The 72089-nt window shown below is 42.3% G+C and overlaps 1 protein-coding gene across 1 annotated transcript; it reads left to right on the plus strand.

The window, feature by feature from the left end:
• The first annotated feature begins 28496 nt into the window (after window positions 1-28496).
• Window positions 28497-50481, plus strand: LOC120034556 (heparan sulfate glucosamine 3-O-sulfotransferase 2-like). Its single transcript, XM_038981154.1, has 2 exons — window positions 28497-29032; window positions 49863-50481. The coding sequence occupies exons 1-2, from the start codon at window positions 28497-28499 to the stop codon at window positions 50479-50481; spliced, it is 1155 nt and encodes a 384-aa protein (XP_038837082.1).
• Window positions 50482-72089: the final 21608 nt, after the last annotated feature.

Genomic DNA, 72089 nt, shown 5'->3' on the forward strand with positions numbered 1-72089 from the left:
GAGGGTTGTACTATATAGACAACACATGGAGGGTTGTACTGTATGGACAACACATGGAGGGTTGTACTGTATAGACAACACATGGAGGGTTGTACTGTATGGACAACACATGGAGGGTTGTACTGTATGGACAACACATGGAGGGTTGTACTGTATGGACAACACATGGAGGGTGTTACTGTACAGACAACACATGGAGGGTTGTACAGTATAGACAACACATGGAGGGTTGTACTGTATAGACAACACATGGAGGGTTGTACTGTATGGACAACACATGGAGGGTTTTACTGTATAGACAACACATGGAGGGTTGTACTGTATACACAACACATGGAGGGTTGTACTTATGGACAACACATGGAGGGTTTTACTGTATAGACAACACATGGAGGGTTGTACTGTATGGACAACACATGGAGGGCTGTACTGTATGGACAACACATGGAGGAGTTTACTGTATAGACAACACATGGAGGGTTGTACTGTATACACAACACATGGATGGTTGTACTTATGGACAACACATGGAGGGTTTTACTGTATGGACAACACATGGAGGGTTTTACTGTATAGACAACACATGGAGGGTTGTACTGTATAGACTACACATGGAGGGTTGTACTGTATACACAACACATGGAGGGATGTACTGTATAGACAACACATGGAGGGTTGTACTGTATAGAAAACACATGGAGGGTTTTACTGTATAGACTACACATGGAGGGTTGTACTGTATAGACAACACATGGAGGGTTGTACTGTATAGACAACACATGGAGGGTTTTACTGTATAGACTACACATGGAGGGTTGTACTGTATAGACAACACATGGAGGGTTGTACTGTATAGACTACACATGGAGGGTTGTACTGTATACACAACACATGGAGGGTTGTACTGTATACACAACACATGGAGGGTTTTACTGTATAGACAACACATGGAGGGTTGTACTGTATACACAACACATGGAGGGTTGTACTTATGGACAACACATGGAGGGTTTTACTGTATGGACAACACATGGAGGGTTGTACTGTATAGACAACACATGGAGTGTTGTACTTAAGGACAACACATGGAGGGTTGTACTGTATAGACAACACATGGAGGGTTGTACTGTATAGACAACACATGGAGGGTTGTACCTAAGGACAACACATGGAGGGTTGTACTGTATAGACAACACATGGAGGGTTGTACTGTATAGACAACACATGGAGGGTTGTACTGTATGGACAACACATGGAGGGTTGTACTGTATGGACAACACATGGAGGGTTGTACTGTATGGACAACACATGGAGGGTTTTACTGTATAGACTACACATGGAGGGTTTTACTGTATAGACAACACATGGAGGGTTGTACTGTATAGACAACACATGGAGGGTTGTACTGTATAGACAGCACGTGGAGGGTTGTACTGTATAGACAGCACGTGGAGCGTTGTACTGTATAGACAACACGTGGAGGGTTGTACTGTATAGAAAACACGTGGAGGGTTGTACTGTATAGAAAACACGTGGAGGGTTGTACTGTATAGACAACACATGGAGGGTTGTACTGTATAGAAAACACGTGGAGGGTTGTACTGTATATACAACACATGGAGGGTTGTACTGTATGGACAACACATGGAGGGTTGTACTGTATGGACAACACATGGAGGGTTGTACTGTATGGACAACACATGGAGGGTTGTACTGTATAGACTACACATGGAGGGTTTTACTGTATAGACAACACATGGAGGGTTGTACTGTATAGACAACACATGGAGGGTTGTACTGTATAGACAGCACGTGGAGGGTTGTACTGTATAGACAGCACGTGGAGGGTTGTACTGTATAGACAACACATGGAGGGTTGTACTGTATAGAAAACACATGGAGGTTTGTACTGTATACACAACACATGGAGGGTTGTACTGTATAGACAACACATGGAGGGTTGTACTGTATAGACAACATATGGAGGGTTTTACTGTATGGACAACACATGGAGGGTTGTACTGTATAGACAACACATGGAGGGTTGTACTGTATAGACAACACATGGAGGGTTGTACTGTATAGACAACAAATGGAGGGTTTTACTGTATAGACAACACATGGAGGGTTGTACTGTATAGACAACACATGAAGGGTTTTACTGTATGGACAAAACATGGAGGGTTGTACTGTATAGACTACACGTGGAGGGTTGTACTGTATGGACAACACATGGAGGGTTGTACTGTATAGACAGCACGTGGAGGGTTGTACTGTATAGACAGCACGTGGAGGGTTGTACTGTATAGAAAACACATGGAGGGTTGTACTGTATAGACAACACATGGAGGGTTGTACTGTATAGATAACACATGGAGGGTTGTACTGTATAGACAACACATGGAGGGTTGTACTGTATGGACAGCACATGGAGGGTTGTACTGTATAGAAAACACATGGAGGGTTGTACTGTATGGACAATACATGGAGGGTTGTACTGTATAGAAAACACATGGAGGGTTGTACTGTATGGACAATACATGGAGGGTTGTACTGTATAGAAAACACATGGAGGGTGGTACTTATGGACAAAACATGGAGGGTTTTACTGTATAGACAACACATAGAGGGTTGTACTGTATAAACAACACATGGAGAGTTGTACTTATGGACAACACGTGGAGGGTTTTACTGCATAGACAACACATGGAGGGTTTTACTGTATAGACAACACATGGATGGTTGTACTGTATAGACAACACATGGAGGGTTGTACTGTATAGACAACGCATGGAGGGTTGTACTTATGGACAACACATGGAGGTTTTTACTGTATAGACAACACATGGAGGGTTGTACTGTATAGACAACACATGGAGGGTTGTACTGTATAGACAACACATGGAGGGTTGTACTGTATGGAAAACACATGGAGGGTTGTACTGTATAGACAACACATGGAGGGTTGTACTGTATGGACAACACATGGAGGGTTGTACTATATAGACAACACATGGAGGGTTGTACTGTATGGACAACACATGGAGGGTTGTACTGTATAGACAACACATGGAGGGTTGTACTGTATGGACAACACATGGAGGGTTGTACTGTATGGACAACACATGGAGGGTTGTACTGTATGGACAACACATGGAGGGTGTTACTGTACAGACAACACATGGAGGGTTGTACAGTATAGACAACACATGGAGGGTTGTACTGTATAGACAACACATGGAGGGTTGTACTGTATGGACAACACATGGAGGGTTTTACTGTATAGACAACACATGGAGGGTTGTACTGTATACACAACACATGGAGGGTTGTACTTATGGACAACACATGGAGGGTTTTACTGTATAGACAACACATGGAGGGTTGTACTGTATGGACAACACATGGAGGAGTTTACTGTATAGACAACACATGGAGGGTTGTACTGTATACACAACACATGGATGGTTGTACTTATGGACAACACATGGAGGGTTTTACTGTATGGACAACACATGGAGGGTTTTACTGTATAGACAACACATGGAGGGTTGTACTGTATAGACTACACATGGAGGGTTGTACTGTATACACAACACATGGAGGGATGTACTGTATAGACAACACATGGAGGGTTGTACTGTATAGAAAACACATGGAGGGTTTTACTGTATAGACTACACATGGAGGGTTGTACTGTATAGACAACACATGGAGGGTTGTACTGTATAGACAACACATGGAGGGTTTTACTGTATAGACTACACATGGAGGGTTGTACTGTATAGACAACACATGGAGGGTTGTACTGTATAGACTACACATGGAGGGTTGTACTGTATACACAACACATGGAGGGTTGTACTGTATATACAACACATGGAGGGTTTTACTGTATAGACAACACATGGAGGGTTGTACTGTATACACAACACATGGAGGGTTGTACTTATGGACAACACATGGAGGGTTTTACTGTATGGACAACACATGGAGGGTTGTACTGTATAGACAACACATGGAGTGTTGTACTTAAGGACAACACATGGAGGGTTGTACTGTATAGACAACACATGGAGGGTTGTACTGTATAGACAACACATGGAGGGTTGTACCTAAGGACAACACATGGAGGGTTGTACTGTATAGACAACACATGGAGGGTTGTACTGTATAGACAACACATGGAGGGTTGTACTGTATGGACAACACATGGAGGGTTGTACTGTATGGACAACACATGGAGGGTTGTACTGTATGGACAACACATGGAGGGTTTTACTGTATAGACTACACATGGAGGGTTTTACTGTATAGACAACACATGGAGGGTTGTACTGTATAGACAACACATGGAGGGTTGTACTGTATAGACAGCACGTGGAGGGTTGTACTGTATAGACAGCACGTGGAGCGTTGTACTGTATAGACAACACGTGGAGGGTTGTACTGTATAGAAAACACGTGGAGGGTTGTACTGTATATACAACACATGGAGGGTTGTACTGTATAGACAACACATGGAGGGTTGTACTGTATGGACAACACATGGAGGGTTGTACTGTATGGACAACACATGGAGGGTTGTACTGTATGGACAACACATGGAGGGTTTTACTGTATAGACTACACATGGAGGGTTTTACTGTATAGACAACACATGGAGGGTTGTACTGTATAGACAACACGTGGAGGGTTGTACTGTATAGACAGCACGTGGAGGGTTGTACTGTATAGACAGCACGTGGAGGGTTGTACTGTATAGACAACACATGGAGGGTTGTACTGTATAGAAAACACATGGAGGTTTGTACTGTATACACAACACATGGAGGGTTGTACTGTATAGACAACACATGGAGGGTTGTACTGTATAGACAACATATGGAGGGTTTTACTGTATGGACAACACATGGAGGGTTGTACTGTATAGACAACACATGGAGGGTTGTACTGTATAGACAACACATGGAGGGTTGTACTGTATAGACAACACATGGAGGGTTTTACTGTATAGACAACACATGGAGGGTTGTACTGTATAGACAACACATGAAGGGTTTTACTGTATGGACAAAACATGGAGGGTTGTACTGTATAGACTACACGTGGAGGGTTGTACTGTATGGACAACACATGGAGGGTTGTACTGTATAGACAGCACGTGGAGGGTTGTACTGTATAGACAGCACGTGGAGGGTTGTACTGTATAGAAAACACATGGAGGGTTGTACTGTATAGACAACACATGGAGGGTTGTACTGTATAGACAACATATGGAGGGTTTTACTGTATGGACAACACATGGAGGGTTGCACTGTATAGACAACACAATGAGGGTTGTACTGTATAGATAACACATGGAGGGTTGTACTGTATAGACAACACATGGAGGGTTTTACTGTATAGACAACACATGGAGGGTTGTACTGTATGGACAGCACATGGAGGGTTGTACTTATGGACAACACATGGAGGGTTTTACTGTATAGACAACACATGGAGGGTTGTACTGTATACACAACACATGGAGGGTTGTACTGTATGGACAGCACATGGAGGGTTGTACTGTATAGGAAACACATGGAGGGTTGTACTGTATGGACAATACATGGAGGGTTGTACTGTATAGAAAACACATGGAGGGTTGTACTGTATGGACAATACATGGAGGGTTGTACTGTATAGAAAACACATGGAGGGTGGTACTTATGGACAAAACATGGAGGGTTTTACTGTATAGACAACACATAGAGGGTTGTACTGTATAAACAACACATGGAGAGTTGTACTTATGGACAACACGTGGAGGGTTTTACTGCATAGACAACACATGGAGGGTTTTACTGTATAGACAACACATGGATGGTTGTACTGTATAGACAACACATGGAGGGTTGTACTGTATAGACAACGCATGGAGGGTTGTACTTATGGACAACACATGGAGGTTTTTACTGTATAGACAACACATGGAGGGTTGTACTGTATAGACAACACATGGAGGGTTGTACTGTATAGACAACACATGGAGGGTTGTACTGTATGGACAACACATGGAGGGTTGTACTGTATGGACAACACATGGAGGGTTGTACTGTATGGACAACACATGGAGGGTGTTACTGTACAGACAACACATGGAGGGTTGTACAGTATAGACAACACATGGAGGGTTGTACTGTATAGACAACACATGGAGGGTTGTACTGTATGGACAACACATGGAGGGTTTTACTGTATAGACAACACATGGAGGGTTGTACTGTATAGAAAACACATGGAGGGTTTTACTGTATAGACTACACATGGAGGGTTGTACTGTATAGACAACACATGGAGGGTTGTACTGTATAGACAACACATGGAGGGTTTTACTGTATAGACTACACATGGAGGGTTGTACTGTATAGACAACACATGGAGGGTTGTACTGTATAGACTACACATGGAGGGTTGTACTGTATACACAACACATGGAGGGTTGTACTGTATATACAACACATGGAGGGTTTTACTGTATAGACAACACATGGAGGGTTGTACTGTATACACAACACATGGAGGGTTGTACTTATGGACAACACATGGAGGGTTTTACTGTATGGACAACACATGGAGGGTTGTACTGTATAGACAACACATGGAGTGTTGTACTTAAGGACAACACATGGAGGGTTGTACTGTATAGACAACACATGGAGGGTTGTACTGTATAGACAACACATGGAGGGTTGTACCTAAGGACAACACATGGAGGGTTGTACTGTATAGACAACACATGGAGGGTTGTACTGTATAGACAACACATGGAGGGTTGTACTGTATGGACAACACATGGAGGGTTGTACTGTATGGACAACACATGGAGGGTTGTACTGTATGGACAACACATGGAGGGTTTTACTGTATAGACTACACATGGAGGGTTTTACTGTATAGACAACACATGGAGGGTTGTACTGTATAGACAACACATGGAGGGTTGTACTGTATAGACAGCACGTGGAGGGTTGTACTGTATAGACAGCACGTGGAGCGTTGTACTGTATAGACAACACGTGGAGGGTTGTACTGTATAGAAAACACGTGGAGGGTTGTACTGTATATACAACACATGGAGGGTTGTACTGTATAGACAACACATGGAGGGTTGTACTGTATGGACAACACATGGAGGGTTGTACTGTATGGACAACACATGGAGGGTTGTACTGTATGGACAACACATGGAGGGTTTTACTGTATAGACTACACATGGAGGGTTTTACTGTATAGACAACACATGGAGGGTTGTACTGTATAGACAACACATGGAGGGTTGTACTGTATAGACAGCACGTGGAGGGTTGTACTGTATAGACAGCACGTGGAGGGTTGTACTGTATAGACAACACATGGAGGGTTGTACTGTATAGAAAACACATGGAGGTTTGTACTGTATACACAACACATGGAGGGTTGTACTGTATAGACAACACATGGAGGGTTGTACTGTATAGACAACATATGGAGGGTTTTACTGTATGGACAACACATGGAGGGTTGTACTGTATAGACAACACATGGAGGGTTGTACTGTATAGACAACACATGGAGGGTTGTACTGTATAGACAACACATGGAGGGTTTTACTGTATAGACAACACATGGAGGGTTGTACTGTATAGACAACACATGAAGGGTTTTACTGTATGGACAAAACATGGAGGGTTGTACTGTATAGACTACACGTGGAGGGTTGTACTGTATGGACAACACATGGAGGGTTGTACTGTATAGACAGCACGTGGAGGGTTGTACTGTATAGACAGCACGTGGAGGGTTGTACTGTATAGAAAACACATGGAGGGTTGTACTGTATAGACAACACATGGAGGGTTGTACTGTATAGACAACATATGGAGGGTTTTACTGTATGGACAACACATGGAGGGTTGCACTGTATAGACAACACAATGAGGGTTGTACTGTATAGATAACACATGGAGGGTTGTACTGTATAGACAACACATGGAGGGTTTTACTGTATAGACAACACATGGAGGGTTGTACTGTATGGACAGCACATGGAGGGTTGTACTTATGGACAACACATGGAGGGTTTTACTGTATAGACAACACATGGAGGGTTGTACTGTATACACAACACATGGAGGGTTGTACTGTATGGACAGCACATGGAGGGTTGTACTGTATAGAAAACACATGGAGGGTTGTACTGTATGGACAATACATGGAGGGTTGTACTGTATAGAAAACACATGGAGGGTTGTACTGTATGGACAATACATGGAGGGTTGTACTGTATAGAAAACACATGGAGGGTGGTACTTATGGACAAAACATGGAGGGTTTTACTGTATAGACAACACATAGAGGGTTGTACTGTATAAACAACACATGGAGAGTTGTACTTATGGACAACACGTGGAGGGTTTTACTGCATAGACAACACATGGAGGGTTTTACTGTATAGACAACACATGGATGGTTGTACTGTATAGACAACACATGGAGGGTTGTACTGTATAGACAACGCATGGAGGGTTGTACTTATGGACAACACATGGAGGTTTTTACTGTATAGACAACACATGGAGGGTTGTACTGTATAGACAACACATGGAGGGTTGTACTGTATAGACAACACATGGAGGGTTGTACTGTATGGAAAACACATGGAGGGTTGTACTGTATAGACAACACATGGAGGGTTGTACTGTATGGACAACACATGGAGGGTGTTACTGTACAGACAACACATGGAGGGTTGTACTGTATAGACAACACATGGAGGGTTGTACTGTATGGACAACACATGGAGGGTTTTACTGTATAGACAACACGTGGAGGGTTGTACTGTATACACAACACATGGAGGGTTGTACTTATGGACAACACGGAGGGTTTTACTGTAAAGACAACACATGGAGGGTTGTACTGTATGGACAACACATGGAGGGTTGTACTGTATAGACAACACATGGAGGGTTGTACTGTATACACAACACATGGAGGGTTGTACTGTATAGACTACACATGGAGGGTTGTACTGTATACACAACACATGGAGGGTTGTACTGTATAGACTACACATGGAGGGTTGTACTGTATACACAACACATGGAGGGTTTTACTGTATAGACAACACATGGAGGGTTGTACTGTATAGACTACACATGGAGGGTTGTACTGTATACACAACACATGGAGGGATGTACTGTATGGACAACACATGGAGGGTTGTACTGTATAGAAAACACATGGAGGGTTTTACTGTATAGACTACACATGGAGGGTTGTACTGTATAGACAACACATGGAGGGTTGTACTGTATAGACAACACATGGAGGGTTTTACTGTATAGACTACACATGGAGGGTTGTACTGTATAGACAACACATGGAGGGTTGTACTGTATAGACTACACATGGAGGGTTGTACTGTATACACAACACATGGAGGGTTTTACTGTATAGACAACACATGGAGGGTTGTACTGTATACACAACACATGGAGGGTTGTACTTATGGACAACACATGGAGGGTTTTACTGTATGGACAACACATGGAGGGTTGTACTGTATAGACAACACATGGAGTGTTGTACTTAAGGACAACACATGGAGGGTTGTACTGTATAGACAACACATGGAGGGTTGTACTGTATAGACAACACATGGAGGGTTGTACCTAAGGACAACACATGGAGGGTTGTACTGTATAGACAACACATGGAGGGTTGTACTGTATAGACAACACATGGAGGGTTGTACTTAAGGACAACACATGGAGGGTTGTACTGTATAGACAACACATGGAGGGTTGTACTGTATAGACAACACATGGAGGGTTGTACTGTGTAGACAACACATGGAGGGTTGTACTTAAGGACAACACAGGGATAAATACATGTAAATCACTGATTACAGGAACTGTTAAAACAATAATAATAAATAGAAATGTGAGTTTTTCCTAGCTACTGTACTCCTGCATCTGCATTGCTTTCTCTTTGGGGTTTTAGGCCGGGTATCTGCATTGCTTTCTCTTTGGTGTTTTAGGCCGGGTATCTGCATTGCTTTCTCTTTGGGGTTTTAGGCCGGGTATCTGCATTGCTTTCTCTTTGGGGTTTTAGGCCGGGTATCTGCATTGCTTTCTCTTTGGGGTTTTAGGCCGGGTATCTGCATTGCTTTCTCTTTGGGGTTTTAGGCCGGGTATCTGCATTGCTTTCTCTTTGGGGTTCTAGGCTGGGTATCTGTGAAGCACTTTGTGCCAACTGCTGATGTAGAAATATCTTCATAAAATAAATGTGATTGATTAAAACATCTAAAGCTCAATAATGTCCATCATGTCAATCATGGTTTAGGATTTATTGTTGGCAATTACAAAATAATACTACAGGATGTCAAGGTGGCCCAAGGAGAACTTTTTGAACAGATTACAGAGACACAGTGCTCAAGAATGCTCAAAGTAACATGAAAATAACTAATAACCGAGGGATTTACTGTGAACACGAGCTACACTTACAAATTACTGGCTTCTGTAATAAAGTATGTCATTATTTTCTTCCAATAAACCAGCTATTGTAAATGCATCTTTTGAGAAGAGGTCAATTACAATGATATGCAATGTAAGCAATTAAAGTCTTTATGAGATTAGTTTCGCAAATAGAAACTTTAATAGGGCAGTTATAGTCGCCAATGTCATAACAAGTCCTTCTAGGGTAGAAAATCCTTCATTTTGCTTTAGTCACTATGATCCAGAGACATCCTAGTATTTTCAATAATCTGTGGCCAAATAGTTTCCTTACTCTCTTCCTGAGGCAACCTTCACAGTTGACCAACAAATCAACTCTATGTCTAATTTGACTCGAACACAGTAGCACTCCGATCCAATATAAATGCCCATTTGTCATTGATTATGGATGGCTGTGGATGCTGCAAGCAATGTTTGTGTCTAGCTTTTCCTGTCCACACGCTCTCATGCAAGGGCTCGTTTTATATCCGTTGCTGTCACAAAGCACTGCTCTGATGTTGCCTGTGATCCTTCAGGTCTTCAGACAGCTCTAACACCCCCTCTGCATTATTTCGGTACTTTGGATAGCTGACCTGAATACAGTGATCACAGCAAGGACAGGAATGTGTTGTCTTTCATGTACAGGCTTCTGTGCTCTAGGTCTAGACTTTGACGACAATGAGTGTGTCACGTCCTGACCTTAGTTCCTTTTTTATGTCTCTATTTTGGTTTGGTCAGGGCGTGAGTTGGGGTGGGCATTCTATGTTTTTCATTCTATGTTTTGTTCTGTGTGTTGTATTTCTATGTGTTTGGCCTGGTATGGTTCCCAATCAGAGGCAACTGTTTATCGTTGTCTCTGATTGAGAACCATACTTAGGTAGCCTGTTCCCACCTGTGTTTGTAGGTAGTTGTTTCCTGTTTTGTGTTGTGTTGTGTCACCTGATAGGACTGTTTCGATTTTCGTTGTTTCACTTTTGTTATTTTGTATTCAGTGTTCAGTTGTAATACATTTAACATGGACACGTACCACGCTGCAGTTTGGTCCGATCTTTCATATTCCTCATCAGACGAGGACGACGATCGTTACAGAGTGAATGTAAAGGTATATCATTTATCAATGCAGGAATTGCTCTTAATAGAGGTACAGAACACGTGGACATCTAACAGTTATGGAATGGACTAGTCGCATCATAATAGTGTCTGATACACCCCAGCCCCAAGGCGATTCGATAATGATTGATGAGTGCATCAAAACACTTACTATAGCAATGGGCTGCCATGTCTATTGAAGCTACCAGTTCTCACAATATGTACCCTGAATCTCTTTTTTGTACCTGTATAATCTACAGCTTTACAGTAGGGTAAATCAATCACGTCTACAGCATACCTGCATACAACTTGCTTTGTGCACTGTACGTTACACATTGCGGCAGGCATCTAATTCATTTGTTATATTTACTGAATACTGTAGGATTACAGAGGAATAGAATATGTAGAATTGGCAACGCCCATAGAGCGCTATTACACATCCACCATCAAACAGCACCAGCATGCTCACTCACATTCTGCAGATGAGCACTGCAGAGGGAGGGCGGGAGGTGGGAAGCTACTCTGGTCAGTCTTGGGAGTGATTACCTAACCGTCTCCACATGGTGATGTTATTCCACTGACAGTGGCAAGATGAATATGTGTCTGTGTGTGGCGATCAGAGCCCTGTGCTTCCGTGATAATAGTGTTTAATAACTCACCCTCAGCAATACATAGACATTGTCCAGCCAGGATCCTTGCCAGGAATGCTTGATTTACCAAACCTCTTGAAAGGGGAAAAAATCTAATTGAGGAGACGGATTGCTGAAAATGCTCTCCAGCAGACCCATGAATCAAAGTTTAATCAGAGCACACAGAGTGCCAGGGTAGACATAGACCACACAGTAGGACCACTGTCTGTGGTACTGCTCCTTCTGCACTCAGCTCTCTCTCTTTATATGTGTGTCTCTAAACACTCTCTCTATTCTCCTCTATCTATTCTCCATCTCTCGGCACAATCAACATTTACCTTTTGAGTTCTAATGAAATTGTTTTTTACACAGTGGAGAAAGCTCGATAGTCTGGAGACAGGCCATCTTCAGGACATCAGACTATTGAACAGCCATCACTAGCCAGCTACCTGCCCGGTACTCTGCCCTGCACCTTGAGACTAATGCCCCATGTACAGTATAATTTTTTTTTGCTATCTAGAACCTAAAAGGCTTCTTCGGCTGTTCCCATAGAATAACCATTTTTTGTTTCCAGGTAGAACCTTTTTGGGTTCCATATAGAACCCTTTCCACAGAGGGTTTTACATGCAACCCACAAGTGTTCTACCTGGAACCAAAAAGGGTTCTCCATGGAACCAAAAAGTGTTTTCCTATGGAAACAAAGAACCCTTTTGGAACCCTTTTGCCTATGTTTTTTTTTTGCTTAACAAGTCACATAATAAGTTGCACGGACTCACTCTGTGTGCAATAATAGTGTTTAACATGCTTTTTTAATGATTGAGCAACCTGGGGCGGGAGGTAGCCAAGGTTAAGTGCGTTGGGCCAGTAACTGAAAGGTTGCTGCTTCGAGTCCCTGAGCTGACTAAGTGAAAAATCTGTTGATGTGCCCTTGAGCAAGGCACTTCAACCTAATTGCTCCTGTAAGCCATTCTGGATAAGAACATCTGCCATAATTACATAAAATAAATGAGGATGGATCAACAACATTGTAGTTACTCCACTAAACTAAAGTGAAAAGAAGGAAGCTTTTACAGAATAAAAATATTCCGAAACATGCATCCTGTTTGCAATAAGGCACTAAAGTAAATGTAAATAAATGTGGCAAAGAAATTAACTTTATGTCCTGAATACAAAGGGTTATGTTTGGGGCAAATCCAACACATCACTGAGTACCACTCAGTACTCATATTTTCAAGCATGATGGTGACTGCATCATGTTATGGGTATGCTGGTCTTCGGCAAAGACTAAGGAGATTTTTAGGATAAAAATAAATGGAATAGAGCTAAGCACAGGCAAAGTCCTTGAGGAAAACATGGTTAAGTCTGCTTTCCAACAGACATTGGGAGACAAATTCACCTTTCAGCAGGACAATAACCTAAAACACAAGGCCAAATATACTCTGGAGTTTACCAAGATGACATTGAACGTTCCTGTGTGGCAAGTTACAGTTTTGCCTTAAATAGGCTTGAAAATGTATGGCAATATTTGAAAATGGCTGATATACAACCAACTTGATAGAGTTTGAAGAATGTTTTAAGGAATAATGTACAAATATTGTACAATCCAGATGTGCAAAGCTCTTACAGAAAGACTCAAGTGCTCAACAGGTGTCACGATCGTCTTGCGGTGAGAGAGAGGACCAAAACGCAGCGTGTGAAAAATACATTCTCTTTTATTAGAGAAGAGTGAAAACACGAAACGAACACTTATAACAAAACTAAACAACCGTGAAGCTACAAACGTAAGTGCAAATACAAACGCTACAAACGCTACAAACGTTCTACATAGACAATTACCCACCAACGCATAATGCCTATGGCTGCCTTAAATATGGCTCCCAATCAGAGACAAATTAAAGACAGCTGTCTCTGATTGAGAACCACTCAGGCAACCATAGACATACCTAGACACATTCACTAAACACAACCCCATACACTAAACCCAACACCCCCTTTACCATATAACCACCCAAGACGAGACAAAACACAAACATTCCCCATGTCACACCCTGACCTAACTAAAATAATAAAGAAAACAAAGAATACTAAGGCCAGGGCGTGACAACAGGGATGCTGGCCCATGTTAACTCCAGTTGTGTCAAGTTGTCTGGTAGTGGATCTCTACTCCGAATAGCTCGTTCCATCTCATCCCACAGACTATAATTGCTGCCAAAGGTGGTTCTAACATGTTTTGACTCCGGGGTATGAATACTTACAGTAAGAGTCAAAAGTTTGGACACACCTACTCATTCAAGGGTTTTTCTTTATTTTTACTATTTTCTACATTATAGAATAATTAAAAACTATGAAATAACACATATGGAATCATGTAGTAACCAAAAAAGTGTTAAACAAATCAAAATACATTTTAGATTTTAGATTACTCAAAGTAGCCATCCTTTGCTTTGATGACAGTTTTCCACACTCTTGGCATTCTCTCAACCAGCTTCACCTGGAATGCTGTCCCAACATCCCACACCATCTCAATTGGGTTGAGGTCCGGTGATTGTGGAGGTCAGGTAAACTGATGCAGCACTTCATCACTCTCTCTTGGTCAAATAGCCCTTACACAGCCTGGAGGTGTGTTGGGTCATTGAAAAACAAATGATAGTCCCACTAAGCGCAAACCAGATGGGATGGCGTATCGCTGCAGAATGATGTGGTAGCCATGCTGGTTAAGTGTGCCATGAATTCTAAATAATTCACTGACAGTGTCACCAGCAAAGCAGCCCCACACCATCACACACCCTCCTCCATGCTTCACGGTGGGAACCACACATGCCGAGATCTCAGTGAAGCATTTATTTGGGATGCAATCTGAGGTGCAGTTAACTCTAATGAATTTATCCTTTGCCGCAAAGGTAACTATGAGTCTTCCATTCTTGTGGCGGTCTTCATGAGAGCTAGTTTCATCATAACGGATGATGGTTTTTGCGACTGCACTTGAAGAAACTTTCAAAGTTCTTGACATTTTCCGGATTGACTGACCTTCATGTCTTAAACTAATGCTGGACTGTTGTTTCTCTTTGCTTATTTGAGCTGTTCTTGCCATAATATGGACTTGGTCTCTTACCAAATAGGGCTATCTTCTGTTTACCTCCCCTACCTTGTCACAACACAACTGATTGGCTCAAACGCATTAAGAAGGAAAGAAATTCCACAAATTATCCTTTAACAAGACACACCTGTTAATTGAAATGCATTCCAGGAGACTACCTAATGAAGCTGGTTGAGAGAATGCCAAGAGTTTGCAAAGCTGTCAAGGCAAAGGGTGGCTACTTTGAAGAATCTCAAATGTAAAATATATTTTGATTTGTTTAACACTTTTTTGGTTACTACATTATTCAGTGTGTCTTATTTCATAGTTTTGATGTATTCACTATTATTCTACAATGTAGAAAATAGTAAACATAAAGAAAAACCCTGGAATGAGTAGGTGTGTCCAAACTTTTGAATGATACTGAACGTAAATTAGATATTTCTGTATTTTATTTTCAATACATTTCTGTCACGCCCTGACCTTAGTTATCTATGTTTTCTTTATTATTTTGGTTAGGTCAGGGTGTGACTAGGGTGAGTATGCTGGTTTTGTATTGTCTAGGGCTTTTTGTATGTCTAGGGGTTTTGGTAAGTCTAGGTAGATGTAGGTCTATGGTGGCCTGAATTGGTTCCCAATCAGAGGCAGCTGTTTATCGTTGTCTCTGATTGGGAATCATATTTAGCTGGCCATTTTCCCTTTTGGTTTTGTGGGTTCTTGATCTATGTTTAGTTGCCTGTCTGCACTATCCGTATTAGCTTCACGGTCCGTTCGTTTTGTTGTTTTGTTAGTCTGCTCAGTGTTCATTCTTAAATAAAATAAGAATGTACGCATACCACGCTGCACCTTGGTCTCCTCCTTACAACGGCCGTGACACATTTCAATACAAACAATTCTAAAAACATGTTTTGAATTTGTCATTATGGGGTATTTTGTGTAGATGGGTGAGGAAAAAGGTACATTTAATCAATTGTTAATTCAGGCTGTAACACAACAAAATGTGGAATAAGTCAAGGGGTATGAGTACTTTTTGAAGGCACTGTATATACTGTATTCTCCTAATAAACCTACAGCACTACTGTACATACCATTTTCCTTCCAAATGTAATTCTCTACTGTCAATAGACACCACATATTAATATGCTGTATTCTGACACATGGTCACTGTAATATATCTAATCTGGATTCTGACACATGGTCACTGTAATATATCTAATCTGGATTCTGACACATGGTCACTGTAATATGTCTAATCTGGATTCTGACACATGGTCACTGTAATATATATAATCTGGATTCTGACACATGCGCATTGTAATATGTCTAATCTGGATTCTTAATTGTACTCGTTCGGTAATTTCTTGATTACTTGTTTAGATTTTTGATATTTTTTGTATTTGTATTGTATTTGCTAGACATTCTACTGCACTGTTGGAGCTAGTAACATAAGAATTTTGCTGCACCTGCTATAACACCTGCAAATTTGTGTACGCAACCAATAAACGTTCAATTGATTATAATTTGAGAGCAGCTCCGATAGAGTATTTCCGTATTTAGTTGTAAGAGTTGTATCTGTACTGTACTGATATTTAATGCAGTATTGTCCTTTGAAACACTGGATAATGCATCTAAATTAGTCACACTGGACTCTGGACTGTAACAGTATAGCTTTTGTGGTGTCTATACCTGCGCTGGAATATACTGTAAAATCCTTCATATCATCCCAAACTAAAGGGTTCATCTTTCAGAGTGAGACAGTATTCAGCCTTCATTTATTGGGGGATATCAACATAGTCTTCAGGTTGGTCTGTATACATGCTCTCAGCCTGGTGGTCACAGCTGAGCAACCTTTTGCATCAAATCTTCATTGGGTGGTCTGTGTTCCTCCAGCCCCCCTTAATAATAGCAGGGTTGTACAATTGATAGCGTGGCAGCTTGTCAAGCCTCAGTGGTAGGACATTATAACATGCTTTCAACGGACGTATCAAGTCAAGCAAAGCTTTCAGGGCTGTAATTTCCTTAAAATGGGAGTGCTCTCAGCTTCAGTTGGCCAGGAGTGTTATTCTGTCTTTCCATTTGAAACCATTGACGCTGCATTGTGTTGCTACACTCCATTCTGGAGTATTTGGGGAGATTGTTTCATCTGAGGCTGTATTTGTCGCCCTTGATGAAGATTGGTTGAAAGTAATTGCTGCTGGCAGATACTTTTCCTGGAATAAGAACCTCGACTTTCATCTTTGTTTTCCTTAATAGTTCTTATCTGTAATATCCTCTTATCTCTGGGAGTTAAGACGAGATCAGTAGGGTATAATGCAATTCATGCAAGCAATCAATAAGAATCTGTAGTTTTCATTACATTTTAGAAGTTTAGACAATTACGAGAAAAGTTATTTAAGTTGGATAAAAATAAATAGCTTTTCACCTTTGGGAGAAGGACTAAAAGTGAATAGAAAGGGTCAGCTTCTCACTCAGATCTACACTGAGTATACAACACACGAAGACATTTTGTACCCCCTTTAGCCCTTAGAACAGCCTCAGTTCGTCGGGCCATGGACTCTACAAGGTGTTGAAAGTGCTCAACAGGGATGCTGGCCCATGTTAACTCCAGTTGTGTCAAGTTGGCTGGCAGTGGATCTCTACTCCGAATAGCTCGTTCCATCTCATCCCACAGAAGCTCAATTGGATTGAGATCTGGTGACTGGGCAGGCCACTGCAGTAAGCTGAATTCCCAGTCATGTTCATGGAACCATTCCTGGACAATCCTAGCCTTGTGGCATGGGGCTTTATCCTGCTGAAAAAAATCAATTCGCAGATAGATACACTGCTGCCATGAAGGGATGCACCTGATTGGCAATGATGTTCAGATATGCTGTGGGATTCAAATGTTGCTCCACTTTTATCAAGGGGCCCAATGTGAGTCATGAAAACAACCCCCACACCATCACACCATCACACCACCACCACCAGCCTGCAATGTTGACACACGGCATGATGGATGCATGTACTCATGTGGTTTTCTCCATACCCTAGTCCTCCCATCAGCTTGAAACAGCAGGAACCAGGATTCATCAGATCAGGCAATGTTTTTCCTATTCTCCAGTGTCCAGTGTTTTTGTTCCTTAGCCCACTGCAACCGCAGTTTCTTGTTTCTTGCTAAAAGAAGTGGAACTCTGTAAGGTCGTCGGCTGCCATACCCCATTCATGTCAAGGTACAATGAGTTGTTCATTCTTTTATGGGTCTTTGGGCACCAATGTTGTACTGGACTGTCAGTTGACTAACTGTAACCCGTCTGTTGCTCTGCACAATTCGTGTCAGACTCCTTTGTCCTCTTTCATCAATGACCTGTTTTTTACAACTTTCCTGCAGGTGGCTGGATGTCCTTTGGGTGTTGGACCATTCTTGATACACCCGGGAAACTCTTGAGCGTGAAAAACCCAGCAGATTTGCAGTTCTTGACATACTCAAACCGGTGCTCCTTGCACCTAATACCATACCCCATTCAAAGGCACTTAAATATTGTGTCTTGCCTCAAGGCTTAAACATCTGTTAACCTGTTTCCTCCCTTCATCTACACTGACTGGAAAGAGTTGTGTATATCTACAATGCTGTATACTAAATTGGAAATTGTTCCTTATGCAGGTGTCATGGACAGCAAACAAAAACACATAAATATGTGGCTGTAGCTCAGAGAAGAGAGGAACAGAGACAGACAGACAGACAGACAGACAGACAGACAGACAGACAGACAGACAGACAGACAGACAGACAGACAGACAGACAGACAGACAGACAGACAGACAGACAGACAGACAGACAGACAGACAGACAGAATGTATCTTAGTTATTATATGATTCCCATTCAGACATAGATTCCTAGTGCTTTGAGTGCTGATACCTGCATCTGATCAAATATATTGTGCTATGTGTTGCAATACGGCAATGTGTGTGTCTGCAGTATATTTGTGTATTTGTGTCATGCACTAGCAATGGATGAGACTTCAACCACAACAAAGAAGTCTCTCGAGATGACTGGATAAGTATTAGTATGGGAGGTAATCCAATGCACTGATACACAGAAGGACACTACGCCCTTCAAAACGTCTGTAACAGGACCCAGTGGACCAGTTTAGACAAATACAAAAGAGCAGTATACCTGACTGGGGATCAGGTCGGAGTTTTACTGTTCAGACTCTTGTGTTTAGTATGGCTGGACTGTATAGGGGGAGGCTCGTAGGAGAATGTGGTCTGAATGAGGATGGAATTCCTGGCTGGCTACCATCCTTATTAACTACAGAAAAGTTGTTTTTCTCATCTTAATTAAATCAAGTATGATCAGGCTACATTTGATGTTTGCACAGCTCAAAGTCTGTTTAAACGTGCAAGTTATATCCAAACAGTAACACTTTACTTGACAACCAGTGTCATAACATGTTATGTGGCTGGATGTCCTTTGGGTGGTGGACCATTCTTGATACACCCAGGAAACTCTTGAGTGTGAAAAACCCAGCAGCTTTGCAGTTCTTGACCTACTCAAACCGGTGCTCGTGGCATCTACTACCATAACCCGTTCAAAGGCACTTAAACGTTTTGTATTGCCCATTCACCCTCTGAAAGGCACACATACACAATCCATGTCTCAAGGCTTAAACACAGTCATAACCATGTCATAATATGTCATAACTCTGTTATGACCCATATGTTTACACCTGTTGTGACATATTGCGTTATTTAATGGCTGGTTATGACACCTACATTTATTAAAATTCGTTTTTTGTCTGCCAAGAAGTTTCCTTTCCTTTGAAAGTTTGTTTCTTAAATCTGTTGTTATTGTTGTTGTTGTTGTAATGAATTCTTTTTTTTACATCATATTTTAAATAACTTTTAGAAAATACACTTTGACACTGTCATGAAGCATTATGACCACCATAATCATAAGCCAGATAGGCCTGTCATGTTATATAACATAAACATACTGGTGACACGTAGGCTATGGCGTAATGGGATGTTTTGCCTTGTGTGGTGGGTTTTGTACGCAATATATGTCACAACAGGTCAAAATATATGTGTCATGACAGTGTTATGACCATATTGTAACAGGTTATTACACGTTATGTCAGCTGTTATAACATATTATGACACGGTTATGACCGTCTTATTACGCTGGGTGTCAAGTAAACTGTTAGCAAACACACAAACAGAACACACAACAACATTCTCCAGCTGACACTTTGGACATTGTGTTCCAGGAAATCCTGCCAACGACCAAATGGTAATGCAATAGAGTCTCTGACGCTACAGTCAGCATATGACAAATGACCAAAAAAAGGTTCTCTCCTATTTTTTGTGACCTTGTTCTGTTTATGCCTATTCTCCTCCTCAACTTGACTTTGGCGCAGGGAGAGATGATCAATGATTGCATTTTTTTTACTCCTGTCCTCCTGTCTTCTTTCCACCACAAGGTACCTAGCTACAGCCCCCCCCCCCCCTACAGTACCTCTCCTCCAGCAGACACTGACTGCCTATCTGACTGGCCTCCATCCAGACAGGACCAACTGGGCAGAAAATGTAACAGCAGCATCAGTATTTGCCACAATCAACTTGTTCTTATTAAATATTTATGTATCTGTCCTAAAGCTGCCTCGTGATAAAGACCTCACTAGATGGTCTCTGCGGTACCCGATATCCTCAGATTGAAATGAACATACTGTAGTGTGCAGCACGTCTTCTCTCTGGCTGTTTCAGAACTTTGTGACACAGAGTATGATGCAAACATAGCAACAAAGAATCTGGCAGTATTATCGCCACAAGTTATTCTAAAGAAGAACAAGAGAAAACGGATGTGCAAGAACCCGCAGACAGTTTCAGCTCAGTGTTTCTCCACAGTCGGCGCCCCGTGCCTTTCCATTTTAAATCCCTTCCCAAATCCCAGTAAGAACATTAATTGAGACCAGATTTCAGGAGGATAAAGGTGCCACGTCTGCATGGATGAGACTAAATGAGTTCTGAATATGAAGAGGGGACTGAGTAATATTCACACATAAATAATGAACACAGTTGAATCTCAGAGTGCTCTAAAATGTAGCCCTCACACATGAATTATGCATATGGTTTGGTGCTTGCCTGATCCATTTGAGATTTTATGTACTGGTGTTTGTGACAGTGAAAAGCTAAACATCTGTATTCTGTTTGTCTAGTAAGAATTCAATATTACATTTCCCTATTGATGGTGAAGATTGAAATTTGCTCTGCTCCGTCGAAGCAACTTAACATCAAAGTATAGTCATGAGTTGCTTGTATGTACTTGGTTAAAAATAGTATAACTAGCTTTTCACGTCGTTTGAACGTTGCATTGGAGACACTCTAGGAAAAAAAAGGTGCTACCTGGAACCAAAAAGGGTTCTTCGGTTCTCCCCGTAGAACCCTTTGAAGAACCCCTTTTGGTTCCATGTAGAACCCTTTCCACAGAGGGTTCTACATAGAACCTAAAAGAGTTCTACCTGAAACCAAAAAGGGTTATCCTATGGGACAGCCGCAGAACCCTTTGGGAACCCTTTTTTTCTATGAGTGTAGCTCTGCAAACATTTCCCTCAACTCTTTGATAGAAGGACACTGCAATGAGTCAATGTCTTTATTTGTGCCAGCAGTTGAAATAAGCACCATATGAAGACCATGAGGCCCTCCTTGCCTCCTCGTTGCAGGGGTGTTTTTATCATGGCCTCTAGCAAATCACCTGTTAGTACTGGGATCAATGGTCTGTGTCAACCCATTTCACAGACAAGTGCTTCTGTCTGGGGGAGGAGTCAGTGACACAAACAGCTGTGATTTACATCGACAATAGGGTGAGCTTTACGGAGCACTATGGGTCACTCACCTAGTATCCTATCCATTTAAAAGCTTTTACCAGAGACAATTCTACCATAGTCTAGGCACTTGTTGGATTTTGTTCAATAATGCTTCCTTCATCTCCTATTGATAAGTGATCAATACAAGACTTAATCAGTGTGAACCGAACAGTGTGTTACACATATGTGTTACACCTTTCTACGGTTGAGCTGAAACTCCTATTAGACTCATCTAAAGCCACTGTCTGAGTCCAACTGAAAAGAAGCAGATACTGTCATCACTAAAGGATGCAGAAAAGAAACAGAGACTGCCCTTTAAATTGCGTTCAGCTAATTACTAAGGAATCCGTTGACAGTAACTAATAGTCGTCACTGGCCTTACTAATGAGAGGGCAAAGTTTGGTTTATTGGGACAGGGAGAGATTCAGCACATTCAGTGTCATTATCAGAATAATTTCCGGTCTGGAAGCCTGAGGAGAACCTGTGATAGATGGCCTCATTGAGGGCCAGCTCTCATTCCTCAGCCATTTTGTTTGGATTCAATTTGGTTGGGGGCTCAAAATAGATAACGCTCTGGTTAGGTGCTCGCTGTTTGCATGCATTTCACAGGGTGTCAGTGAACCAGATGCTGTAAAGAATATGTGGAAATGCAATCTTAAAGAGGGGGCAGGAAATGAAAAGGCGTTGAAAACCTCATCACACCCATCGATCTACTCTCATTGCATTTGAGGTTTGCAGAAAAATGCCTGGATTATGTTCGACAGTATAGTTTTCAAAGACAAAGGTCTGGTTCCTGCTGTTGAAATCCTGACCTATACAGTCAACTTCCAAAATGTTGTCTGGCAAGAAATACCAAAATATATAAATATTTGCCACCTGTTCTATGCTGATACTTAAACAAAATGTTTTAATGTTAAACTCTGATATTGTGAAAAGGTTTGTTAGCATTTTCTTCCCATTTAATTCCATCAAAATTAAATATGCAATATCTCTCACTCTAAAATGCCCCCATTTTCAGCTATGTTGTTTCCCTTGCCCTGTACCATTTGACTGACAGTCACCTATGTCTCAAAATTATGTTTTCCCCCACTAATGAACAGCTCTGTCCCTAAAATGCTGGTGCATCTAAAATGGTAACCATGACACGGGGTGTGAATGTAATGTAAATTAGCAAAACAGTCAACTCAGAGAAGATGGTACAGTATTTTTGCAGCGTCTACAGTATGTTATTGGTTCTGTGTCTTCCACTGTAAACCACAGTCCATCCACCAGGAGAAGGCCTGTGCTGATAGTTAAACATATAGCATTCCATACCTGATCGCTATTGAAAAAATGTATGCAAATAAATGTGTTACCTATAAGTATCATAAACTTCCAAAAGTCCATGATAGTCTCCTACCTTTTAAGAACTCAATGATGCTGGTGCCTCAGCAGAAAACCACTTATGGTAGGTGCTCCAATTAAAACTAGAGTTTAATATCAAATGTGTGGGTGGGACAGAGAAGATGTATGGAGGGGCTCTTTATGACATCTAATAACATTTTTATAGTCAAATCCTCCTCAGCTGTCTGGCAGAGACACAACCAGCACTAGAAAAACGGCCCACAATTTGAAAGATGACACTTTCCGATGAATTATGCCATGTGCCGTTCTTAGTATCATTCTGCATTCTTCAAATATAGTGTTTGACAATACCTCCGTCATTGTGCACAAACCATCAAGAACTGAGCAAGAAATGCCACTAGGAAAGCTTATTAATTACCATTACTAATAATACAGGTAAGAATATTGAAAATGTACATTATACACTGTCAGACCACATAACATTCAGAGTTATTCATAACATTTTTATTTCCTCATAAAGTTACAGCCTTTGGACATCCAACACAGATAAATAATTCAACATATTCAAATCGACTAAATACCTAATATCAGACCGACAAAACCCTTCAGAATAAAATCCATGCTAGGAAGTCTTTTTGAGGAGTTCAAAACAGACCAGCTTGAGATTGCATTAATGAACACATACTACATCTTGCCACAGTAGCATGTCTAGCCTTCTGTAGAAGTTAGTTATATAGTCTCTGCTACCTCTCAGAGAGTTCACAGCCCCTTTCTAAGCTCCTGTGCCTCAGCTCTATGTGCACAGGATATGAATAATGTGACGTTGGAGTCTTGGCTGGTTGGCATCTTTTTCCCCTGTGCTTGCAAAAACGCTGTGCTCGGACTTTGGACCCTGCTCCTCAGTGTGAACAAATTGGAGAGGATCAGACCTGGTCCCTGTACTGAGGATCCTGCTGAACACTGCCAGCATAAACTGTCTATGAGACAATTACTCATTTCCAGGAAGCACTCCCACTGAGACACTCAGCGGATCACCAAAAGGGTGACATTTCTAAGCCCATGTTCCTCCTTTTGTGAGAGACTTAGGAAATCGATAGATGAAAATTGTTTTGATTTGAACAACACGGGCAAAATGTCAGCAACAATTAGCTGAGTCAGTGGCTGGCAGGCAGGCAGGGAAATGGCCTGCTGTTCAATGGCCTTTAGCTGGGTTCTGGCTTGTCTATTATTCTGTTTCTAAGATATTTATAAAAAAAACAAATAAATAAAACCCCCAGACAGGTGCAGTGAAATGTGTTGTTTTATAGGGTCAGCCATAGTAGTACAGCACCCCTGGAGTAAATTAGGGTTAAGTACCTTGCTCAAGGGCACAGACCGATTTTTCACCTTGTCGGCTCTGGAATCAAACCAGCATCTTTTCGGTTACTGGCCCAATGCTCTAACCGCTAGGCTACCTGCCACCCAAATAATGTGTATACAGTACACGGAAGTCTGCACAAAGTCATAGTTTAATGTTTTACTGTTGTTGGCTGAGTTTGACAAGTAGATTGTTCATAATTCCATGAAAAAGTCCAGGTAAATGTATACGTAGCACTGCCTAGCTGTGAAGAAATCAAATAGGTTCATATGAAAACACATTCTTCAGCGTCAGCTTCACATAGGGCTCTTACTCAAATGTATCTACAATTGTGCTGCATATGTCATATATTCTCCAGTACATAATGTCACGTTTTCCACTCTAGGTAGCACCCTTAGTGTGGGTGGAGTCATTTTCTCTTTCAGACTCCAAGTGACGCATGCAGTCAAGTCTGTTATCTCATTATGGCTGAATGATAGCATGAAACCACATTAAAAGAAATGAACAGATGTGTTATGGACAGTAAAGTAAAGAGCGAGGAGGACAGCTCAGCTCGATGCAAAAGGTAACAGAAAGGGCAGCCAGCAGTTTGGTGGAGTGGTTTGCTTAAATATGTAAAATCCTCCTGCTGTGCTGCATACTGTACAGTATCATGGCGGTGGAATACAGTAGTTTATCCCTGTTCAACAACAACAAACTACATCAGACTTCAATAAAACACAAGCTGGCTAATCATTTTTTCTTCAACTTGGATGGCACATTTATTTATTTACTATATATACGGGTGAGGGATATTGTGTCATTGCATTACAGTTGTCAGTGCAACTGCAGTTTCTCCCATAGGGTATAAAGAAACACATTCAAAGTTCTCCCAATGTGGAAAAGCACTAGAACATGTATGTATCTCAATGTTCATTGTAACTGTGTGACAATCTCTCATTAACAGTATTCAACAGGTAAAAAATTACGACAATAACATGTAAAATGTCATACATAATCTATACTGGATAACAGTATTAAGTTCCCTACATGCACTGCATTGAGACATCAGTCCTTTTTACATCATTGGGGTACAGGAGTTAGAGCTCAGAGCAGCATACAGTAGAGAACAGTTGCCATTTTCAGCACCATGGACAGCACAATGCACAGCACAATGCACATTATTAGAACTGTGAACCATTTTCAGCACCATGGACAGCATCATGCACATTATTATAACTTTGAACCATTTTCAGCACCATGGACATCATCCAAAGTAATACTGTGGGGAAAATGTCTTCCTTAAAATGATTGATTATCAAAGACTGATAGGACATTAACCATCAGCCACCAATCCTTACTACTCCCTCAGAATCTGATGAGTAGACCTAATTTATTTGAAATAGGAGAATTTAGAACCCCCCCCATGCAAGGACACGAGTTTGAGCGTTTTATCCATGTGTATACAGAGACCTACAGTGCCTACTTTTCCAAATTAGACATTGAGACTCATTATGAAATAAAAAAGCTAACTGTTAGGCAAGGAATACAGCCAGAGAAGACATGCTTTTAAAATTCCCTTTGCACTGTCCCGTGGATTCTTTCAATATTAACAATTCTGCTAGATGGAGGTTGAGCTATGAGGACATGAGTCCAGAACCCAGCCTCAATACAACAGCCCTCCGCCATTCTAAGAGTGATGAACCTACATGACCAGTACAAACTGAGCAGTACACAGTTGGGTAATACTGTAGAGCTCCCTTAAAGCATTTGCACTTTGAAGCCCCAGGGTTCTCTCTAGCTGGGCTGGAAAGGTTAATGAACCCCCCTACGCCTCACTGTATCAATGTCATATTACTGGGGACTGTGGCCCCAGTTGATCGGTGGTCCCAAATCACATTTCACTAATAGCAGGTTCAGCCCCATGGCAGAGCCACAGAGTGAAACAGAGAAACAGACTCCCTGGTGCCTCGCTAATTTGGAAAATCTAGTGTTTCACTACTCCAACGTTCCCTCTCTGCTCTGTGAGACTGGGAGAGCATCCACATTAGCTGAGTAAACTGATTAAAATATGCTCAAATCATGTAATGATGAATTGTGAGCCATTACGTTTGCTGTTTGGTTTTCAAGTAATGATGCTAAAATGACTGAAATAAAAAGCTGTGATGAAATTGTGGAATAACAAACATACGGTGTGTGTGTGTGTGTGTGTGTGTGTGTGTGTGTGTGTGTGTGTGTGTGTGTGTGTGTGTGTGTGTGTGTGTGTGTGTGTGTGTGTGTGTGTGTGTGTGTGTGTGTGTGTGTGTGGATAAATATTTTGATTCTTACACTTACTTACAAGCCATTAACCAACAATGCAGTTCTAAGAACACTTCTTTTTCATAAAACTGCATTGTTGGTTAAGGGCTTGTGAGTAAGCATTTCACTGTTGTATTTGGCGCATGTGACAAATAAAATGTGATTTGATTTGATGTTGTCTGGTGGGTAGACTGTATGGCTTTACTGGATAGCATCTGCTCAATGGTTGTGCTTAGGTATGACACAAAGCAACATGTTTATCTCCTTGGCTACAGTGCAGGGCCCCAGAACACCCATCTGTGAGAGAGAGCACAGAATCATGGAGATTTCACCTGTTCAAATCTAAGCCTTTTATGACTCAGACTAGGAATATTCAGTCATGTCTCTCAGTTTAGAATGTCCGTGAAGCAGAGATCTGTGCAACAGCGTGGAGATTCAAGATTAGAGATAATCTTTGTTGTGTACTTTCATGATTGAAAGGGAGCAATTAATGGCCTGCCATTGTGCAATTCAAAGTTATTTTCTCAATAAAAATGCTTGTTGTCCTATGAATTCCAATTGGCTACGAGAACACACATTCATGTGAGTTATGTGGAAATGTTCACACACAGGTATCCACATTGACTATGCTTCACCTGCCAACTATATATGCTGTATGTCTCTATAAAATAGGCTACCAGGAGTATTCCTTTAAAAAGTTAAATGCATGGAGATATGATCATATGAAGAGTGACGTCAGACTGCATCTTTATATATTCATCATCTGTCCCTGACTGCCGCAACCACATTCTTGAGAACTTTGAGAAAGCAGCCAAACATGAGCTGAACATCGCAGATCTCGTGAAGGCGAGGCTGAGGCTTTGCATGGATTAGAGTCAATGGCAGATTACATCGTGCCTTTTGGAAGAGAAGCAGATTTATGGATTTCGGCAGGTTTCCAAAGTCACTCATCATTATCCAACGGACGGCATATTTTACCCAGACCAACGGATTGAGGAAAACGAAGAATGGGATTGAGGATAACGACTCCGTGGGGGTATAAGTGTTTCGACAAAATATTATGCAATTAGTTAATATTCCTGATGCAATCATCCTACCACTCAAACTATATGAACTAATTTAGGCGGAATCATTTTCCTTTTTCCAAGAAAATAGCTGAAATCAATTTACTCCAAAGTTATCCAACAATTGTTTAATTGGAAACGATGCCAATTGTGCACATGTAATTTCTTGGAGGAACATTTACCTGGTTTTCTGTCGTATTGGGATGTTGGCAGAGGCAGAGTCCGGTTCCACAGGGAGACACCGCAGTCCATGCGCAGCACAGAAGAAAAACATGCAGTCCCTTGACCCATGGAGATATGGCATATAGGTTAATCTCAAACCGAATCGTGCCATCTTCAAATAGGTTGAGCAAACGATTTATTTTTATATTCACCATTTCATTGTCCTTCACATATTTATGCTACAGCATACTGTTTTGTTGTGGTACAATCATGCCAACCCAGAGTTATGAGGAAAAAAGGTGCCTCCATCACAAGAACGTAGGAAGCAAAAAACTTCTGCAAAAAGATTGCACCGCGGACAGGAGGACTGCTCTGGATGAGACTTTAAACGTGGCACTCACTCACCAAGGATCAAGTCATGCTCGCAACCAAAGTAGAAATTCTGCCTTGCCCATCACTCACAAACGGAGTATTGCCCCATCCGAATATAATATTACTGTTGCACAGAAATATGGAAACAAAAAGTTACCTAACGCACTAATCATCGGGGTGAAGAAGGGCGGCACCAGGGCGGTGCTGGAGTTCATTCGAATTCATCCAGATGTGCGCGCGCTTGGAACAGAGCCCCACTTTTTCGATAGAAACTATGACAGAGGATTGGACTGGTACAGGTACGAAATGTCACGTTGATTTCAATATATAATAAACTAATTTGTCTGTTTATGATATATATTCATTTTCAATATTTTATTTTTTGAACAAGTGCATGCCCCCTACAAAGGAATTTGTCACAATAAAACAGTAGGCTTAGGCTAAGTAGGCTTATAATTTCTTACAACCTAATGTATGTAGGCCTGCCTATGATATAATATAGATATGCTTGGGTGTATTGCATTTATATCCATTCTATTCTAATGCGTATCTCTGACATTATTAGTCAGCTTTAAAAGTATGTACCACGGTGTATACTTGACTGTCCCACGATTGTGTTCGTGAAAGTCCATAACGTTTTTCATGATCATTAGGCTAATCATGTACCTTGTGGGATGGAATAAGTGTGCAGTATATTCCCTCCTCTCTACCGACCACTCTTGTTGAAATTGTTGATAATGATCACTTAGAGATCCTTTTTCATAACACAATACAGTAGAGAACACTCATAGATACACTGAGTATAACAACAATTAGGGACACCTTCCTGATATTGAGTTGCAGCCTCAGTTCATCCGGGCATGGACTCTACAAGGTGTCGAAAGCGTTCCACAGAGATGTTGGCCCATGTTGACTCCAATGCTTCCCACAGTTGTATCAAGTTGGCTGGATGTCCTTTGGGTGGTGGACAATTTTTGATACTCACGGGAAACTGTTGAGCGTGAAAAACCCATCAGCGTTGCTGTTCTTGACACAAACCGGTGCACCTGGCACCTACTACCATACCCCATTCAAAGGCACTTAAATATTTTGTCTTGCCCATTCACTCTCTGAATGGCACACATACACAATCTATGTCTCAACTGTCTCAAGGCTGAAAAATCCTTCCTTATTAACATGTCTCCTCCCCTTCATCTAAAGTAATTGAAGTGGATTTAACAAGTGACGTCAATAAGGGATTGTTGCTTTCACCTGGATTCACCTGGTCAGTCTATTTCATGGAAAGCGCAGGTGTTATTCATGTTTTGTATTCTCAGTGTAGATACACTACATTACCAAAAATTATGTGGACACCTGCTCGTCGAACATCTCATTCCAAAATTCTGGGTATTAATATGGATTTTGGTTCCCCTAATTGCTGCTATAACAACCTCCACTCTTCTGGTAAGACTTACTTTCATTCAGCCACAAGAGCATTAGTGAGGTTGGGTCGCAGTCACTGTTCCAATTCATCCCTAAAGTGTTCAATGGGGTTGAGGTCAGGGCTCTGTGCAGGCCAGTCAAGTTCTTCCACACTGATCTCGACAAACCTTTTCTGTATGGACCTCGCTTTGTGCATGGGGGCACTGTCATGCTGAAACAGGAAAAGTTTTTCCTCAAACTGTTGCCACAAAGTTGGAAGCACAGAATCGTCTAGAATGTCATTGTATGCTGTAGCGTTAAATTTTCCCTTCACTGGAACAAAGTGGCCTACCCCGAACAATGAAAAACAGCCCCAGACTATTATTCCTCCTCCACCAAACTTTACAGTTGGCACTGTGCATTGGGGCAGGTAGCGTTCTCCTGCCATCTGCCAAACCCAGATTTGTCCGTCGGGCTGCCAGTTGGTGAAGCGTGATTCATCACTCCAGAGAACCCGTTTCCACTGCTCCACGGTGGCGAGCTTTACACCACTCCAGCCGACGCTTGTTATTGCGCATAGTGATCTTAGGCTTGTGTGCGGCTGCTCATCCATGGAAACCCATTTCATGAAGCTCCTGACGAACAGTTATTGTGCTGACATTGCTTCCATAGGCAGTTTGGAACATGGTAGTGAGTGTTGCAACCGAACACAGATGATTTCTACTCGCTACGCGCTTCAGCACTCCGTGGTCCCGTTCTGTGCGCTTGTGTGGCCTACCACTTTGCGGCTGAGCCGTTGTTGCTCCTAGACGTTGCCACTTCACAATAACAGCAGTTGACCGAGGCAGCTGTAGCAGGGCAGAGATTTGACACACTGACTTGTTGAAAGTCAATGAGCTCTTCAGTAAGGCCATTCTACTGCCAATGTTTGTCTATGGAGATTGCATGGCTGTGCGCTCAATTTTATACACCTGTCAGCAATGGTGTGACTGAAATAGTCAAATCCGCTAATTTGAAGGGGGAGCCACATACCATATAGTGTAGTTTGTGAGATAATTGATCTAAAGCTTTGATTTCCCAAAGCATACAAATATTTCGGAATACCAGAGTAAAAGAAACACTCAAACCGAAAGCAATTGGAATCGTAAGCATGAATCATGCCCCAAATCATGCCACAAATCCAGGATGAAGTTACTTTGGCTTGATACCCAGGTTGAAATGCCACAGTATAGCTGCAGTGTCGAATTTCAGTAAGTAAACATGCAGATCAACAGTAAAATATATTTTCAGAGGCAGACTTTTAAGAAACCCTCTCCAGCAGAAACATGGCTAATATTGATTAGTGACCTCGGATAAGGTAGGACTCCTCCTGCCTTCCCTCTGACGGGATGCCGCTCCAGTGTACATCGATAAGACGGGACACTGGCACTGTCTCTTACCCACGAGTCAGACCTTGGATAAAGAAGTCCATAGAAGAGTAATAGCCTTTTCTCATTATTGTGCCTACCCAAACAGTACCGTGCTGGCTTTGATATTTTCCTTTCACATAATCCTTTCCAGCATGGCAAGATCCAGTAAATCTCAGCTCCGCTTGGCTCAGTTGTGTGACTCCACCTGCTCTCATCTCTTGGCAACCGTAAGACCTTTGCTGAAGATGGTACCTGCATGCCTAAAAGCAGGCATTACACAGGTGTCACATTCTCCTCTCTGGCAGAACATGGTGCCTGTTGAGTGAAACCAAGCAGGGAACTCTCATAGGTCGCATCTACAGTTAGCTGAGAGAGAAAACCCACTGAAACAAAGAATGTGCCATTAGAAAGTGTTCTGTTCTGTAGGAGGTTCTGTCAGACAGGCCACTTTAGTGAAATCACCCAGCAGCTCTCCCTAAGCCCAGTTGGTTGTGGTGTGTGCTCGCTGTCCCATCGTAGTGTGAAGCCAGTTATACCTGCTGTGTTTAAGTCAATTGAGTCAGACTCACCCATGGGGAGCTGCTTAAATCAATAAAAAGGACCTGGAGGCATTCAGTTCAGGGCTGAGGACTTGACGTAGCAGTGCTTTTTCACACACTTAGCTCTGGAGGTTAAGAATAGGCCTATAATATAACTGCAATAATGCTAATATTAGACTAATAGAACAGCGGGAAGTTTGTGTGCAGTAGGCTTGTGCCAATATAGTGCCAATATTAGCAGATACTGTATTCCTATAATTAGTTTCACGTTAATTATTAATTACACACTCACACTTACGTATCCACCCCCATGCATGCATGCACACACACACACACACACACACACACACACACAGGCTCTAAATTCATCAGTACTATTTGGGGACTGATGAATTAAAATGCCACTGAGGCCAGGACCTCGCAACAGTGTCTCTAATCCCCTCTGAAAGCAATTTTAGTTTAGCCACTGACGTCTTGCAATAAGAGCCACATAAATGCCGCCAGTAATGAGACAGATAAATTGGCTGATTAACGTCAGAAGTTCCATACAAATCACCTTTAATAATGTGCTTTAGAGAGTCTTATTTTTCATTTTATTTCAGTCCAAGACATGAGACACCATCCATTTAAATGTAATGGGTGTTTGCTGTATTAGTTCACCTCAGTCATGGTGGCTGAAACTTTATGCAGACGAGAACTAATACGACCTGGTCTCAGCCTTAAATAATACGATTGTCACCATCGTCTAATGAGGCACTGTGATAGACTGTCCTCTATTTTTAATCTTTTTAATTGAGCATTACTTGCATAATCCAACTATTTTCACCCCATTGTAAGTGACAGACCTGTGCGACGACAGTGAAATGGTGCAGTGTTCATTACTTGATCTCCAGAATAGAATAAGACCCATTTGGCCTCATTTAGATTGGATGTGAGTGTCTCTCCATCCCTGTGACTTTATAAGGGGCAGCTGAATCATACATTATACTGCAACCAATTCCGCAACACTTCGGGGACGCGTTTTTCCATTTTCGCACACGATCAAAAAAATCGAACAAATCCGCATCACTACACACCATCACCATCACAACTTAAAAGGGCATCTCAGCTCTACTGATTTTACAGGAGTCAGACGCACATCAAATAGATTCCCTGAGAAGTGTTCAAATTGTGCAAGAGGCCTCGTAGAATCTGCTTCAGCCAAGAGTATTCTCCAGGTCCACCATTAATTGGCTCAGGGAGGATACTGAGCCCCGGAACTCTAGCGTCAGAAAGGTTGACGAGGACAGAAAGTTGTCTGCTGCTCATTTAACGGAGGGAAGTGCACATTCCACTGGCCCAGGCATCTCTCTCCACTAGTAATGAGGAGTCTTAATCCCGATATAGCTCAGAAACATGTAGCAGTTAACATTAATTACAAAAACAACTCCTCTCGGGAATATCCCCCAAAGACACCATGGCACAGTGAGGTTTTGGTATTAGGATTTTGTATTGAATAAGTCATTAGCTGGAGTTGCCAGCAGCAAGAGACAGAGGTAGTGGTGTTGTGAGTTTCCTACTCAAAGAGACAGGGATAGAGCCTTTACCAACTGTAGGTAACCCAGTTGTACATATATATCATTAAGAGCTGTTGAGAACGGTAGGCCACCCTGGAGGAAAGGCCACACAATGACACTATTCTGAGAGACAGAATCTAACATGGCCAACACCAAGCCTATAAATGTGTAATGTGATTAAATAAATGTGTAGTTTTGACTGTAGTAAATTGAGTTTGAATAAATGGGGATATGCACAACTCTGTTCAAACTGCTTTTCCTGGAGTCTAGTCTAGTTAGTACAATACATAGTATACATGCATCAAACTATTTCCGGGATAATCATGGCGCCGAAGGAGATGGCCGCCGTTTTACGATCCCATAACCAATTGTACTATTGTGTATGTTTTTTTGCGTTATTTGTAACTCATTTTGTACGTAATGTTTCTGCCACCGTGTCTTATGACCGAAAAGAGCATCTTGATATCAGGGCAGCGATTACTCACTCCGTACTGGAGGAATTCATCTTCTTCAACGAGTTGGACAGGAAGGATTTACTCCAGACACCCGACAAGGCCCTCATCCCTGTCATTCGCAGGAGGTAAAGACGGAGATCTCGTGGACGACGGTCGGGGTGCCTTGTAAGGATCCGTCACGGATGTGGCAGGGCTTGCAAACTATTACAGACTACAAAGGGAAGCACAGCCACGAGCTGCCCAGTGACACAGACCTACCAGATTAGCTAAATTACTTATATGCTCGCTTCGAGGCAAGTAACACTGAAATATGCATGAGAGCACCAGCTGTTCCGGAAGACTGTGTGATAACGTTCTCCGTAGCCGATGTGAGTAAGACCTTTAAACAGATCAACATTCACAAGACCGCAGGGCCAGACGGATTACCAGGACATGTACTCCGAGCATGCGCTGACCAACTGGCAAGTGTCTTCACTGACAGTCTGTAAAACCAACATGTTTCAAGCAGACCACCATAGTTCCTGTGCCCAAGAACACTAAGGTAACCTACCTAAATGACTACTGACCTGTAGCACTCACATCTGTAGCCATGAAGTGCTTTGAACGGCTGGTAATGGCTCACATCAACACCATTATCCCAGAAACCCTAGACCCACTCCAATTTGCATACTGCCCCAACAGATCCACAGATGATGCAATCTCTAATGCACTCAACACTGCCCTTTCTCACCTGGACAAAAGGAACTCCGGTGTGAGAATGCTATTCATTGACTACAGACTTCAACACCATAGTGCCCTCAAAGCTCATCACTAAGCTATGGACCCTGGGACTAAACACCTCCCTCTGCAACTGGATCCTGGACTTTCTGATTGGCCGCCTCCAGGTGGTAAGGGTAGGAAACAACACATCCACCAACACGGGGACCCCTCAGGGGATTGTACTCAGTCCCCTTCTGTTCTCAATGTTCCCTCATGACTGCATTTCCAGGCACGACTCCAACACCATCATCAATTTTCCCGTTGACACAACAGTGGTAGACCTGATCACCGACAACGATGAGACAGCCTATAGGGAGGAGGTCAGAGACCTGGTCGTGTGGTGCCAGGACAACAACCTCTCCCTCAACGTGATCAAGACAAAGGAGATGACTGTGGACTACAGGAAAAGGAGGACCCGAGCACGCCCTCATTCTCATCGACGGGGCTGTAGTGGAACAGGTTGAGAGCTTCAAGTTCCTTGGTGTCCACATCATCAACAAACTATCATGGTCTAAACACACTAAGACAGTCGTAAAGAGGGCACGACAAAGTCTATTCCCCCTCAGGAGACTGAAAAGATTTGGCATGGGTCCTCAGATCCTCAAAAGGTTCTACAGCTGCACCATCGAGAGCATCCTGACTGGTTGCCTCACTGCCTGGTACGGCAACTGCTCGGCCTCCGACCGCAAGTGTGTGTACGGTCCAGTACATCACTGGAGCCAAGCTTCCTGCCACCCAGAACCTCTATATCAGGCGGTGTCAGAGAAAGGCCCTAAAAATTGTCAAAGACTCCAGCCACCCTAGTCATAGACTGTTCTCTCTGCTACCTCACGACAAGCGGTACCGCTTGTCTAGGTCCAAAGGGCTCCTTAATGGCTTCTACCCCCAAGCCATAAGACTCCTGAACAGCTTATCAAAGGGCCTCCCAGACCCCTCTTTTACACTGCTGCTACTCTCTGTTCATAATCTATGCATAATCACTTTAACTCTTCCTACATGTACATACTACCTCAATTACCTTGACTAACCGGTGCCCCCGCACATTGACTCTGTACCGGTACCCCCGTATATTGTCTCGCTTGTTATTATTTTATTTAAAAAATTATATTTTTTACTCATCTTAACACTCATCTTAACACTTTAAAAAAATGTTATTAACTTCTTAAAGCATTGTTGGTTAAGGGCTTGTAAGTAAGCATTTCTCTATAAGGTCTACACCTGTTGCATGTAACAAATACAATTTGATTTGATTTTGAATTGATTCCTTGCAAGCAATATTCCAATATTTCCTATCTCTAGCATATGCCAGGTGTCTTTAGAACCATTTGTATTTCAAATACAGACTGAATGAATATTTGCATTGTCTCATTATGTGTTGGTAATGTTTTCCGTTACTCGCTGCAGTTCAGCAGAAAGCCTTTTGCAAAGACAGACAGGGGGAAATGTGACAGGAGGAAACAAGTTTAAACTGAACAGGATGTGAGGACAGGCTGACATGCACTGAAATAGTTTTGTTTACACTGTGTTTCATTGAAATTGGCAGCTGAGCCGCAGTTAATTAATCTGAAACATTTACACAATTAACTGAAATGCTCATCTGAGGATGTGCAGCTTGCCAGCCATGGATTTTGGTGTCTTCCTGAGAGTGTCTTCATTTTGGGATAGTTGGACACTTTCCCACATCAAAGTCAGACACAGTAACAGCATTTGGTTCGCCTTAATTCAACGCTTTATCGCTTCAGGAGAGCAATTGTCTCTCAACATCCTCAGTGGATTAGAATATTCCAATGTGTTGTCATTTCTGTGAAACACAGTGCACAGCCAACACGACTAAATCAGACATCATTGAGGTCAGACTGATTCTGATTCAGAAATATTTGTTTCCCATACAGACAAATAGGACAGTCCTGATGGAAAAACATAGTTTACTCTGGAAAAGATTGACAAGGTGTGTACACAGAGAGAGGCCACACATGTTCTCTACATCTATTGAAAGATGCTATGCTACGTTTTAACTCAACCTTAGATGTGTACACAGCAGATTTGCTTTGTTTCAAATTGAATAAGACCTGCTGCTGGTTGTCTTGGCGGTTGACTATAACTGATTTCTTGGTCGAGTTAACCAACCGGCTGACCTGGCTTCAGTATTGCTGGGACATTGCTCGGTAACTCTTAATTGACTTCCATTGAGACCAGCTTCCGTCGCTGCTGACTGGTGATTAATGCTTGGACGTCATCCCAGCAGAAATGGGAGTGAGTGAAATATTAATAAGATCATCTTTTCCAGTGGAGACAGAATTACGCTTTTTCCTTCGTACCAGGCGAGGGGAGTAGACTGCAGTTGGTGATGCGGTTGTATAGCGACTCTGGTTTTATCACAGCAATTGTGCGTTAGAACACATGTGTAATTGCAATCTGGGTTGTTTGCAACCGTAACACAACATGGTCTGTACAAATTAACCCTCCTTGTGTCATTGAAGATATGACGTAGCCATACCTTAAACATAGACACATACCGTGGTTTGTAGCAATACTCTATAATGATTTAAAAGCTTTCTCACATACTGGTATTATCTGTCCCTGAATCCTATAACCTTAGATAGAGTATTCCCTGTATTGTTGTGAGATGTAATACAAATTAGAAGATGAAAGGCTTCAGAATGAAAGCAATGGATAAGAGTATGACTGTCTATGTGAATGTGAATATAATTCAGGCCCCGGTAATAGAGGTATGTGAGAAAGCTTTGAAATCCACATACAATACTGTATAACACTACACTTCAACAACATGCTCTTAGCATCCACCAAGAAAGCAGTATAGACATGCTCTAAATCCCAGGCTTTTCCCTGCACTGATCTCACTTCATCTTACGTTCTACAGATCATTTGGAAGTGACCATGATAAGCCATGAGACCTTTGTCATAATTTAATCAGGGGTGTTTTCCAAATAACCCCCGCTCGAGCCGAGGCCATCCCAACACCACAGATAATGGACACGTTGAAGTCACCACGCTCCCTGTCCCTGGTTAGTAGACAGTAACTCACAAGCTGTGTGTTGTATAATAGGCACGGTTCATTATTAGTCTGTGTGATGACAGACACGTTCTGCTCTGCCAGAGATAGGGGCCACTCTCTAAATCGCTCCATCTGTCTGTCTGTTGCAGGGACGCTGCCTGCTTGTCATGATTGATGGTTTCCAATTTAAATCCCAATCAGATCAGGCCTGGCCTTCGCATTACTGTCCAATCCTCCGACTCATCATAAAGCTGGGTAATTAGTACCATGAGGCCTAGATTATTTCTGTTGAAAACAGTGTGTCACCGCCACAACCTTTGTACTGACAGTGGGCGATAGCTTGAACGTGGAGGACGTGAATACAACACTGAAGAAGGCAAACAAAATCAACAAAGCAGTGGAGGCTGCTGAGGGGAGGACGGCTCACAATAATGCCTGGAACAGAGCAAATGGAATGGCATCAAACCATGTTTGATGTGTTTGCTACCATTCCACTGATTCCGCTCAAGCCATTACCACGAGCCTGTCCTCACCAATTAAGGTGCCACCAACCTCCTGTGCCACAAAGGTTTAAGATTAAGCAGAATATTCCATGATTGAGTTATTGACTTAGTCACATCAATACCTGACTCTGTACATCTATTGAAAGATGCTATGCTACATTTTAGCTCAACCTTAGAGATGCTACACATGTTCTGTGCATCTATTGAAAGATGCTATGCTACATTTTAGCTCAACCTTAGAGATGCTATACATGTTCTCTACATCTATTGAAAGATGCTATGCTACATTTTAGCTCAACCTTAGAGATGCTACACGTGTTCTGTGCATCTATTGAAAGATGCTATGCTACATTTTAGCTCAACCTTAGAGATGCTACACATGTTCTGTGCATCTATTGAAAGATGCTATGCTACATTTTAGCTCAACCTTAGAGATGCTACACATGTTCTCTACATCTATTGAAAGATGCTATGCTACATTTTAGCTCAACCTTAGAGATGCTACACATGTTCTCTACATCTATTGAAAGATGCTATGCTACATTTTAGCTCAACCTTAGAGAGGCCACACATGTTCTGTACATCTATTGAAAGATGCTATGCTACATTTTAGCTCAACCTTAGAGATGCTACACGTGTTCTCTACATCTATTGAAAGATGCTATGCTACATTTTAGCTCAACCTTAGAGATGCTACACGTGTTCTGTGCATCTATTGAAAGATGCTATGCTACATTTTAGCTCAACCTTAGAGATGCTACACATGTTCTCTACATCTATTGAAAGATGCTATGCTACATTTTAGCTCAACCTTAGAGATGCTACACGTGTTCTGTGCATTTACATTTTTTTACATTTAAGTCATTTAGCAGACGCTCTTATCCAGAGCGACTTACAAATTGGTGCATTCACCTTATGATATCCAGTGGAACAACCACTTTACAATAGTGCATCTAACTCTTTTAAGGGGGAGGGGGGGGTTAGAAGGATTACTTTATCCTATCCTAGGTATTCTTTAAAGAGGTGGGGTTTCAGGTGTCTCCGGAAGGTGGTGATTGACTCCGCTGACCTGGCGTCGTGAGGGAGTTTGTTCCACCATTGGGGTGCCAGAGCAGCGAACAGTTTTGACTGGGCTGAGCGGGAACTGTACTTCCTCAGAGGTAGGGAGGCGAGCAGGCCAGAGGTGGATGAACGCAGTGCCCTTGTTTGGGTGTAGGGCCTGATCAGAGCAAAAAGGTACAGAGGTGCCGTTCCCCTCACAGCTCCGTAGGCAAGCACCATGGTCTTGTAGCGGATGCGAGCTTCAACTGGAAGCCAGTGGAGAGAGCGGAGGAGCGGGGTGACGTGAGAGAACTTGGGAAGGTTGAACACCAGACGGGCTGCGGCGTTCTGGATGAGTTGTAGGGGTTTAATAGCACAGGCAGGGAGCCCAGCCAACAGCGAGTTGCAGTAATCCAGACGGGAGATGACAAGTGCCTGGATTAGGACCTGCGCCGCTTCCTGTGTGAGGCAGGGTCGTACTCTGCGAATGTTGTAGAGCATGAACCTACAGGAACGGGTCACCGCCTTGATGTGAGTTGAGAACGACAGGGTGTTGTCCAGGATCACGCCAAGGTTCTTAGCACTCTGGGAGGAGGACACAATGGAGTTGTCAACCGTGATGGCGAGATCATGGAACGGGCAGTCCTTCCCCGGGAGGAAGAGCAGCTCCGTCTTGCCGAGGTTCAGCTTGAGGTGGTGATCCGTCATCCACACTGATATGTCTGCCAGACATGCAGAGATGCGATTCGCCACCTGGTTATCAGAGGGGGGAAAGGAGAAGATTAATTGTGTGTCGTCTGCATAGCAATGATAGGAGAGACCATGTGAGGATATGACAGAGCCAAGTGACTTGGTGTATAGCGAGAATAGGAGAGGGCCTAGAACAGAGCCCTGGGGGACACCAGTGGTGAGAGCACGTGGTGCGGAGACAGATTCTCGCCACGCCACCTGGTAGGAGCGACCTGTCAGGTAGGACGCAATCCAAGCGTGGGCCGCGCCGGAGATGCCCAGCTCGGAGAGGGTGGAGAGGAGGATCTGATGGTTCACAGTATCAAAGGCAGCCGATAGGTCTAGAAGGATGAGAGCAGAGGAGAGAGAGTTAGCTTTAGCAGTGCGGAGCGCCTCCGTGACACAGAGAAGAGCAGTCTCAGTTGAATGACTAGTCTTGAAACCTGACTGATTTGGATCAAGAAGGTCATTCTGAGAGAGATAGCAGGAGAGCTGGCCAAGGACGGCACGTTCAAGAGTTTTGGAGAGAAAAGAAAGAAGGGATACTGGTCTGTAGTTGTTGACATCGGAGGGATCGAGTGTAGGTTTTTTCAGAAGGGGTGCAACTCTCGCTCTCTTGAAGACGGAAGGGACGTAGCCAGCGGTCAAGGATGAGTTGATGAGCGAGGTGAGGTAAGGGAGAAGGTCTCCGGAAATGGTCTGGAGAAGAGAGGAGGGGATAGGGTCAAGCGGGCAGGTTGTTGGGCGGCCGGCCGTCACAAGACGCGAGATTTCATCTGGAGAGAGAGGGGAGAAAGAGGTCAAAGCACAGGGTAGGGCAGTGTGAGCAGAACCAGCGGTGTCGTTTGACTTAGCAAACGAGGATCGGATGTCGTCGACCTTTTTTTCAAAATGGTTGACGAAGTCATCTGCAGAGAGGGAGGAGGGGGGAGGAGGGGGAGGAGGATTCAGGAGGGAGGAGAAGGTGGCAAAGAGCTTCCTAGGGTTAGAGGCAGATGCTTGGAATTTAGAGTGGTAGAAAGTGGCTTTAGCAGCAGAGACAGAAGAGGAGAATGTAGAGAGGAGGGAGTGAAAGGATGCCAGGTCCGCAGGGAGGCGAGTTTTCCTCCATTTCCGCTCGGCTGCCCGGAGCCCTGTTCTGTGAGCTCGCAGTGAGTCGTCGAGCCACGGAGCAGGAGGGGAGGACCGAGCCGGCCTGGAGGATAGGGGACATAGAGAGTCAAAGGATGCAGAAAGGGAGGAGAGGAGGGTTGAGGAGGCAGAATCAGGAGATAGGTTGGAGAAGGTTTGAGCAGAGGGAAGAGATGATAGGATGGAAGAGGAGAGAGTAGCGGGGGAGAGAGAGCGAAGGTTGGGACGGCGCGATACCATCCGAGTAGGGGCAGTGTGGGAAGTGTTGGATGAGAGCGAGAGGGAAAAGGATACAAGGTAGTGGTCGGAGACTTGGAGGGGAGTTGCAGTGGGATTAGTGGAAGAACAGCATCTAGTAAAGATGAGGTCAAGCGTATTGCCTGCCTTGTGAGTAGGGGGGGAAGGTGAGAGGGTGAGGTCAAAAGAGGAGAGGAGTGGAAAGAAGGAGGCAGAGAGGAATGAGTCAAAGGTAGACGTGGGGAGGTTAAAGTCACCCAGAACTGTGAGAGGTGAGCCATCCTCAGGAAAGGAACTTATCAGGGCGTCAAGCTCATCGATGAACTCTCCAAGGGAACCTGGAGGGCGATAAATGATAAGGATGTTAAGCTTGAAAGGGCTGGTAACTGTGACAGCATGGAATTCAAAGGAGGCGATAGACAGATGGGTCAGGGGAGAAAGAGAGAATGTCCACTTGGGAGAGATGAGGATCCCAGTGCCACCACCCCGCTGACCAGAAGCTCTCGGGGTGTGCGAGAACACGTGGGCAGACGAGGAGAGAGCAGTAGGAGTAGCAGTGTTATCAGTGGTAATCCATGTTTCCGTCAGTGCCAAGAAGTCGAGGGACTGGAGGGACGCATAGGCTGAGATGAACTCTGCCTTGTTGGCCGCAGATCGGCAGTTCCAGAGGCTGCCGGAGACCTGGAACTCCACGTGGGTCGTGCGCGCTGGGACCACCAGGTTAGAGTAGCGGCGGCCACGCGGTGTGAAGCGTTTGTATGATCTGTGCAGAGAGGAGAGAAGAGGGATAGACAGACACATAGTTGACAGGCTACAGAAGAGGCTACGCTAATGCAAAGGAGATTAGAATGACAAGTGGACTACACGTCTCGAATGTTCAGAAAGTTAAGCTTACGTTGCAAAAAAAAAAAAAAATCTTATTGACTAAAATGATATAGTACTGCTGGCTGGTGAAGTAGGCTGGCTAGCAGTGGCTGCGTTGTTGACTTTGTTTGAAAGTGTAGCTGGCTAGGTAACCTCTAACTGGCTAGGTAACCTCGACAATTTCTCTAAATTTCTCTAAACTACACAATTATCTTGGATACAAGGACAGCAAAGACAACTATGTAGCTAGCTAACACTACGCTAATCAAGTCGTTCCGTTGTAATGTAAGTTTCTACAGTGCTGCTATTCGGTAGAAGTTGGCTAGCTAGCAGTGTTAGCTAGCAGTGTTGACTAGGTAGGAGAACGGCAGCGCGGCGGACGAAAATAGCTGGCTAGCTAACCGATAATTACTCAAAACTACACAATTATCTTAGATACAAAGATAGCAAAGACAACTATGTAGCTAGCTAACACTACACTAATCAAGTCGTTCCGTTGTAACGTAATCGTTTCTACAGTGCTGCTATTCGGTGGCTAGCTGGCTAGCTAGCAGTGTTGACTACGTTACGTTACGTTAGGACGAAAATAGCTGGCTAGCGAACCTCAATAACTACACAATTATCTTTGATACAAAGACGGCTATGTAGCTAGCTAAGTAGCTAGCTAAGATCAAACAAATCAAAGATAGCAAAGACAACTGTGTAGCTAGCTAACACTACACTAATCAAGTCGTTCCGTTGTAATGCAATCGTTTCTACAGTGCTGCTATTCGGTGGCTAGCTGGCTAGCTAGCAGTGTTGACTACGTTACGTTACGTTAGGACGAAAATAGCTGGCTAGCGAACCTCAATAACTACACAATTATCTTTGATACAAAGACGGCTATGTAGCTAGCTAAGATCAAACAAATCAAACCATTTCTTTAAGAGACCCATCTTCGCTGTCAAAATTTTGGTTTGGATTGGATTTATAATTCATTTCATTTCAGGACGGTGGACATAATCCTTTATAATTATAATGGAGACACGCAAGACCCACACTTTAAAAAAAAAACGTGTTTATCTATTGAAAGATGCTATGCTACATTTTAGCTCAACCTTAGAGATGCTACACATGTTCTGTGCATCTATTGAAAGATGCTATGCTACATTTTAGCTCAACCTTAGAGATGCTACACATGTTCTCTACATCTATTGAAAGATGCTATGCTACATTTTAGCTCAACCTTAGAGATGCTACACATGTTCTCTACATCTATTGAAAGATGCTATGCTACATTTTAGCTCAACCTTAGAGAGGCCACACATGTTCTGTACATCTATTGAAAGATGCTATGCTACATTTTAGCTCAACCTTAGAGATGCTACACATGTTCTCTACATCTATTGAAAGATGCTATGCTACATTTTAGCTCAACCTTAGAGATGCTACACATGTTCTCTACATCTATTGAAAGATGCTATGCTACATTTTAGCTCAACCTTAGAGAGGCCACACATGTTCTGTACATCTATTGAAAGATGCTATGCTACATTTTAGCTCAACCTTAGAGATGCTACACGTGTTCTCTACATCTATTGAAAGATGCTATGCTACATTTTAGCTCAACCTTAGAGATGCTACACGTGTTCTGTGCATCTATTGAAAGATGCTATGCTACATTTTAGCTCAACCTTAGAGATGCTACACATGTTCTCTACATCTATTGAAAGATGCTATGCTACATTTTAGCTCAACCTTAGAGATGCTACACGTGTTCTGTGCATCTATTGAAAGATGCTATGCTACATTTTAGCTCAACCTTAGAGATGCTACACATGTTCTGTGCATCTATTGAAAGATGCTATGCTACATTTTAGCTCAACCTTAGAGATGCTACACATGTTCTCTACATCTATTGAAAGATGCTATGCTACATTTTAGCTCAACCTTAGAGATGCTACACATGTTCTCTACATCTATTGAAAGATGCTATGCTACATTTTAGCTCAACCTTAGAGAGGCCACACATGTTCTGTACATCTATTGAAAGATGCTATGCTACATTTTAGCTCAACCTTAGAGATGCTACACGTGTTCTCTACATCTATTGAAAGATGCTATGCTACATTTTAGCTCAACCTTAGAGATGCTACACATGTTCTCTACATCTATTGAAAGATGCTATGCTACGTTTTAACTCAACCTTAGAGAGGCCACACATGTTCTGTATATCTATTGAAAGATGCTATGCTACATTTTAGCTCAACCTTAGAGAGGCCACACATGTTCTGTATATCTATTGAAAGATGCTATGCTACATTTTAACTCATCCTTAGAGAGGCCACACATGTTCTGTATATCTATTGAAAGATGCTATGGTACATTTTAGCTCAACCTTAGAGAGGCCACACATGTTCTGTATATCTATTGAAAGATGCTATGCTACATTTTAACTCATCCTTAGAGAGGCCACACATGTTCTGTACATCTATTGAAATATGCTATGCTACATTTTAGCTCAACCTTAGAGAGGCCACACATGTTCTGTATATCTATTGAAAGATGCTATGCTACATTTTAACTCATCCTTAGAGAGGCCACACATGTTCTGTGCATTTATTGAAAGATGCTATGCTACATTTTAGCTCATCCTTAGAGAGGCCACACATGTTCTCTACATGTATTGAAAGATGCTATGCTACATTTTAGCTCATCCTTAGAGATGCTACAAGTGTTCTGTGCATCTGCCGTCACACACATTCCATTTCGTCCACATCAAAAGACCTGCTAATGACCATACCAAAGTTTTGTATACGCACTACTGTGGTTCACGAGCAAATATTTACTGAGGACTCTTACAATGCACTCAATTCCCTCTTGATTTGAAACATCAATGAAGTTACACTGGCGAGGTCTGGGTTAATTGATTGTGCTGAAGGAGATGATCCAAAGCTGACCTTTACCTGCTGCTACGGTCTTACATGCCTGATATGGCTGGTGCCTGGGTGTCTGTACAATGTTGACTTGCTCAGTGGAGCCACGTTAGCAGCCAGGGAACTTGGCACATCCTTTGGCACTTTTAATGTTACAGTATGCCAGACATGATTTTTCTCAACACATCTGTCAGGAGGGGGATATTAAATACACACGTGTGTTTTTACCGGTGAGGGGGGAATTGCTATCTCTTTGCAATCTTGTGAGCACTGGGCACATTTACAATGTTGGGATAGATCCTCCACACCTCGATTCATTTTAACAGAGTGATTAAAATGTCACAGCCAAGCCTGTAACGCATCCTGACTCCTCTCAGAGTTTCACCAATAACCTGGACAGGAGACGGCTGTAAATTACTCCAGTCAATTTAGTTCCAGCTCACAGGATCCGGATGATGATCAGAGCAGGGAGCCCATCCATCTCTCTACAACTTTGATTCATGACACAAAATGCCAGTTACTACTGTTGATGACACAAGTTTACTGGAGAACTGAGACGAAGTAGAGACTCTGGACAGGGTGGATATTCGTATAATAAAAAGCAGTTTTATTCAGAGGTAAAGATATCTGACACAAGCATGCTTGGACTCGTTCATTCAGCTCGTAAGGAACCTGCAGACAGAGCCCAGATAACAGAAATACATAGTCATTTTATACAGCACAGAAAGTAGGTAGAGTCTGGTAGATCTGGTTTTCTGGTTGGTCCTGATCAGGTTGTTGTCTTCTCAGATTGGTCCTGATGAGCTGTGCGTCATCCTTCTGAGTCTTGTAGCAAAAGTTATTTGTTACCAAATGTTCAGCTAAAACAGGAGATTAGGTGTGTGCGCAGATGTTCCTATTTAATCAGTGTTTATGAAAGGTTTATGTCAGCCCTCTGTCCTTGGTTATGTGTGTGTCTCATTATTTCGTGAAATGCAGACCCAAGCACTCTTTTCTTATCAGTGTTTATGGAAGGTCTGTGCCAGCCCTCTGTCCTTGGGTGTGTGTGGGTCTCAGGTTCTGCTTGTGAGAAACCCTGTTTTAGAAAGAAGTTAGTTATAACAATGTAATAGCAATATGCTTGTGTTATTTAAAATGGTATTTATTACACTACCAGCTTTATAGATGTGTGTGTGTGTGTGTGTGTGTGTGTGTGTGTGTGTGTGTGTGTGTGTGTGTGTGTGTGTGTGTGTGTGTGTGTGTGTGTGTGTGTGGGTGTACTGTATGTGTCAAAATGTGTGCAATGGCAGTACAGTTCCACATTGTGTGTATACCTTCCAACTATATTCTACATCAATATTAATATTATACTAATGGTTAATTCTACGGAGTTATCTGATATGATTTACAATATATCATCTACCAGCATTCTCCACTGTAACTTAGTCCCAGAGCTCCAAAAAGCTTGTCGGTATTGAGAGCTGGAGTGATCATGGTGACCCTATCCTTTTGAGAGTAGGCCTACCGAGCGACAATGAAGGCTTTCAGAAAGCTACACTACTGAAGGTGCTCGCTGTTCTCTTCAACCACCATAGGGTGTCAGGACAGAATACGCTGCTGCTAAATGGCTTACAACATGTCACAGTAACCTTGGCATATTACAAATACAGCCTCCTCCTGTCCTCTCTTATGCCAACAAGCACCTCCACTGAAAAAGGCAGGCATCTAAATACAGGGAGGCCAACGCAATTGAATGTTTTGTAATCATGTGGATGGGCTTTAATTTATAATAATCAATATCTGTAAAACAAATGTTAGTTCAATATAAAAAACTACAGAGAACAGCAGATGGACCATTTATTTTATCAATGTAATTTATTAGATCTGAGAGGGTAAATTCATTTCTCAAATACATGACATGGATTAAATCCCAGCTGATTTGAGAATGAACGCACAACGTGTAGGCCTACACTGTGGAAGTGCAGATTATGTTAATGCTAATTCCACCAATGTAATTAAAACCAGGTTAATAAAACAGTGGTATAGCTGTCCCTGACAAGTTGTTAACGTTTAATGATAAAGAGAAGGGGGGAATAATCTAAAGAGCAAATGTACATGCGTATCTCATCACTCCAATCATGAACAAATAAAGTTCGATTCAAGCTAGGTTTCTGTTCAACCAAACCCGGGACTCAGCAAACCCAGTAGATAATGTGAGCATGTCATGTTGTTCTTGTGCTCCCCAAAATGCACATGTTCATCTTTAGGCAGTGGATCATTGTTGTCTTGTACTTGGAAAATGGAGAATGTAATTGTTTGTGTGAAGTAAGAGCATCCCATGAATGATATGTTCCATTATGGCTTTCTCTATGGGAAGCTGCACAAAACCTGTTTGTGTCCTGGTCTCGTCTGAAACCTTGGTGGATTAAATAAAGTTATAGGAGGGGATGGTTTTTCTTTCATTCCTAATCGACAAGAAATGCACCACTTGGTGGCAGTTGGGAAATGCTACGGAGTACGCTAAAGCTAGTACAGCACCAACACTCCTTCTCATCAGCAAAAAAGTGACCATTTCAGATCTTGTTCCTTCTGCGTTCAGCTCCTGCACCAGGCAACAGGGGAAGTGTTAGACTGTCCGTAACACCATCCTGGGTGTTGGTTGTGTGGATTTTTTAAAAAGGTTTATGTAATATGCCTAATTGCAGCTATTTCTTTTAACAGTGTTGGTGAGAATTGTGAAACCGAAAAGGGTAGCATTTGAAATTATATAACCCAACAGTGTTGGAATGTCTGTAGCTTTCTCCGTGAGATTATATAGGTCCCTAAAATTCCATCAACGCAATAATACATGTATGATGATGGAAGTGTGAAGAAAGAGGAAGAATATGCTATACTATAGGTTAAGGCTGATGATGTAACTAAGTTGGGACTCCATCACATAGCACCTGAGATATACAGTAGTAGCATGTTTTTAGCGTACTGTAAAGCTGTTTTCTGGGGATGGTGCTACTGCTGTTCTGTTCCTTCCATTCCATGGAAGATTAATGATTGCCTGTGGCCCTAAACTGGTAAGGCTAACTGAGACACCCAGCAGAACAGCACAGGATTCATAAATCAAGCTAAACTGATCAATATTTCTCAGACTGTTAAGGTACACTACATGACCAAAAGTATGTGGACACCTTCAAGCCAAACATCTCATTCCAAAATCATAGGCATTAATATGGAGTTGGTCGCCCCCTTTGCTGCTATAACAGCCTCCACTCTTCTGGGAAGGCTTTCCAATAGATGTTGGAACATTGCTGCGGGGACTTGCTTCCATTCAGCCACAAGAGCATTGGTGAGGTCGGGCAGTGATGTTGGGGCGATTAGGCCTGGCTCGCAGTCGGTATACCAATTCATCCCAAAGGTATTCGATGGGGTTGAGGTCAGGGATCTGAGCAGGACAGTCAAGTTCTTCCACAAAGATCTTGACACACCATTTCTGTATTGTCATGCAGAAACAGGAAAGGGCCTTCCCCAAACTGTTGCCACAAAGTCGGAAGCACAGAATCATCAGTCACAGACATAAAGTTACTATTATATTTACTGTATCAGTTTTAGTGCAAGAATGGTTTTGGGAGAAACTGCTCGATGCACTTTAGGTGGGATCTATCCATGTTAATGTTCAAAGGTTTCTGGAAACAAGGTCCTGACCTGGAGGGAAGAAGCATTTTACTGGATCTAGAGCTTGTATTATGGATACACAATGGGTGGACCAGAAGCATGTTGGGAAAGCCAGAAGACACATTTCTGTTCTAACCAATGGACAATAATGTTGTATTCAAATGTAGGATGTAATTGGATCTTAGAACTATTCAGGCCTCCCGAGTGGTACAGCGGTGTAAGGCACTGCATTGCAGTGCTAGAGGCGTTACTACAGACCCGGGTTCATTCCTGGGCTGTGCCACAACCGGCCGTGGCCGGGAGTCCCATAGGACGGCGCACAATTGGCCCAGCATTGTTTGGGTTAGGGGAGGGTTTGGCCGGTGGGGTACTTGGCTCTAGTGACTCCTTGTTTAAATACAACTTTTGCATAACCCAGGTTTTAAACAGGAATGATGCATTTCTTAACTCCCATTGCTCGAATCATGAAAGGAAATTTCCAGAGCAATGCCAGTCTCTACATTTTCTTGGGAAATATCAGAACACCAGTCTTTACTTTGCTGTGCATAGTTTAAATAGATATGAGAAAAACTTGCATTTCCCCAGAAACTTTATGAAAATGATGACCTATTTAGTGTGACCCAGATTTTCCCAAGTATTTTTTTCTGTTGGATGTCCTTAATGCAGGTGATTGTGATTTATGAACACCAGTCTAAAATGTGATTGGATGATTTCCCTCCAGCCCTCAGCATCACTGTCACCCTGGAGATAGGGAACATGAGTTGTTTTTCATGAAACCTTTTCAGCTATCGAAGTGGATAACAATTTCTGCAAGACAATTAAATTGCTTTACTATTCTATCCCCTTATAGAGTACTAATACAATGGATTCCAGGCATAAAAAATACATTTTAAATCAATGTTTTTCTCTTTCTGCCTTTCCCTATTTAGAGGACTAATGCCACGGACTCTAGACAGCCAAATCACCTTGGAGAAAACCCCCAGCTACTTTGTGACACGAGAGGCTCCCAGACGCATCGCCAGTATGTCCCCCAACACCAAGCTGATTGTGGTGGTGCGTAACCCAGTCACCAGGGCCATCTCAGACTACACACAGACTCTGTCCAAGAAGCCGGACATCCCAACCTTCGAGGAGCTGGCCTTCCAGAACCGGAGCCAGGGTCTGGTAGACACCTCATGGAATGCTATCCGCATAGGGATGTACATCCTCCACCTAGAGAACTGGTTGCAGTACTTTCGCCTCTCCCAGATCCACTTTGTGAGCGGCGAGCGGCTGATCACGGACCCGGCGGGGGAGCTGGGCCGCGTCCAGGACTTCTTGGGTCTCAAACGCATCATCACAGACAAGCACTTCTACTTTAACCGAACCAAAGGCTTCCCTTGCCTGAAGAAGCCGGAGAGCAGCAGCCAGCCCCGCTGCCTGGGCAAGTCAAAGGGTAGAACTCATGTGCAGATAGACCGAGAGGTCATTGAGCAGCTCCGGGACTTTTATAGGCCTTTTAATATCAAATTCTATGAGATGGTGGGGCAAGACTTTAGGTGGGATTGAGAATCTGATTTTAAAAAAGCAGGTGATATGTGCTTATTGAAATGGATACCTCAGTGGAGTCATTCGAATGAGGACAAGTAAATCCAATTTCTCTTCATGTTTGAAAATACAGTGCGAGTTTAACAAGGTGTGTGTAATCTGCCTCTAACTTTAAAACCTTTGATATAATTTCCTAGTTCCTACTTTAACATCATGCCGGTTTTGTTAACCAAATAAAAGAGAAAGATATGCTGCCATGCCATTTAATCTCACAATTAGTATTCGTCATACCCTGAATTGTGTTTCTTCACAAAGGCCTGTTACTTTTACAACACTGTACCATGTCAATCGTTCCAACTCAATGGACAACAATAAAGAGTATAGAGACAGCTGAGATTTGTTGTAACATGTCTGTCCTATGCTACAGTATGATCACAGACATGACAAAGCTATAGTATGTGAACTTGGCATAAAATGTGTATCATAAAGGCATTCTGGCAAATTAAGACAATAATGAATGTAAAAATGGTTAATGGATGCCCTCATGCATATTATCGTATCAAATCATGGGCATTATGATGATAATTGGAAGCATTTGTCTTTTCAGCTTCACACAGAGAAGAGGTAGAGTGTAATGGAAAGACATAGACGAAGATGTGGAGTTGAACTACAGAGCAAAGTGAGCTCTTCATCCAAGGCAGCATGTAGAAAAATAACCGATGTTTTTACTCTGCCTTTTGAGAAATTAGGAATGGCTTGATTAAAGACGCTAAACTAAGAAGCTCCCAAACAAGCAGATTCAGATTGAATAATGTAAGTTGAGTACTGCAGTCTTGGTTAAATGTTTTAAGGCAGAACTTGTGTATTAACATTGCCCAAACAGTACATAGAAGTACACAAATTACAGAGCGTTACATCTAATTTAACCCTTACAAAGCGTTTGCAAATTTGGGGATGTAATAAATGCCCAGTATTCCTAGTTTAATTGCAATCATAAGGGTTGTAAAATAACCACCTCCATGTAACATTGACGCATAGAACCAATGCATATTTTACATATTTATTACATATTCATAGCAGCAGCATAAAAACTGTGTTGTTCCTTCCACGGCATGTCCGTCATGAACACGAGGGGAGACAGAGAGCTGGTTTCAAGCGCAGGGCGCAGCAAGTGATAATTGAAAAGGACCACAGGAGGAGGCAGGTAGCTGGGTCCAGGGGCAGGCAGAAGGTCATACACAGGGGGTCCAAAAGGGCAACAGTACAGGCAGGGAAAAGGCTAGTAACGTCGTCCTGGAGATCAGGCAATAGGTAGGTAACAGGAAATCCGATAGGCTAAAGTACAGGCAGGGAATAGGCAAAAGGCGTCGTCAATGAGGCAGGCAAAAACTATCATACACGGGAGGTGTAAATCACGGGGAAAACAGCGTTCCGAAGACATGTATCACAAAACAAGCAATACCTCACAGTAGTGGGGTGCAAAGAACTGAACTAAATAGTGTGTGATAATGACCTACAGGTGTCTGAACAGGTGATTAGAATTCAGGTGACTGGGATCTGGAGAGTGAGCTGCGTTCAGGGGACCTACGTGCCATAGCACTATTTAAAATGTTGCTTAGGGCCCCCAAAAGGCTAGGGCTGGCTCTGACTGCATGTGTGGGTATGGATATGGGTATGCAGACCTGCGAGCCTCTGCGGCCCCCACCCCCATCAAAGTTTCCCATCCCTAATTTAAATTGTCATTTGTGATACTCTCCATTAATTATTGATTAACATACCAATGCTTGTCTACCCCTGCCTGCTACTTTGTGAGCCACCACCGTACACACTGATACGCTGAGCAGTTTAGCAATGAGCTCAACTTTATCTAACCACAGTTGATTACAACTTTTTTTCCTCCCAGAATGCATTTGGCTTGACTACAGAGCACTGAGAGAAAGTTATTTCCCGGTTTGGTGCGATTGCATTGCAGACAGAAATAATGATCCATCCTGTACAAAGAAAACAGACTTATGGGATTTCTAGCTGACTTGTAGCAGCCATGCAAGAAACACACCTCACATAATGTTTATGGGTAACTATTCCCAGATGGTTGTCAATAAAGAGGAGTGTGTGAGAATGCATCACCATGGTAATGTACAGAAATCTGTCTACAGCCTGAAATCTGAGGCTCATATATTATCCCTTGTGTGTTCTATTTCTTCCCTGTCATTCAAATAGACTGTATTGACAGTGAACCTCAGAACTGTCCTTTAGCCACTACAGTCAGCATAGTGAACTGGTATGGTCATAGGCAAAATGTCATCTTTCCCAGGCCTACTCTACTGTGCTCTCCACATCAGGTATTGAATGGACATGATCATGGGAGAAGTAACAGTCCAATTACCTCCAATGGCCAGGCTAACCTTCAAAAGAAATACCAAGGAGCAAACAGGCTGCTGTTGTAAATGTCATGAACTTTGAAAAGACTGAGGCAAGTTTTGCCACAGCGTTTACCAGGCAATGTCAAGCAGTACATGATCAATTCCAATGGATTCATTGTTTCATTTCGTCAAAACCTTCACTGTCAGGACAGCTTTTGAATAAAAAAACAATATACTTGCAGGACAGCAGAGTTGATACCGGTTTACTGAAACTTCTTTTACCTTACCAGACAGGAAATCCCATTGTGATTTCAAGGGGGACCCGAAACTTCATGAACTTTACAGAATTGATGTCTGCTCTCGGCAGTGTTAAATAAACAACTGTTAAAAGAGAGAAGTGAGAAGAGGGTTGTACAGTCCCAGGGTGTGCTGTATACTCATCTCTGAAATTATATTGGTCATGAGACATCAATAATGGAAAAATGGTTGCGGGCACTAAAACTTCTAAGATGAGGAAAAAGCCTGTTCAAATAATCTTAAAAGCCAGGTTTATACATAAAACTTTTACATATTTATTTGTCCATTAGCTGACGTCTGGGAGGAAATGTATGGGGAAATTTATAAGGGCACAAGGCGAGACCGAGATGCAGACAAGGGAGGCAGATGGTTAGAGTCTTTGATATTTATTACATCCAAAAGGGGTATGCAAGAGAATGGTCGTGAACAGGCAAAAGGTCAAAACCAGTTCAGAGTCCAGGAGGTACAGTGTGGCAGGCAGGCTCAAGGTCAGGGCAGGCGGGTACAGAGTCCAGAAAACAGGCAAGGGTCAAAAAGAGAATAGAAAAGGAAGGAACACGGGAAAAACATGCTGGTTGACTTGAACATACAAGATGAACTGGCACAGAGAGACAGGAAACACAGGGATATATACACCAGGGACAACAAGCGACACCTGGAGGGGGTGGAGACAATAACAAGGACAGGTGATACTGATCAGGGTGTGACAAAATTACCTGAACTCTTACCTATTCTCTTTCCGGAGTTTAAGCTTCAACTGAGCTTGGAATTCTTTTTTAGACAGACTTGCAGTTTATTCTGCTGATTGTCTGTTGTCCTATAGGCAACTTTATCATGCCCTGCAATATTTGACTTATGTCGTGTTGGCCTTTCATACAACCTACTGTACAGTAGATTATGTCATGTCAAAATTCACCACACAGTAGGTCACTCCAGAGGCGTACCATCCCCAATGATTATAGCATTTGGGAGGTTCCCACTTATAAACCAGATGTTTCAGCTTGAAAAGGTGAGTGTTACTCAGTTCCAATTTCCATCTACTGTAGCTGATCAGAGGAGCATCTGTTGAGGACTGAACTAACTGTTTCTACAGTCCTTACACCAAATTAGTTGCAACTCATCTTTCTCTCTGCACATTCACAAGAACTTAGTTCAGATGACAGGCCAGGTATATTTAGATATTTGTGGCAGGCAATGATTAGCCAGCTTGTTCAGTGTTGGTTTAGTTCTAACAGCAATTATACAGCATTTGAAAGTATGTGGATTGATATTCAATGTTCACTCACTTTTACTTTAGAAGAAAACAGATCCATCTGAACCCCTTTAACCTAGGTTGTATCCAGATGGAATGATTCAGCATTTACATGGTCGCATAATTGTATGTGGTTCTCTAAATGAATCACCGTAACACTGTAGGGTGCACAATAAAACTGGTGACCAATGCACTGCAGGGACATTTAACCATTTTAATAAATATGTAAGTCTGAACATATGGCTATGGTATCTCCCCACCCCCCCACTTTTCTCAGCAACTTGGATTCTTCCGTCTAAAAGTTAATAGTCTTGTGGTATTTATAGATTATTTTATCGGAGACATCACCTTCTCTCTCCTTCTAAGGCAAAGCCATAGAGGATAATGAGGATGTTTCTTTTCTCCGTAGTACAATAAGGAAGCAATATGGATGATTTATATGGTGGCAGCAATAACCCCCTCTCCAAGGAACTCTCATTAAATGCAGGAGATGGCATGTGAGCAAACCTCTACGTGCAGCAATAGTGCATGAATCCCTATAATTCCCCAAGGCCTTCCCTGAGAACACATATTTGCTATGCTTTACCTCAAGGGGAAATTTGAAATCAAAAGGTGTACAAAATGAATGCAGATATTTCCCAGACAGGAGTGATAGTGGATAACACATTTGTTATTGAGAGGTCTGGAAGGGAAGCTGTGTGGATGTTGCTGCTTCATAGTTGATGTGCTCTCCACCTGACAGGCTGAACGCCACACTAACGAAGACCAATGCCATTAAAACTGCTGCAGAAAGTCTCATCGCCTTTGATCCTGTCAAGCCCTGTACGTGTAGTGAGAAGAAAAGACAAAAACGTATGGATACACACACCATGGTATAGTAAAACATCTTTTGATTCTCTGCATTCTTCAGAGACCCCACACCTAACGGTATAAATAAGATTCTATTTTCAGGTTGGTTCCAGAGTTTAAAAGTTTGTTGGTGAACGTCTCTGCGATATGTCTCTCAATAGACTTTCCCTGGACTGTGGCCCCTCTTCACCGAACAGGAAACGCTCTACCTTGACTGGTCTCATTTCTCCGCGGCCTGTTGAACATGCAGTAAGCTGCCTTACCTTGGAGAAAGGTCAGTCTCAGGACAGGATTTCAGGACCCCAGTGTGGCTAATTAGCAACGAGCTGCAACGTTGGAGGATACCAGCTCCCTGGATAGCTACAGTACCACCAGCCATGGGTAGACCTCTGGAGGTCACGGCCAGCTTGTCCCAGATTCATGCATGCGTAGCCATTTGCATTCTCTTGTACTCATACTCCTCTGCATCCCCTCAGGATCTTATACAACTCAACTGACAGTGTGCTGTGTAGTATGTACTGGATGTACTGTACAGGGTGTTAGGATGTGCTCAGAGCCAGATACATTTAATGATTGGGTACATATTGATCCCATTCACATATCTTGTTTGCATGCTGACCGATCCTTCCATCATTACTGATAGTCAAAGCAGTTTTAATTGCAGTATATTTGAGAGCTCTGACGGTATTCCAGCATTTTCTATTAGTCTTTCTCAAACGTGCTTCACAGATATTGGTTACAATTGATTTGATGCATGTTTTATCTACTCCGATTTCCTCTTTGCGGAGACCTTTAAATAACAACGTTAATTCATGCAAATCATTATAATTCCAATCACGTATTACTTGACAAGCACACGTATAATCCTGAAATTCTCAGTTGTATTTAAAAATGACTACCTACGGCCTATTTGTTTGATGCTGGGATTCCCTGGGATTTACTGTAGTAACAATGCCAAGGACATGTGCTCATTTGAATGTCCATTTATCTGATCGGTGCTCTCACCCCCTAAACATTCTTCTCACTTTTAAATACCAGCTTGCAAACCAGTCTTCAGTGTCTTGTACAGAAAGATTTTCTCACATTTCATAGCTTCACACCACCTGTGTTCTGCCTCCTGCCCACCCTATCTGTCTCTCTCACACCCCAGACGATAAGGAGACGACTGCCAAATGATGATGTAAATGTCTCTGACAACTGTGAAAACGTTCATTGGCAAAGTGAAAGCTCTGTCTACTTTTAGGTTATAGATTTAGATTCAGAATCTAAGGTGTGGGCTCTGCACCACAACCTGAATATAAGAACATCATGGGTGAAGTGTAAATACCCTGTTATTTAAGGTGCTATGCACTGGGTTGCAATGGTAATTTGGGGGGTCTGTCTATGCCTTTTCAAGGTCTAAGTATCTAATTGCTTTGGTCCAACAAAGCCAGTTGTAACATTCTTAAATAACATTGTTGAAAGCGGTAAGAATAAAGGCTAATGCTATTGACAACTGTTTGGTTATTCGCAAGAGATAAATACTCTACTGCTGTTTTGCTGCTAGCCGAGTTCCAATTAGTAGTGTGAAGCTCAGATTTATAAAGGCATTTCTCATAATACTGAGTCATAAACCTGTCATGGCTGTTTGGAGGGTGTGAATAAAGCCTAATCGATGCCACAAACAGGGTGGGGAGACGTGGTCTGCTGATGTAATGTCTCATTGACCCGTAATGTGTATGCAGTTAGGGAAAATACATGGATCCTTCTGGGGCATAACTGTCAGTATTTGTGGGTCTAATGGTTTTACTCTAGAAAGCAGGAGACCATTTGTTGCAATCAGACAAAATAATAGATTATACTCGGCAGGAAGTGGAATTATTGTAGACTTTGGCAAGCTATTTTGTTCTCACACTGCTGGTGGTTTAGTATTCCGTATCCAAGCACTTCCCATTGTGACATTTAATTCCCTGCATGGCATCAAAAAATATATTATTCTCATTTTGTTGAGAAGCTCATATCAGTTAATAGCGTAAGTCATACATTCATAAAAGCCAATGGATTAGCATGGGTGTGAAACAGATGTATTCCTATCAACTAGGGATTAATAGACCTCCCAGGATATCTTCTCTGTGGTTCTGTCTGCTATTAATATCCATTAAGGCAGAGAGGCCATTTCACTTTGTTGACAGGACTCAAAGTTGAATAACTTTTCTGACAGTTTTTCCCCACTGATATTGACAACCATTTAATCACGAAGTAATTACCAACTTCAGTAAAAAGACAGAAGGAAACTGCTCACCTCGTGATGAATCCTAGTCCATTCCACTCTGATTGAGCTCTGAGAGAATCCGTTTGTTTCCTCATGCTCTGAAAGGAAAGCAACACAATCAGAGAACCGGTCCATTTAATTACCATTGATTGCGCTGTATTCTAAAATCCATTATAATACAGGTTTTTCAAAATTGGTGATAGAATTAATAAAAAAAAGCATTTTATAACAGAAAAAGTAGTATAGTAAAGTAATCGCTATTCAGATGTTACCATTGGAACTACTTTATTGAATTTATTATTTATTTATCCTTTATTTAACCAGAAAGGGCTCATTGAGATGTAAAATCTCTTTTTCAAGAGCGTCCTCGCCAAGATAGGCAGCACCAAGTCATTACAAAAATTACAGACAAACAACATGAAAAACTACAAGTAATCTAGTAAAGACCATAGAATTCACAAGAGTATAACAAAATCAAAAACAGCAAATCAAAAACATTGACAGGTCAGGGAATCAGCCTCAAAATCCTTCATCAGTGATTTAAAAACACCAATCGGGACAAGTTCTTCCAGTTTAAAATGATTTTGTAAGGTGTTCCAAGACGATGGCGCAGAGTACATAAAAGACCTTTTACCAAATTCAGTTCGGACATTTGGAACAGTTAGCAGGATAAAGTCCAGCGAACGAAGAGAGTACCCACCACATTTCTGAACAATAAAAATGCCAAAATAAAAAGGTAGTAAACCCAAAATGGCTTTGTAAATAAAAGTATACCAGTGACTGAGCCTACGAGTGACTAGAGAAGGCCAGCCAACTCTGGTATACAAAGTGCAGTGGTGCGTAAGGGTTTTGCAGTTTAAAATAAATCTCAAAGTGCCGTGGTAAAGAGTGTCAATTGATCTCAAACACTGAGCAAAAGCATTCATATATAAAATATCCCCATAGTCTAGTAAAGGCATAAATGTAGCTGATACTAGCTTCCTTCTGGCTTCAAAATAAAAACATATTCCTATTCCATATTCCTACCTTATTCCTAAAATAAAATCCCAATTTCAGCTTCAAATTTTTTGTAAGTTGTTGAATATGCAATTTAAAAGAGAGGCCGTCATCAAATAGAATTCCAAGATATTTATATGAGGTTACAACCTCAATCTCCTTGCCCTGACAGGTAGTAATAGGTGAAAGGTTCTGAGGTCTATTTCTTGCATTAGAAAACACCATTAGTTTAGTTTTGTCAGTATTGAGGATAAGCTTCAATTGACACAAGGTATGTTGAACAGTATAGAAAAGCAGTTTGCAAGTTCTGGAAAGCTTTTGTAAGAGACGAGCCACAACAGTAAATAACAGTATCATCAGCATAAAAATGAAGTTGTGCATTTCGGACATTTTTGTCTAAATCATTTATATAAATGGTGAATAAGAGAGGACCAAGTACAGAGCCTTGGGGCACACCATTAAGGACAGACAATTTAACAGACATAAGCCCATCAAATTGAGTGCACTGAGTTCTATCAGACAGATAGTTAGCAAACCATGCAACTGCATGCTCCGAAAGACCTACACTCAACAATCTCTGCCTTAGTATAGCATGATCAACTGTATCAAAAGCCTTAGAGAGATCAATAAAAAGTGAGACACAGTGCTGTTTTTTGTCAAGGGCTTCAGTGATATCATTTAAAACCTTCATGGCTGCTGTAATTGTGCTATGCTTCTTCCTGAAGCCCGATTGGTACATTGATAAAATAGAGTTAGTAAATAAAAACTCTTTTAGCTGTTCACTTACAAGGGTGTCAAGTATTTTCACCAGGGGTGACAGCTTTGAGATTGGCCTATAATTATTTAAAAGAGTTGGATCTCCCCCTTTTAAAAGTGGTAGGACAAATGCTGATTTCCAGATCTTTGGAATTTCATTACATTCCAGGGTTAGATTGAACAGATATGTAAGTGGTTCAGCTATGAAATCAGCTGGCAGATTTAAAAAGCAGGGATCCAAAAGATCAGGACCTGCAGGCTTTCTTTGATCTAAGGATTTCAGGGCTTTATGTACCACCTGCACTGCGAATGGCAAAAAGCTAAAAGTTTGACCAGCTCTCACTGGTTCATCCACACAGGGTTGTACAGAGACAGAGGACACTGGTTCATCCACACAGGTCCATAGTTCTTGAAAACAAACCTTCTGTAGAGAGAAAGCGGCCTGCCTGTGTTGTTTTTCAGGCGCTGAAGAGCCTAGCATATGGTCGATAACTGGAGAGACATGGCGACCGGCCTTAAAAATGGCCTGAGTAGCGCAGGCAGCACCGCTGAGCACAACAGAAGGTCAGGACCAGTACTTCATTTATAGATCCACATCACAAGTTCCTGTAAGTAATACCTTATCAGTCACAGGTCTGGAACACATATACAGTGGAGGACAATGCTGTATCATTTCCTCATCAAGTTTGTAATTACAAAGAGGCTCTGTAAACGCAAAAATACATCAATCCAGAATATGTGACAGGTAGTACCAAACAAGTTCCAAAGATAAGCAGATATTGCCAAGAAATTAAACATGAATATTTGTTGACATAATTGGGACTTCGGCTCCAGTGGAACAGCCGGCGTTTGTGTTTGTCATTTCAACATCACAGTGTGTGCAGTGAGTAATTAAAAAGGGCTGTCAACAATTTGAATACAACATAAGTTGAATAAAGATCAGAATGTGTCACAGCATGATTACTATAGAGTATACCCATTCATTTGTTGCATTTTATGTCAAGGGAAGCCCAGGCTCCATTGTTAATGTCGTCAGCTTTACTGTCTAGGGTCTCAAACCAGAGTCAGCAGCGGCAGAGTCATTCCCAACCAGACACTTACTGAGATATGTAAAACATGCCATGCGTGTCTTAAAAAAGGAAAGGGTGATGATGAAGACAGAAGAATTTACACTCCACTAAATATTATAGGATGTTAATGATTGATAGTCTCACAGCCTGTCTTAATTTGTCCTCTGATCTCTGTGACAGTTTTAGAATCTTCACAAAGTTTGGAGAGGGACTTTCAAACTGAATTCTAGCGCTCGAACAGTGGCAATCTGAGTCCTATCACTTTCACTACGACAGTCAGAATGTCAAGGGCAGTTGTGAGTTTTTTCTATTCCCTGTAGGTATTTTTATTCTCAGAAAGTGTGTGTTGTTAGCAGAGCTTTGACATAGACGAAGCTCTCCTGTAGGCTTTGAAGTGAAAGTCTTACTTTGTTTTTCCGACTCAGCATGAGTCTCCCTTACTGCTCGGTAGATCTGAAGTGGTTTCAGGCTGTGTTTTTCTCTCTCTCACCAACAGTACGTCCAGTATGTTGTGCATAACAAAGTGCACCATCAGACACTGTGACTATATGAGACCAGGAGTGAACACTACTGATCCTGATGCCAGAGGCTGTGGGTTAGATGGTACAAAACAGTTCTGAAGAAAGTTCTTCCCTTTGTTCTCTGTTTGAGATGTACCTTTAACACTAGAAAAGTCTGGCCTTGAGGGACCCCCCTTCAGGCCAAAACGAATCATTTTGACTCCAACATTCTAACAATCGAATAAATACATTTCATATACCAAACACTATCGGAAAAATGGGATTTTGGTTGTACATTCCATTAATACACAATAGCATTTTCATTCGTTTTTGTTACTGTAGGCTATTTGTTGCCATGTGCTGAAATGTGTAGTGCACGGAACAGTGGTTATTTTTGGGAAAAGTTGTATTTTGAGAGTCATTTGGCAATGGTAAGTGTTTTGGAAACCTCAGAATCTGCTCTTATGATACTAAATATGAATAAAAATGTCTTACCTGCATGTGACTCTGTAGGAGGATTTGAAATAGTCACTTTTTGGTGTCCTCTTAAAACTGCTTATAACCCAAATTATGTTTGTGTTATTGAAATTCTAACATACGTGTGTGAAATAGATTTATTTAGGAAATGTCAAAGACTGAGGGGGGCATGGGTTCAAAATATATTTCAAATTTAAATTCATATTGAGTCAAAATCACTCACTTGGCGCTTCTAGTGTTGAAGGGATTATTATGTGTTAATTCAATTGCATCATCTGGTGTGCATCATGTGATTTGTGATTTCATGTGGATTTAAATCACGATGCCAGATGATGCCATTGGAAAAACGTTTCTTCCTCAATCTTTTTTTACTACAAAACATAGAAACGTGCCATTTTCACTACGCTGATGTTCGGGTAGTGCTGGAGATGATGAATACATTTCCCTTTTAAATGCTATGCTTGGCAAATGTACTAAAGACAGATAGTGGCCTTTGGGATACCCCAGGTTTCTGTCATGCATCCTTGCACTGAGGAGGGTTGAACCTTCTCCGCTGCCAGAGATTCCCAAGACAAAGCGACATGTCAGAACTCATGTCCCCAACATTTCATCACAGAAAGGTCACACATACTGTAAGGAAGCATTGACAAGAATCTGGAGACAGTGGTGAGGAGAGAGAAACTATATCTTAATACAGGTTCGAAATTGGGTTTTCAGATCATTCTGAATTAGAATTTGAATTAGAACATTTTTATTGTCCACGCAATGTGGAAATGGAATTTTGTCTTTGGCTTCGCAACATAGAAACAGACATTAAACACCATCAGACAGATATCATCCTTGAGATCATGAAATACGCCATACAAAGTACAAAGGTGCTACAGTGCACATGCAGTTTCACGTTAGTATGTATTACATCATCATTGGTCTAAAAGACATAATCAATATCAAGATTTCCTAATTAAAATACATCATCATCTTCATCCCATCATTAAGACTGAAGGGCACCTGGTCATCTAGACGATCGTTCCTAAAATACTGTTTAGAAATATATCTTCCTTTTCCAGCTAAGCAGAGGTCTGATTTATTCAGTGAAGCGTCTTGCCTTTTTCGTAGAAGATGTTGTATTAGTAATTTATCTCTGTTTGGTAAGCTTGATCAGGCCTGCCAACACGGCCTCAAATAAGACCTGAAAGCAAAGCGCTGTTATTTAGCATGGTGTCACATACTGGAATGCTGACATTGTCATTCCTCAGTTTGCAAGCAGACAGAATATAAAAAAGGTTATCCTCAAACAGCATCAGTTGGGACGAACAGTGTAATTTAAAACCCTCCAGCTCCAAGTATTCCATATCTACACAGAGACAGACATAATGTGTCAAGGGGTTATGGAGATTCTCTCTCTGGTATGTGCATTTGTCTACTCGCATTTGTGAGAATTTGAGAAGAATACCAAACAGTATTTGCCAAGGGCAGTTTAGCCGTTCAATATCAACTGACGTCCCGATGTACTTGAAGTTCTGCAGTAGAGAAAAAGGGGGTCTCAAGCCACACCAAAAAAAGTTTTCTATGTGTCATCTACTAAGTATAAAATGGATTGGACACTCCAATGCAGTTTAAAGGGTCAAACGTGTCACTGAATCAGCAATGCTCGAATTCAGGAGACTTCAGCAGAAGTGCCTTCAGCTTCAAAGTGAATCAGTCCAGCGGTGTCGTTTTTGATCACTGGAGACAATTGATCTTTGGTCTTCAAATAATATTTATGCTTAACTATTCTTTTTTTCGCCATCCCTTGCTCCAGGCTTTCCTGTGGAACATTCCACGCAGTGTGCCTGCCATGGAGTGTGTGATTGTGTTATCAATGTCATGGCGGATAGGAACGATTAACTTTACAATCTCTAATGAGATTTATGTTAGGGTTTATCACCAGCTACAAAATCCTACTAGGATATTTGCTGAGCAATGCAGCTCAGGCTACAGCTCTACTGATAGCAAATAACGTTTACTACAGACCAGAGTAGCAGAGGATAACGGACTCTAATGTTATTACTATAGGCACTGCAAGCCAGTAGCTAAATTAATTATTGAAAGTCTATGCAACAACAACTGATTTTGTATTTAAAACGTCAGAGCTCCGTGACACTGAAATATGTGATAAGCTTCTATGGCATCCTTACTGAATACATAGATTATCCAAAGGCAGACCTATTTGTAGTTCTCTTTTTGTATTCAGGCATTGGACTGCCTCCAGCAATGCCCCCATGAAAGTGATAAGCGGCTCTGAGAATCTGACAAAATATATTATTAATTTAACTACGTAGAGGAAAGGTGATGTGATAACTTTTTGAATCGAGGTGATTATTATGGTGCTCACTGCTGTCAAAGACCGAGTCATTTGTAGTTCATTTTGTCCGCATGATCTGATAAACAACACCCTCATGCAATCTTGATTATGTTTTGACTGAACTTGACTTCAAATCCAATGAACAGGATAAATAGAATTGTTGAAATGCAGTTGGGAATTCATGTGAATCTAATTTGCCCTTGGGCCTCAGTGCATTCGAATATAAATTTGCCATAAACTGTGATATACACCACCAATACATGTAATACTATTACCTCTTTAATAATAGCACCTGCCCATAATGCATTAGTACTTTAAATCAATAATATCCTAATTAAACACTGTGAATGGAGGCAAAGCAGGAGTTCAACCCATTCTTGGAAAGCAGGATACTTTTAAGAAGCCTTAGGCCTTGCCTTTCAACTTCATTTTCTGACAATTGTTTGACATGATCTTTTATCACCCCGTGTTTTATCCCCAGTCCTTACCTATACCTCTGACTGATAAACTGTACCACAGCCAACTTTCAAAAGCTTTGATTGAAAAAGTTTCCACATGTCGGAGTGAAATCCAATTCTGTAGTAACCTTCCCAGCTTACAATGTCTGCATCCTCACACGGAATGACTGCTTGGGATCAGAGGAATTAGTATTTTACCATCCCCCACCACACTCACAAACACACACACGCAGGTGAACACGCAGGCGCACGCAAACACTCGCACACACAAACAAATACATACTTACACCTGAGAAAAGATTGATACCTGAAACCTGGTCTGTTTCTAAATTCCGGACTGAATCAAGTAATGAAGAATACTGCTAATCTGAGGTAATTGAATATGCATGTCTGACACAGAACAATAGAAAGACCTCTAAAAACAATCAGAGGGAATTGCACTTGGGATTAGAAAATAGCATTGTTACCCTCTGAAAGCAGAACCCGCCTGTAAACCAACCCTTCCATTAGCACTCACTTCACTCATCTGATTGGACAAGTGATGTGAATTGCAACGGGTCTGATAGTTATTCACATTTTATTTGTACCAGGGTTTGCTCCGTTATATCCCTGTTTGGTAACACTTTCCCCTTGTACAAGTAACTGTAACACTAATTACTGTAGAGACAAGATCATACTTATATGCTGTTATATAATAGTGTAGTAATTACTTTGTAACTTCACACAATTAAGTTCAGTGTTGTGAATACGGTTCCTTATCTTTCCAACTGTTTCATATTCCACTTGTTTTCCCTTTCAGTGAGTGGGGGTTGTAAGTAACCATTCTCACATACAGTAGGTGTGCAGTCTGGAAAGATGGAGATTCCAAGGATGAGGTGTCTTCGGTGGACCATTCCAAGGATGCTTTGAAGACCTCTCAGGGACTTTTCCTCATGCAGCAGTGTCCCTTTTGGTCACAGTACCCACAGACCACCAGTGACACTGACCTACAACCACTGCCACCAGCCCCTCCAAGAGCCCACCACGGGCAAACATTTTAAGCCCTACCCATGCCTGTGACATTCAGGCCCTACCCTACCCATGACTGTGACATTCAGGCCCTACCCTACCCAGGCCTGTGACATTCAGGCCCTACCCTACCCAGGCCTGTGACATTCAGGCCCTACCCTACCCATGCCTGTGACATTCAGGCCCTACCCTACCCATGCCTGTGACATTCAGGCCCTACCCTACCCATGCCTGTGACATTCAGGCCCTACCCTACCCAGGCCTGTGACATTCAGGCCCTACCCTACCCATGCCTGTGACATTCAGGCCCTACCCTACCCATGCCTGTGACATTCAGGCCCTACCCTACCCAGGCCTGTGACATTCAGGCACTAACCTACCCATGCCTGTGACATTCAGGCCCTACCCTACCCATGCCTGTGACATTCAGGCCCTACCCTACCCATGCCTGTGACATTCAGGCCCTACCCTACCCAGGCCTGTGACATTCAGGCCCTACCCTACCCAGGCCTGTGACATTCAGGCCCTACCCTACCCATGCCTGTGACATTCAGGCCCTACCCTACCCAGGCCCGATTGCTTCTGCCAAATTTAAAGCCCGGCCCTGCCGGAAATCAGAAATGTCTTCCTCCGTTAGTAAATGTATTAGCAGCTCGTCTGTCTGTCCCTCGCTCCCTGCGCTGCTCACTCTGCATGTGCTCTGTGCATGGTTCTGCTTGTGTGAGTATAGATAGAAATGCCTCTCCTCCATGATGAGACAGAGAACAGCTAGCTTTTAAACTACTTTTCATCACTCTAAACTTCACCACGACAAAACTCCATTTAGTGATACCTAATCCCTACCCGTACCCTAGTTATTAATCAAAAACAGGCCCTACCCAGCCCTAACCCGATGTATAATGTTGGGGCCCATCGGGCTCGGGTCGAGTAGCGGAGCTCTAGGCTCTCCACCCTCAGCCCTCCATCCTATTTTGCATAGCATCTCCAGCAGGGAGACACTTACCAAGCATGTGAGCCCTGGGGCCCGCAGGGTCAGGACTGGGTGGAATTATTTTCACGCTTGGGTTCAACATCTGGTCTGTTGTGCGACAGGTAATGAAAGCAGCCAGCCAGCGCTCGCATCACAATGTAGATTCTCCCTATCTGTCTGCCACCACACTTCACTGATGGACCAGTGCATCATGTACTTTGTGGTTTTGTGGATATATTGCATGATTATAATGCCATGTAGTCAGGCATTTAAAGGGAAATGCATTGTAGCTTTTTTTAGGGAATAGAGAGGGGTCAATTATGCTGTCTTAAAGTTAGCATCCAGAATGTCATATTGGTAATTGTGTTGCCTTATGCTATTTTCTATTAAGAGAGAAAATATGGTTAAATACTATTATACTAAGAGGAAATTCAGCATCACTGAGTGGATTTGATAGGATATTAAATACTGTTTACTAATCAATAGGGGGTATTCAAAAGATCTCAAACATACTGTCCACCGCCAATGCCTCTGAAGCTCTCTATCGCCCTCCTGTGGTGAGCATTCACTGCCACAATCAACAGATGAGGATCCAATGTTCGTAATGAAGTCTGTATCTATACAACATCTAATGAGGGTTGATCATTCCAGAGATAGATAACTGTTCCAGAGATAGAACGTTAGATAACTGGCTAAGGTAATAGTCTGGGGGGCGAAATACCTGTCTTAACAGCTTATTCTAAACCTCGAGAGACGAGTGGAGGATAGAAATATAATGCACTCACTCAATTTCTCATTATCTACCTTCCTCCAGCAAACCTGAATTGTCTCGCCTTGGCCCTTCATAGGATGTGATGTGAGTGAGAGACTATGCAGTTGAAGGCTACAGCAAGGTTTTCATGGTGGAGATTCAGCACCATGGAAAGCTCCCAGGCTGCTGCACCCTGCACACACAAACAGAGGAGAATAGGCACCATACAGAGGTTAGGTACAGCGGTGTCAGACCACTATTGTATGCAGTATACTGTACATGCCCTCCAGTATCATGTTTCTCAGGCAGGTTATTGATCAATCGTGCCTTTTGTTAAGATGTGGGACATGCTGATGCTTAATACTGTAAACATCTGTTTCTTGCAATGGTTGCTGTAGATTGTGATGATGATGATGAAAATTGAGTTCAATGTATCCTCATCATCGACATTGGAGTGGAAGTACTGGGCAAAGAAACTTTTTCATTGTACAAGGATCATCGGTTACATTCAGGGTCCCTTTTTCATATTATCAAAAGAAAGTGCTTTGGGGGAAATATTACCTAACTTAGATTTAACCTACTTAAAATGTATTGGAACAATTTCATACCACTAAACGTTTGGAGATGGAATGGAGTGCTTTAATTCCCTGTGAAAGCTATATCACAAGTGACTGACTGAACTCAATCAAGCAGGCACATGACTCCCAGTGACGCATTTATAACCTTTACCAACTGTATTCCAAGCACAACGGGACTATAAATATCATGTTTACTTTCCCCGTATTCACTCCTATTGAGACATCCATCAAACAAACAGCCTTTTACACACCAATGTACCATGACCAGCAGACACACTCTACATTCAACATGTTAAGAGAAATATGATAACCTTCAAGAATAGATTGCAGGACGGATTTATGTTAGGATGGATATAAAAGAGATGTTAGTAGAAAACTATTCAATCAAGACTAAAAATACTTATTAATGCTTTTGTACAAACTATTTGATTCTCTGTGAGAATCTAAACTATTTCACACAGAAATGCAAGTGTATTGATTGTTTTTCTATTAGATTCATTTGAGAGTATGCACAATACAGCAATCTGTAAATACTGCAGATCTAAATCATATTGACTGATACGAATGTTCCGAGGATGTCTTCTCACACATGACTATGAATAATACAGTACAGCTAACCACAACATATTACTCATTCTGTCTTCATCTGAATCTTGTAGCCCAAAGCATCCACTGTCACTCAAGCATGGATGTGACATTCTTATTCATATGTTAATGTTCACAGTTACTCTTAGATGTCATAGTGCTTCCTGTCTCAAAGTATAAGCACTCTGTATGTGCACATTACATGTTCTTATCGAAAAGATGATTTAGACAAATTTGTTCTTGCTCTTGTAAGTGCATGATATTCTTAGTCCAAAGTGTAATGACATTGTGATAGTTGATCCTCGAAAAGAGGGAGCACATGGAAGTGAACCCAGATGGAGCAGTCCCATTTATCCCTGTTGTATTTGTGATACAGGCACCTAAATTAATGTTTATTATTCTCCTACCCAGGGCACTGAGACACTGTTACAGCTGTGGCATTGTAAATCTCCCAGCCCCCACCTACAAAAACGTCATTATTGAAACTCCGTTTGAATTTCATTTGTAGCTTTGGTATTCCAGAAAAAAGGTCAAACCCAATTACTGATATTGTGCTGCAGGCAGTGTGTGACTCGTTGAACAATGATGCTTCAGCACCCCAAATTAAAGGTTGAGACAGAAACAAGGCCGGGAAATGAAACCTTGACACATGGGCCAATTTCAGTAATGCAAAAAATCTCAGCTGTTCCTGTGCATGTCACAGAGCCCTTATTTAGGTGGGATCGTTAGGCCATGAGATATGTCATTCTGAGCAAAGAATTATTACCACTTTCCCTCCCACTAAGTCTCATGGCAGAGGGGACATACACCACAGTTGGGCCAGTCACTTCTACACTGCCTATACCTGCAGCTTAAGAATGGACAAAATACTGTATGACTGAATGTGTTTTGAACTGGATGAAGATAACAGCCTGTGAGGAGTACAGGACTTGTAGAAGCAGTGCTGGTGGGAGAACTGTAGTGTTCCTGTCACGTCCTGACCAGAGTTCTTATGTGTTGTGCTTGTTTTAGTGTTGGTCAGGACGTGAGCTGGGTGGGCATTCTATGTTGTGTGTCTAGTTTGTCTGTTTCTGTGTTCAGCCTAATATGGTTCTCAATCAGAGGCAGCTGTCAATCGTTGTCCCTGATTGAGAATCATATATAGGTGGCTTGTTTTGTGTTGGGATTTTGTGGGTGGTTGTTTTCTGTGCCAGTGTTTGTACCACACGGGACTGTTACGGTTAGTTCTTTTGTTATTTTGTAATTGTATATTGTTTTCGTGCATATTAAATCATGGAAACTTACCACGCTGCACATTGGTCCTCCGATCCTTCTCGCCTCTCCTCGTCTGAGGAGGAGGACGACTTAGACTGCCGTTACAGAACCACCCACCAAAATCGGACCAAGCAGCGTGGCTACGGGCAGCAGCAGCGGCCCACTACACAGGACTCCTGGACATGGGAGGAAATTATGAACGGTAAAGGACCCTGGGCTAAGGTTGGAAAGGATCGCCTCCCATGGGAACAGCTGGAGGCAGCTAGGAGAGCAGAGGCAACCGGAGAGAGGAACCGGCGTTATGAAGGTACGCGGCTAGCACGGAAACCCGAGAAGAAATCCCAAACATTTCTTGGGGGGTGCTAAAGGGTAGTGTGGCGAAGGCAGGTAGGAAACCTGCGCCCACTTCCCATGCTTACTGTGGAGAGCGGGAGTACGGGCAGACACCGTGTTATGCGGAAGAGCGCACGGTGTCTCCTGTACGTGTGCATAGCCCGGTGCGGGTTATTCCACCTCCCCGCACTGGCCGGGCTAGATTGAGCATTGAGCCAAGTGCCATGAAGCCGGCTCAACATATCTGGCCTCCAGTACGTCTCCTCGGGCCGGTGTACATGGCACCAGCCTTACGCATGGTGTCCCCGGTTCGCCAACACAGCCCAGTAAGGGTTATTCCACCTCCCCGCACTGGACGGGCTAGCCATCCGTCTGCCCAGTTCCTGCAACGTCACTGACCCAATGGGAGTCCTGCACTACTGGTGCGTTTAAGAGTCGGTAATTGTCCAGTAAATAACGTGTTTTCATGGCACTGCCTCAGGTGAAAGGGCGCTGCCAGTGACGTCTTACTAACTCAAACATGTACCCTACTCCGCTCTGTCACATAGGGTACAGTGAGGAACCAGGTGGGGCTTTGTATAGGTGCTCTATGCAAAAAGCAGAGGAAAAAAGATGTGAAATAAGACTACTCCATGTTGGTGATTTCACAAACACTGAAAAACAGTAAGGTTTCCCACTTGAAAATCCAGGATTTCACATTCTCTGCTGCTGCCTCCCTTCCTGTCTATCTATTTTTCTGTGTGATCCAGCAGTATATTTGTTTATCTAGTCATGGTGTGGGGTGAATAGGAAATGAAGTGAAGATGTAATATATGCCATAATGTTGTTGTTGAAGACTGGATGAAAGAGATATCTCAAAAAGGAAACAGTCATGTAACTTGTCGCCAGTTATTACACTGAATAGACATGCTAGTTTGACGTTCAGGAGGTCATATACTGTATATTAGGAGATGTAAACATTTCTGCACGCCTCTATGAGACATGTTCAATTACTGGATGTAAGAGGCAAGGTTTTAGAAGGACTTGATACAAACCATTGATTTACAAAGTGTCTTGGTGACTGTAAATTGGTAGATTGACGATGCTGGTAATGGTCGTGTTCTATCACTTTTACGAGGCCAGAGATAGGAGTTGCTCTCAGCACGACAAATGGAACGGAAACATTGTTTGCGCTAGACTAGCTAGAGGCTGCCAAAAACAGTCCCTCACGCACACACATGGACACACACATGCAAAAAAAACACACACTAGCTCTGTCCAGTGAACCAAGAGCCCTTTTGGCTGGGATCATTTCATTCAAAGTGCGCAGGCTGTTTAGGTGTCAGCATAAATCCAGAGAGAAGAGCTAAAGTAAATGCCTTAAACAGGATTACCTCAATAATTACAGCACGGCTCATGTGGACTGCACACACACAGTATATATACATATTCCATTTCCCTGCTGAAAAAAACTGCTTTTGTGCTTGTCTCCATCCAGGTGTCGCCCATCTTCCTCATTATCCCCATTGTATACCTGTGTTCTCTGTTTGTCTGTTGCCAGTTCGTTTTGTTTGTTTTTCCCCTTGCTCCTGTCTGTTTCTAGGTCATGTTTTCTAGTTTTCCCGGTTTTGACCATTCTGCCTGCCCTGACCCTGAACCTGCCTGCCATTCTGTGCATTTTGGACTCCGATCTGGACTACTGACCTCTGCCTGCCCTTGACCTGTCGTTTTGCCTGCCCACTTTTCTAGTAATAAACTCTTGTTACTTTGACACTGTCTGCATCTGGGTCTTCCCTGAAATGTGATACATATGATGGTCCAGCATAGGTGTTGTTTTTTCTGGTGACCATCATTTGCTGTGTTTTTGCTGGTGCATTCTCTGCGTTTTTGCTTGTGCCTTTGCTACGTTTTTGCTGGTACCTTCGCTGTGTTTATGTAGTGAACAGCCTTCGCTGTGTTTTTGCTGGTGACCAGCCTTCGCTGTGTTTTGGACACTGGTGACCAGCATCAAGTCACGTAATGCTGGCTTGCAAAGTGACATTTCATTCCTATTGGAATCCAGCCAAAGTGGGGATATCCAACAATTACAACTTTTCTTTATCCACAATATGAATTCAGAATGACTGCCAAGGTTAGAAAGATGAATAAATTAGAATACCTAAGCCATCTAAACTGGAACAACCATTTCAGTAACGGGTGCAATAAGTCCAACTAACAAATTGGATTAGTTTAGAGAAATATATGTTATTTAGCATAATATTAATTAATCAATCAATGTACATGCAACAACACAGCAAACAAAAAAGATATTGAAACAAACATTATTCTTTTAAATCAACTGCAGTAGAGAGCATGCTAAGAAATATGATAATGATGGGTGTGGTCAGACCAGCTTGACAAGCTAGACTATGTTGGACCAGCATAGACCAGCATGGCCCTGATTGATCACCAGAATACCAGCATAAGCTGGTTTGTGTCCAAAACAGTGAATGCTGGTCCCCAGTGTCCAAAACTCAGACTCATGCTGGTCAGACCAGCTAGACCAGGGATGGGCAACT

The sequence above is a fragment of the Salvelinus namaycush genome, chromosome 41 (assembly GCF_016432855.1).
Source record: "Salvelinus namaycush isolate Seneca chromosome 41, SaNama_1.0, whole genome shotgun sequence".
NCBI lineage: Eukaryota > Metazoa > Chordata > Actinopteri > Salmoniformes > Salmonidae > Salvelinus > Salvelinus namaycush.

Excerpts from the sequence above, each read along its gene's own strand:
- LOC120034556 (XM_038981154.1), top strand. The coding sequence starts at position 28,497 with ATGGCATATAGGTTAATCTCAAACCGAATCGTGCCATCTTCAAATAGG. Across the intron at positions 29,033-49,862 it reads AGAGGATTGGACTGGTACAG|AGGACTAATGCCACGGACTC; the intron begins GTACGAAATGTC and ends TTCCCTATTTAG.